Genomic DNA, 70,800 nt, shown 5'->3' on the forward strand with positions numbered 1-70,800 from the left:
CCACCACTGAGGAGCTTTTGAATTCAAACAACAAATCTCCTTATTGTTGGAGGGCAGGGTATTTTGTTACTTGTATCTGAAACCGTCCTGAGTGAAGACACTGGGAGAGTGTGGTACACAGAGAGACACCACTGGGCTGCAGGACCTGCCAAGAACAGGGCCCAGCTCATGCCTGCTGGGACAAGAGCCTTCTTAATTATAGACATCACTGAAGTTACAGGAGTGAACAAGGCTACTTGGGGGTTTTTGCAACTTCATAAGAAGAATCCGGAGCTCCTGCTGGCGGAGGGGAGAAACGGGGCAGTTGTGGAAGCAAGGACCAGTTGTGCTGCTAGGCCAGCAAGAGATACAAAGGTCAGCTGACAGAGGGGTCAGACTGGCACTGAGGGGTCACAGGAGTCAAATTTATTTATTTTTGTATCTAGTTATTTAATGTTATGTTTTTGAGACAGGGTCTCATTGTATTTCATGCTGGCCTTGAACTTTTTGTGTATCCAAAGATAACCTCGAGTGATGACCTTGAACTTCATCTCCTTGCTTGGATTACAGGTGCGCTCAAACCCAGTTTGTGCAGTGCCTGGGCTTTATTTACTCTTGCTCGGCAAGCACTCTACCCACTGAGCAAAGCCCCGAGTCTGGAGTTGCATGTGGATGGTAAGACCAACAAATCTGCCTGCACTGCCAGGCACAGGGGCCCAAACACCCAGAGTCTCACTGGATCCATGATTTCCCCCTTTGACAGGCAGTTGGGAATCCCTGGGAGTTCAGTCCCACAGATTTTGATGAAACTGGACTGGGGAGTTTTGGGGTTAGCTTTTGTTTTTTTTTTATATTGAAAAAATTCTTAATCCCAACTCAAATTCTTTCGACTTGATTGTAGGCCTTCCTACCAGTAAACTCTTTCCTCAGTTGAGTTTCTGTTTTGGGTGAGTAGATATACGTGCATTCGGTACAACAATATCCAAGTCAGGTGTGGTGGCACACTCTTGTAACCTCAGCACCCAGGGGATGCAGCCAGAGAGGACCCCACCACCACCACCACACACCACTTTCTAAGTAACCCTAGCCGTCCTATGTAGCTTCTCTTAGATTCATGGCCAGCCGGAGTGCTCAGACTGCAGGCATGCACCACTGTTTCCAGTTTACCAACAATGCCTGTCCATGCACATTGTTCCTGTCTTGCTTTCTGACTTAACTGAACGTCACAGATCATTCCATACAAATACTGAGAGAATACCTTGTACTTTTCATATGGTGACTAAGGAATTCCATTGGGTAAATGTATTCTCCCCAAGCGCTCGTCCCTGCTTTCCTTGGCAAACAGCTCTGCAGTGTAGACCCTCTCATAGCGCGCACGCTCCTGTGCGTAGGTGTGTGTGTGTGTGTGTGTGTGTGCGCGCGCGCGTGCGCACGCGTGCACGCGCCCCTGTATGAATAACAGGATCTCAGGGCCAGGGGGCAGGTGTGCCTCCATCACTGTCTCATGGGGGCTGTTGTCTTCCCTCAAAAATGCATCCTTGACAATACTGAGCAAAAAGACAGGAATGGACATGGTCTGAGGAGCTCAGAGACTAGAGCCGGAAGAGCGGCTTTATAGGGCTTTGAGTTTCATTTCTGCACTGAGAAGTCTGTTCAGTTTGAAGAGGGCCTCTCGCCTCATGGTAAAGTAGTTCTCTTAGTTGACATTTGGTCAGTGAGTGGAGGGACAAAGCCAGGGAACATAGCAATATAGTTTAATTTTCCTCCTCCCCTCCTCCCTCCCTCTCTCTCCTTCCCTCCCACCTTCCCTCCCTCCCTCCCTCCCTCCCTCCCTCCCTCCCTCCCTCCCTCCCTCCCTCCCTCCCTCCCTCCTTCTCTCCCTGCCCACCACAGATAGAGTGGGTCTTCCCACCACAACTGACCCAATCCAGAGAGTCTTGTACTAGTTTGCTTTCTCTTGTTGTGATAAACACCAAGACCAAAAAAGCAGCTGAAAGAGGAAGGGGTTTATTCTACTTACAGTTTATAGTCCACTATAAGGTGAAGTCAGGGCACGGACGCAGGGCAGGAGGAACCTGGAGGCAGGCACTGAAGCAGAGACCATGAAGGAATGCTGCTTACTGGCTTGCTCTCCGTGGCTTCCTCACTTTGCCTCTTTATACAACTCAGGACCATGTGACCAGGGTGGTACTGACCACAGTGATCTGGGTCAAGAAAGCGGCCCCATAAACTTGCTTACAGGCCAATCTGATAGAGGAATCTTTCTCAGTTGAGGTTCCCTCTTCCCAGATGAATCAAGCTTGTATCAAGTTGACAAAACCCTTACCAGTACACCCACTTAACAGACATGCCCGAAGGTTTGTCTCCTAGGTGATTCTGGGTCCTGCTGAGCTTCTGCATTCATCCCTGTGTCCCTTCTCCTCCGTTCAGCCAAGCCCTGTAACCTGCCTGTCTTTCTCTCTCTTTCTCTCTGGAATCATCCAGACCATCGCAATTCCATCAGTCTTTCCCACATTGCTGAGACTGTTGTCCTTGAGGTCTTATTGCGAGGAGGACTTGATCTTGTGAACGATGTGCTTGGCAGAGTTATGCTCAGCCTCTCTTGGGTACCAACCAGAGGCTCTGCACGTTACAGCTTAGGATCTCCACTTTGCAGAGGAGGAAGCTGGGGCCCAGAAAGACCCAGGACCATACCCTGTCCCATGCCAGCCTTCCCTGGCAAATTCTCTTCTTAGACCCTGTGCCCATTAGGATGAGAGGACAGTCAGACAGCCCTCAGACTCGCCCATTTCTCACATCTGCCATGACACCGTGTGTGTGTGTGTCGACACCTGTGTGGAAAGGTGCAGCTTAAAGTCACCTCATGTATAGTCAGGTTCCCTGATGACAAGTTGCCTGCTCACTATGGTCTCCCTAATTTAACTCTCATTGAGCACAGATGTCCTATTTGTCAGTTCCTTTGATGTATTTTGGATTTTAGAAAGCCAATTTGTCTAAGGGCATTTCAAACTCCAGAGTGTGGCATAGTCAGGGACTCAGGTGGGGTGGACGTTTGTCAGTTTGGGGACTTACAGCCTTTTGGATATCTGCCTTATGTTTTGGGGTATCTCTACATTGTGATTCCTGATTATCTGGCCTGCTTTTCCAGCTATCCACAGTTCCTTCTAGCTTGTGATCTTTGGAGAAAAACAAGAAAGGGAGGCTGTTTCAAAACTAGTGCTCATTCAGCAACCCAGACTGGCCTAGAATTCACTGTGTGCCCAGACTGGCCTTGAACTCACAGAAATCCTCCTGAATCAGCTTCCTTAGTGCTAGGATTAAAGCTTGTCTACTATGCCCAGCGATATCCTGTTGTCGTTAATATTAAGCCTTAATGATCTGGAAACTGTTATATTGCATAGTTTAATTATAATGTATGAATTTGAGGACCTGGAAAGATGCATCTGAAGTGGTTAAAATAGTGGATGTAGTGTTATATACACCTATATACAGCACTTGGAGAGGTGGAGACAGGGAACTGAGTTCAAAGTCATCCTCCGCTACTTACAGAGGATAAGGCCTGCCTGTGATGTGAGACAGAGAGAGAGAGAGAGAGAGAGAGAGAGAGAGAGAGAGAGAGAGAGAGAGAGAGAGGAGAGAGAAGCTGTGGTGGCCCACATCTTTAATCCCAGCAATTAGGGAGGTACAGGCAGATGGATCTCCGTGAGTTTATTTATTTATTTATTTGAGACAGGGTTTCTCTGTAGCTTTTGGAGCCTGTCCTGGAACTAGCCCTTGTGGACCAGACTGGCCTCAAACTCAGAGATCCATCTGCCTCTACCTTCTGAGTGCTGGGATTAAAGGTATGTGCCACCCCGGCCCGATTTAAATCTTAATTTTTACATAGGGACATTTTGCAGATTGAGGTCTTTTAGTGAAATAGAATTGTTCCCAGAGAGTTTTCTGAAGCCTATGTAGACTCAGGTCAATCCCATGCAGAGACAAGGCCAGATCCCAGACCTGAACCAACCAGGTATGAAATCAGAAAACTGGGATTCACACTCACTGGACTCACAGGCTCTACCACATCTAAAGACACAGACACATTTGACTTCTACGATCCATTTCCCTAATCTTTAATATTTGTTCCATGGGCTCATTTTATGTCTTTAACGAAACACTAATGCTTTAGGGGCAAGAACCACCTGTTTGCTTCAGTGTTTCTCTGCGAGCCTCCTGCAGGCTGGAAGGGCTTAGTCAACATGTGCCGCCTGATTTCTCTCTTGGAGTGTGGAGTGTAAACTGTATGGCTGTTCTACCAGTCTTCAGCATCTGTGCCCGTGTGTGCACAGGAAGAGGGAGAACGCTGAGGTCGGAACACAGCTGCAGCCCCTGATCTCGTGTGGGTGTCTGTCCTCTGATGTATCACATCCATGTGCGTTAGGGACTACCACGGCACTTATTCCAGCCAACCTCCCAGTTACTGGGAACTCTGCCAGAGAGCACATAAGCACCCTGTGACCATGACTTCGTCCTCACAGAAGAGAGGATGGAGAGAGCACTGAAGCATGTGTCTGTGTGAGCATGGGTGTGATGTACAAGTCAGTTGATGCAATCCTTGCCTAGCACACGTGAATCCTTGGGTGTGACTCTGATCTCCAGAGCTGAATAAGCTAGGTGTAGTGGTCAATGCCTGTAACCTCAGCACTGGGTGGTGGTGGTGGGGAGTGGAGGCAGGAATATGGGAAGTTCAAGATTCTCCTTGGCTGCAGATTTTGGGCTATATGAGTCTCTGTCTCTAAAACAAACAAACAAACAAACAAATAAATAAATAGAATTAGTCCATAAAGAGGGGATCATGGTTGACCTGACCCTACTAACTTTGATCTTAGTTTTTGGAGGAAAATGGATTTTACATACAGAGCTAACTATTGGTTTTTAAGTGTCTCTAGAAGTTTTATTACATTTATTGATTTTGTGCGTTTATGTGTGTTGGTGCATATATGCCATAGCATGTGTGTGAAGGTCAGAGGGCAATTTTCCGGAGTTCATTCTCTCCTTTTATTACATGGGTCCTAGGGATTAAACTCAGGTTGTCAAGGTTTGACAACAAACACATTTATCCATGGAGCCATCTTACCAGGGTCTGAGTGTTTCTAGGAAGCAGGTTTTTTCTTCTTTCTCTTTGCTGTCTATCTTTAACCTATGCCGTTAATTCTGCTTCAGACTTCTGAACACCTAAAGCCAGCTGTAATCAGACTCCCTGCCTCGCCCGCGTCTGGGCCCGACTTTTATCTTATCTGAGAGTTCCTGTCTCTTCTTGCTTCAGCCTCTCTCTGATTCCTTCCTCCCATTCATGCGGAAGGCAGCTATTGTCCTACAAAGACAAATCTGATGGACCACTGCTTCTGCTTTAAGTTTCTCTCTCTTGGGAATCCAAGTCCGTGTCAGACACCTCCAGTTTATCTGTGTCTGAAGAGGGAAGCTGGGTTATGAGGCCATTGCAGTTGGGTGAAAGATACTGATGAATTGTGATGGGTAGGTCAGTGGGAAGGATTGGAGAACTAAGTCCCTCTTTTGTGTCTTATAGTCATATATGACATAACAGCCATCACTATAAATCATCTGCTAATTTACACAACAAATACCCATGGCATACTTACCTTGTGTTAGAGCGCCTCCATTCTAGGCCCTGAAAATATAAGGGAACAATATAGACCTGGACTCTTGATGTTTGAACTAGGGAAGAGAGGATGGATATACACCTAGAGAATACGTTGGGTGTGGTGGCACATATCTGATAGCTCACTACTTGGGTGTGAGAGCTCAGATAGGAAAAACTGCATTTTGTTTGTTTGTTTTCAGACAGGATTTATCCTTGACTGTCCTGGAATTCAGCTCTCTTCTAGTAGTCATTAGGATTTTGAATTTTATTTGAAGACTGGAAACCAATGGTTTTAAGACAGAAAAAAAAGATCAACTGAAATATATATATATAATTATCTATCTATCTGTCCATCTGTCTGCCCGTCTGTCTGCCCAGGGTCTCAAGTACTCCAAGTTGGTCTTAAATTCCTGACTCTTCTGCCTCCCCCTCCCTCCTCCCTGGGGGCTGGGACTCCAGGTGTATGCCACCAAACCCAGCAATAGTTTGTATCTGAAACAAGCCTCTTTAGCTCTGGAGTGAAAAAGTGATCACAGTGGTCAAGCTAGAGGTAGTCAAACATGGAAGTTAAGCACTATAAAACAGGCCCTGGTGGAGCTTGGTAGCTTGTCCACGAGGGTCTGGCCTCTGCTACATTAGACCATTCGCTCACTGATGGTGTGGATATGTGAGAGAGAATAGCAGGAAAGAATCATGGATGGATGCCATTTTTGGAGACAAAGGGAAAAAAAATGGGAAGAAGAGTTAAGTGCAGCCTTGTACATGTTAAATGTGAGATACTAGTCACCAGGGCAGGGGTGACAAATGACAGTTGGCTAAGAGAGCCAGAAGCCCTGGGGAAAGTCCTTGCTTGTAGATTTAGGTTTGTGAATTACCTGTGTAACTGCTACTGGCAGTGCTGGGACCAAACATTCATAGAGGAAATAAATGAACCACATCAGAGGTTGTGGAGGACGGCAGCTCAGCAGAGAAAAACGGGCTGGGGTGTACCTCAGTCGGCAGAGTGCTCTTCTAGCATGCACAAAGTCTTAGGTTTAGCACAAGCCACTGGAGGTGGAGAGAGAGCTTGGGAAGTGAGGCTAGCTGGAACTCGCGTTTCCCATCCCTCCATGCGCTCTATAAACTCCAGACTTGCCATTCTCCATCAGCACCAGCCTCAGGTCACCTGAGGTGCTATTTCAATATTGCTGGCTTCTACTCACTTACTTGGAGTCTGGGTTTAGGCATGAGCTGAGGCGGAGGCTTGGGTTCTTCTTGGCGTTTATAAAACATTCCACACTACCGGAGTCTAGGATCAAGCAGCTACATATTCACCATCTACTCACTTTCCCCTCCCACTTATCTGTCCCAGCTACTGACAAGGTTTCTCCCCAGCTGTTTGCTTTCCTGGTTTCCAGAAAGGCTGGACAATACAATGGGGTAGAGAATTCCGTTTCAGAGTGATACGGGTTCCTGCCTTCATCTACCACTTGTTAGCGATGTGACCTTGGGCAAATCTCATTAACAGCACAGCGCCCGGTTCCCTAATCTGTAAAACGGGGTTAGTAAAACCCTTACGCTATTGGTATGACGGTTAAGAGGGGCTGACTTTTGTAAGGACTGGCTTACTTCGCTTCAGGCATGCAGGGATCCGCTGAGTGAGCCAAAATCAAGATGAAAATTAAGATGCTTCATACTTGTGACAGAGCAGTGGCAGCCCCTCACATGATCCGCAGATACCAGACTGTGTCCCTGTCCGCCCAGGGCGTGTGTTGGTGTTAATCACTTGTCTTTCCAGTCGCCCAACATCTCTTGGGTCCGCGATCACGCGCCCCCCACCCGAAGCCATGCCTGACGCGGCGGTGGCTCATGCGCCCTGGAGTCCCAGGCCCTTGCCACGGAACACACGTCCCATCCCCGGCGCAGGGCTCCGCCCCTAGCCTCCGGCGCGCCTCTCTGGACGCCTGCTCCGGTGTCTGAGCGGCCGCACCCGCGGGCTCTGGGCACTGATTGGTTATGAATCGCGGGCGGGCAGCCGAAGAGCTCACACACCCTCTTCCCACAGCCAATGAACGCGTGCACGTCACTGTAGGGACGGCCCAAAGAGCCGGCAGCCCCTCAATAAGCCACATTGTTGCAGCAAACTCCAGTGCTCGAGTCCCAGGACACCACAGGCTACTCCGCGTTACTCAGCTAAGGGGATCCAAGGGCGGGAGCATCACGCCAGTGACCCTGAGAAGCTCGATCGTCGGAGTGGAGCAGCACTGTCATTCCTCCCAAGTTAAGCCTTAGTGACCCTGTGACTGAAGTTAGTGACTGGACTCTGGGCAGCAATTCCTTCTCCAAGAGCGAGACTTTAGGCACTTTCCGTAGTTGTGACTAAACGAGAAAAAGAAACTTGTTTCTGGAGACTCGAGGCTCCCAGCTGGTGAGCCACCGTGGTGAACCTTCTTTGTGTGACTCCTGGAGTCCTCAATCCCAACCGAACACCAGTGCCTGCGTACAAAGCGTTGCGCTCCCCCGCTAGCCCTCGAGTCTCGGTTTCTCTACTCGGGCCCCGTCTGGTCTCAGCAAGATGATCGCCTCGCATATGATAGCCTGCTTATTCACCGAGCTCAATCAAAACCAAGTGCAGAAGGTAAGTCACCACGAGCGGGGGAGGCTGGCTCGCTTTGGACCAAGTTGCGTGCTCTCCGGGAATCTGGAGCGCGTAGGGGATCTGCTTCCTCCTCCTTCGGGGCTGGGGACGTGGAACCAGTCTGGGTAGCTGGGAAAGTCCTAGGCACGAGAAACTACGTCTGCTAGGCACCATCTGGGCCAGGGCGCGCACCACCGAGATGCCCACCTCCCCGCGACCCGCGCGCGCTCTCCCCACACTTAGATCCCTGGTTTCTTGAGGGGCGGGTCGCCCTGCACGTAGTCAGAGTCTGCTGCGCCCACGTGGGAGGAGCCCCCTTCTGCAGCCCGAGTTCCGGCAAGAGCACGTGGGGAAGAATCCAATGTAGGGGAGGAGGCGCGGTGGCAGTGTGTAGCAGCCGGGGCCCGGCTCTCTAGCTCTTAAGGACGCGTTGGAGAGGCTATCGGTTCCTCGTGGCGCCCCTTGGAGGTGGATTGGAAAAAAAAAAATAAAAGAAGCCACCCAGGAAGGAGCGGGAAAGGGCGCAGAAAGAGTGGCCCGCCGCGCCCCCTCCCCGGAACTGAACTGCCCGGAACTGAAGCTCGAAAGGGGCGCCCCCTCACAGCAGATCTTCCTGGGGACCGCCCCGCCTTTAGTCCCCGCGTCCGGCCTCTGAGTTGGCGGATTTTGGATAGTACTTTCTGGTTTGCTACTAAAAGTTACACGAAGTGGACTCACCTTCCCACCCCAGGATTTCCTGGGTTCTTTTGTAATTTTTGGCCTCTGAAAGCGAACCTTTCAGCGCTCAGACCCTCCTGTGCCCACTTCACTCTCCGCAGCCCAGGCGAATCCGAGCTCTCGGTAGTGCCGCGGGTCATTTACATAAGAAAGAGCCTCTGGCCCTGCCTGGAGCCTCACTCTCTGCCTCGGGGTAGGGAGGTGGGGGTGGACTAGAGCCAAGCTCGGAGTGCTCTAACTCCCGGGAGAATTGAGTTTCTAAAATGCCCAGGATTACGGGGATTGGTTCCTGTCCTCCTGTCCTGGGCCCTAGTCCAAGATTTGAGGCAGGGAATGGTCTAGTTTGGGGGGGGGGGGTGCTGTCCAGTGGGTTGTGTTAAAGCTGTGAGCCGTTGCTCAGTTACACACTTGAAATTTCAGTGTCTCGTGGGAACAGATTTTAGGGAAGTGCCTTCAGCACGTCCTAGGACGCACCCCCGCCCCCCGCCCGTGGTCCTGAGTGCGTTGGACGGGATGATAGATTGCTCTTGATGTGTCCAGGGCCCTGGCAGATGAACCTCACACCTGATTTAGTTGAGATTTTTCTCTGTTGGTTCGATCTCTCTAATCTCTTGGGATGAGTGGGGTCTTTGAATCTGCTGATTCCTCTGATCTTTTTTGTTCAAGATACGACAATCTCTTGGCAGTTCCTAAAACATAAAGTGGAGGGAGGCCCCTTAATCGTAGGGAGAGTGAATTTCCCTCCTGGATACCTGAATTCTTTTTCTGAACTTTCTCTCGGGTTGTGGGACTGTGAACGTATAACAGACACCCTAAGAGGCGTGCCACGGAGTCATCTGTTCCCAGGAGTGGAAAGAGGATTGACTCAGGTGTCTGGAGGTGTGGTTTATTCACAACAGGACCCTGAGCCCCTTGGGAGGCTTATTGCTTCCTACCAGCTGCAGGTGACTCTGCCCGGCTGGCTTTATGATGACTTGCCTGGGCCCTGGCTTTTTATGTTCCTAACCCCAGGACACTTGGATGTATTTCCTCTAAGTTACCAATAGGGGCAGAATCAAAACAGGCCTGTAACTTAAACCAGGTGTGCCATGGGATTTAGCCTCCCAGTTTAGACTCTGATCTGGCTTAGGTGTGCAAAGCTGTTCAATCCCCTGCAGTGTGAGAAAAGGCGCAGACTATCTTGAGTGTCTCTGCGCTGAGGAGGAATTAGGAAAGATGAAACTCCGGTTTAATTTTGGAGTCTTTGAGAAGTGCTTGATTTAGATTTTTAGTTTTTTTGGGGTGGGGGGAGGGGAGGGTGGCACAGGATCTCTCTACAGAGTCCTGGCTGTCCAGTGTAGACCAGACTGGCTTTGAACATACAGAGATCTGCCTGCCTCTGCCTTCCAAAAGCTGCGATTAAAGGCTTGCACCTCCACTCCGGACCTTGACCTTCCTTCCTTTTTTATTTTTATTTTTTTGAGACAGGTTTTTACTATCCCTGGAGGCCTGGCACTTACCTGTAGACCAGGCTAGCATCTTACAGAGATTGCCTACCTCTGCCTCTGGATTAAGGGCCTTGGCCACCATGCCTGGCTTTTGATTTGCACTTCTCTGGGACCCCTCAGAGATGATCTCATTCTAGTCTCAGGGTCTGAGAGAGGTGACTCACTGGCTACAGCCCCTCTCATGTCCTAGTGAACGAGTGCAGAGTCTCTGCTCACCGTTGCTAACTGAAAGTGGAATTCCACACGGAACATCTGCTGGGAACAGAGCTGTTCTAGGCTTCTGACACCGGCTGTTAGCTCACGGAGAGTCAAATAACTTTTGGAGATAAGCGTGATTAGTTTGAGTGTTTCTTATTTTATTGGCGAGGAGCTGAGGTCAAGATAAAGTTGTTCAAGATCACTTTAGAACACCAGGGTGGTTTCTGCTCTTTTTGGTAGGAACATCTTGTTCTTGACCACACACTTGCCTGCTATGGGGAACAGTAGACTGGAGCGTTCACTTGTGCTGAGAACACTTTGAACCAGCGGGGTGGGGTGGGGGCACTGGTATAGCCAACTCCTGGGTTGGTTGAGCAACGACATTGGTGCCTACTGGGTCTTCCTAGGCTCTGGATTCCTTTTTACCTTCCGACAGCTACAACCCTGTCAGTTGGTCTGTGGGTTTCTTCCAGACACCGTTAAGTTTTCCAGATTCTAGTCTTGGAGCTAGACTGGCATATTTCAGGAGGAGCCTTCTCCAGCCCTACCGACCACCCCTCATCCCAGTTTCACTTCCCAAAGTTGTAAGCCACCCGCTCTCACTAGGTCTTTCTGCCCTTGCGCTTTCGGGGCCCTGATCACGAATGAAGTCCGGCTTTTCTCTCTGTACCTCTCCTGTCTGCATGCATGCCTCCTCTTTCCTGCTGTCTGTCTTCCACACGCTCCGTGCCTACATCACTGTACTTGGTGGCGTTGGTTTAGCTACACCCTCCAGTAAGGTTGATGGGTTTCGGTTGGAATCCTTCCTCAGGCAGGGAGAATCCCGGCTGCTCCAGTTGATCATCACGGTTTCTGATCTTGGATGGAGTGCTTAGAGTTAGTGTGGGAATGGGGGAGGGGCACCGGGGTGTGTGAACCTTTGAGGAAGGGCGGCTCTCAGCTATTCCTTCACCTGAGGCTGCTGGGTGGGAGCGGAGAAAGGGAGTGATTGTTTCCTGTGTCCAAGGCCTTGTGTCCTGTCTATGGAGAAACAGAAGGTTAGTTTCTTAGGGGGTGAGAAGCAGAGTTAATTTAGCCATGGTCAAACTGTCTCACTACCTAGAACGGTGACATTTAACTCCACTCCTATAATAAATAGGCTCATACACCTTCCTTGTCTGAGGAAGGGTGGACCTCAGCTCTAGACAGGAGACAGTAGGAAGATTACCTCCATCCCCCATGGAAGCAAGGGTCTTATGTAGCCCAGGCTAGCCCGGTAAGGGAGGATTGCCTCAGACTCCTGGGCTTCCTGTTCCTACCTCCCAAGGGCAGGAATGAACAGATAACATGATTTTCAGAACTGAGCTTTTCTTTTTGAGGAGTCGACAACTCATTCAGCTGTTTTCTGGGGAAAAACAGAACAACACAGACCAGAGTTTTAAAAAGTCATAGCTAGAGTAAGCTCTGCTACCCGAAACAAGACACCAAAGCCAAGACCCTACCCCCACCCCAGGGCTTCTGAAGACCTGCTCTTGATAAGAGGGTCCATCCCTTTATCCTGGAGTTCTAAAGTCAGCCAGTTTGGTTTGGTTTTGGACACCGTGTAGTCAGGCACTGCCATTTCAAAGCATTGGGAATGGGACAATGACAAATCACCCCATATTTTATTGGCTGTGCCGGTCCCAGCAGGGCTTGCTTGGGTTGGCAGTGGTATTGTCTTAGCAGCTTTCCAGCTGGGGTCCTCAGACATTTGGAGGTAGAAAATTTTCTGTATGAGGGGCTATCCCCTTCTATCATTGAATTTTATTTCCTTTTTGCTTTTTGAGACAAATTCGCTCAGGCTGACTTCCAACTCTCTAGGCCGTAGAGGATGACCTTGAAATTTGATTCTGCTGCTACACTCCTACAGCTATCTTTGTTTTATGTGTGTTAGAATCAACCTCAGGGCTTCATGCAGGATAAGAAAGCGCTCTACAAATGGAATTACATGCTCAACTCCTCTCTCTCTCTCTCTCTCTCTCTCTCTCTCTCTCTCTCTCTCTCTCTCCTCTCTCTCTGACAGGGTCTCACTGTATGTATTCCTGGCTTGCCTAAAACTGCTATGTAGGCCAGGCTGGTCAGGAACTCACAAGAAGATCCAGTTCTCTCTGCCTCCTGGGTGCTAGGGTTAAAGGTGTACACCCCCAGACCCAGCTTCCTTCCTTGACAGTCTCACTGCAACCTGAGCTGATCTAGATCTTAGTGATGTTCCTATCTTGACTTCTCAAATGCTGGGATTGCTGGTATTGAGCCTTCGTGCCCTGCTAGCCCCCACCTTCAATAGTGTGTCACGTGGGAATCTGAGGAAGTTGTGAGACCACCGCCTTAAACAAGCCCCCACCCATCACTGAAGGGCAGGCACACAGGGCTGGGCCAACCAGAAAGTTGTGGGCTGTGCCCTGGTTCCAGGAAGCCCCCAGGGAAGAATCACGGTCTCCTCCTCCGGGAGAATCTTTTTCTGGCCCTGTGGGAGTTTCTTGTTAGCTTTCCACACGTCTGAGCTGGGGCGAAAGGCTGGTGACTCCCGAAAGCAGCAGGTTCTTGGTTACAGGATGGAGTCGGCTTGTGGGATTGAGTCCCGGTTATCCACCCAATAAGCATCGGTAGTTTGGGCCAGTTAGGAAACTTTCTAAGTTGCATTCTTTCTGGTTCCCTGGGGGAAGTGGCATCTCTACTCAGACTTTAGGTGTCTGTTGGTGCACCCCACGTTGAAGCATGTGCTCTTTGGGGAACCCTTCATCCACCCACCTTCCAGTAACTCTTTTTCAGGAGCGAAAGGGCAGAGGGTGCCCAGGGCGATTAGTAAGCCTGCACCTCTGGGGACTGGCACAGACTTCCTGTCATCTGCTCCAGATGCTGGCTCCCCTGGGGAAAGTCGAGGAGCTGACCTGTGCTGAAGTCATAGCACCCGACCAGAGGAGGTGTGGCTGCCTTGGGTTTGTGGAGCTTCTTCCCCTAGGGCCTGAAGGTGACAGTTATACCCTCATTCTTTTGGTACATTAGATGAGACTCATTTCATGGTGGTTGTGAGTGCTTAGTGCTTCTGTCTGTAGATGTTGAGATTCCTTCTCTAGGGCTGCTTCGTGACGCCTTATCTCAGAGCCTGTCCCAGAAGTCCTCGAAGTAAGGGGACCAGTCCATCCAGCAACCTTCTCTCATCGTCCCTGCCTGGGTGCTTGTGTCCCTGTCCCTGGAGGTGTGGGTGCACTCCACATTGTGAAAAGCCATTGCACCCGACTTTCCCTTTGACCTCTTTAATGCCTGATAAAGGAAGGTATGAGGACAGATCCAACATCTGGGGTTCAGCAAGGGCATTTGCCCCTAATTTCCTTTCCCAGTTGAGGGGCTCTTTGTTCCTACTTACTATGTTTTTCCTGTTAGTGCTTTTCATGAAGACTTCTAGACTCATCTGTTCCTCTGAGCTGTAAAGGTCTTTATTGGAGAGAGGGTTGAGACAGGGTCTCACACCATAGTCTGACTGGCCCGGAACTCAGTGTGTTATTCAGGCTCCATTAAACTTGCAGCACCCTCCTGCCCCAGCCTCCCTCCGGATACCTGGGCTAATGTTTGTGTCAGCCACCTGTGCTGGATCTCCTATAAAGATCTAAAAGATAAACATTCCTTGTGCTTAGGAGCTGGTATCTCAGACCACCCTCTGCTGTATTGCAGAGAAGGCTCTGTTATGCCTTTCAGATAAGGACACCAGGTCAGCCTTTTGCCCAAGGGTGAGACAGAATTCAAACCCGGGCAGGCAGCCTCACTCTGGAGCCTGTGCACTTCACCACCCCCAACACAAAGCAGCCTGGGACAACTGGAGAAGGTTGGCTGTTTTATTGGGTTATGAGTCAGGTGTCAGTTGGAAAGGGACCTTAGGGATGATGTCATCCAAGCCCTTTTACGGTAAAGAAACCAGCTGCGGTGTACAAGGGGACTGGTCCAATATCTCCCATAAGTCCCAAATCTGGAACTAAGTTTCCGGCTCACTGTCCTGGTCCTGTTTCCTCCAGTGTCATTTTTGGGCGTGGGTTCCTCTAGAGCAAAGTCTGATTGACTTTGTGGGCTGTCTGTCACTGTGGGACTGTATAACACACTGCCCAACTGGGCCACCTTACTGTGGATAGCCTTGCCCTTTCCACAGGTGGCAGCCAAGGTGGCCCTGGCCTGTGAGCATATAGGTGTGGTCTTGGATTGGGGGAGGAGTTTTGGGCTGTACACGGAGCAGAGAGACAGACCCTGAGAGATCTGATTCAGCAGGTAGACAGTGGCTATAGAAAGAATGAGAGAAGATGCCTCTGTGGGTCGGGAAGCTGCAAGGCAGGTTGTGTGGTCCCTGGCCTGGGGCTGTCTAGAGAAGGCGAAGGGCCCTAGGGAGCCAAGCATAGCAGGCAGGACAGGCAGATGACCATGGAGGAAATGGTGTCAGCATCCCACAGTGAGAGTAGTGGCCTGAAGAGCAGGGTCAGGCATGAGCACCTGTCAGTCTGGAGTAACTAGCTCTTCGTATTTCTGTTGTTGTCATAGCCCCATGTTGGTAACCGTAACCCAGTACTAACTCAACTTGAATACTGAGAATTGCTGGCATCACAAATATGCCAAAGACTTGGTTGGTGCTTGTGTTCTGGGAGCAGTGAGAATGGGAGGACATGTCTAGTCAGCCTGGAACCAAGATGTCTGTCTGCACATCCATGGTTATTGCAGTAGCCACTCATGATAGTCGATTTATTGACTATCAATAGATGTCCATCAATAGATGGATTGGCTAAAGAAAATGTGGTGTATACACATGAAATCTTATTCTGCAATGAAGACTAGTGAAATTATGTTCATGCAGGGAAATGGATGGAGCTGGAGATCATTTGATTGGAATATACCAGACTCAGGAAGATAAATTTCATATTCTCTCATATGCAGAATCTCGATGAAAAGAAAAATGAAACTGGACTGTCGTGGTGCACACCTTTAATTTCAGTACTCGGGAGGTAGAAGCAGTTGGATCTCTGAGTTCGAGGCCAGCCTGGTCTACAGAGAGTTACAGGACAGCCAGGGCTACACAGAGAAACCCTATCTTGAAAAACAAAACCAAAATAAAGCAAAGTATAAGAAAGTATGAGGGGAACTATTTAGAAACACAAAGGGGACCAGCAGAAGTGGGGTGGGCAGGAGATGGGCGGGGGTTAAATATGAACGAAGAACATGGTGTTTCTGTATGGAGATTATAATCGTACGTCATTTCCTCCTTCGATTTTTCTCCCTCCAACCCCTTTTGTATCTCCCCTAGCTCTCTCTCTCTCTCTCTCTTTTTTTTTTTTTTTTGATTTTCTAGACAGGGTTTCTCTGTAGCTTTTTCTGGTTCCTGTCCTGGAACTAGCTCTTTTTTTTCTATTTATTTATTTATTAAAGATTTCTGTCTCTTCCCCGCCACCGCCTCCCATTTCCCTCCCCCTCCCCTGATCAAGTCCCCCTCCCTCGTCAGCCCAAAGAGCAATCGGGGTTCCCTGCCCTGTGGGAAGTCCAAGGAACTACCTCTTGTAGACCAGGCTGGCCTTGAACTCACAGAGATCTGCCTGCCTCTGCCTCCCGAGTGCTGGGATTAAAGGTGTACGCCACCACTGCCTGGCTTCCCCTAGCTTTTTTTCAAATTCATGACTTTTTCCTTGTTGTATATACTTGTATATGTGCATGTGAATATATTGTGTGTAGGAATGTGGATGTGTGTATATAAACATGTACACATGTGTATGTTTTCGAGGCTGACCTCTTGGCACTGGATAACCATTCAGGGTGCTCTTCTCCAGGGAAGATGGTTTCTCCCACTTGAAGCATTCCTTAATTTCTGTAGTTCTTCTAGGGTTGAGGCATCTTGAGATTTCTCCCTAACCCATCATTTTAAAAAATGTTTGACTATAGACTGATTAAAAAAATTTATTTTTGAGACACGGTTTCTCTGTGTAATAATCCTGACTATCCTGGAACTCATTTTGTAGATCAGTCTGCCTCCTCCCGAGTGCCAGGATTAAAAGTTGTTCGCCACCACCCCACCACCGCCTAGCAAAAGAAAAAAAAAAAAAGAAGAAAGAAAGAAAATTTTTTTTCAAAAAGAGAAGCGCTAAGTAAGTGTGGCGCCATCCGCCTTGAATTCCAGCGCCTGGGATTGCCTGGGCTAAATTCTCAAAAACACAAGCAAAGCGAAAACAGAAAGTGGTTCTCAGCCTGTGTTTTGTAATAGCAATCCTACACTTGTCTCTCCTCACCTTTGCTTTGTAAGTATTTCCTGGCATCTTTGCCTCTTGCTGGCAGAGTCTGTTGTCTCCTTTACCCTGGTGTCTTTGGTGCCCAGCCCTGGCACACTCGATCGGTTCATGGGTAAATGGATCAAGCCAGGGTCCCACACACCTGGGACCTGTTGTTTGCTGCACCACTGCCTCCCTCTAGGATACAATAACTGAACTGGGAACTGGAGGGCCCAGGCTGGGTATCCCCACTGCCCACCTCTTGGCCGCTGGCATGTGCTGCCCCTTGGTCTGTCTCATTCCATGTGGCTGAGAGTGAGAACTGGCCGAACAGGAAGGCCTGTGATTCACCACGGTGCAGAAGGATCTTGGGGGAGTGGCCTGCATGCTTCCTCCTCTTCCACATCACCACACTGCCTCAGGCTCGTGAACACGCTGTGCGTCAGAGCTGGAGGCTCCCCAAGATGGCAGGGCCGCCCCAGGAAAGAGCCTCCTCTCCCATTTGAAGAAAGCATTCGGTGGATCTGTTATTTTCCATCAGTTGGGGTCAGATAGCACGAGTTGTAGCTCATCCTTGTGTCTTCTTCCTTGAGTCGCCCCTTCCTCCTTTAGGAGTTCCCCGGGCTTCCCTTGACAACTTCAGAGCATAAAATTTGCTGTCCTCCGCTCAGCCTTGCCGGGAGGAGTCCGAGAGCATTATAATTAACAAGGACACGGAGAGCATCTGCTAGCTTTCCCAGGATGGACACACCTGTGCCCCAGGTAGGGGTGCCCAGTGAACTGACCACCTGACGTCGTGGGCCCTTGCCAGGGATTAGGCTTGTGGTCTGGGAAAGCTTCTCCAAGCCTTGGTTTCCTTGTCAAAGGCTAGTGGTAAAACATTGGCAAAGGAATAATGCAAAAAAAAAATATATACATATATGAAATTCTTTTGAAATTGTGCTGCAAGCCTGTGTCAGCACACGGTCCGTGGAAGGCAGCGTGTGGCCAGGTTTAAAGCAGAGTGTCCTCTCTCACCTGCCCTCTTGCTCTCTCTGATCTGGGTGCTTTGACTGCACACACATAGTATGTAGGCTAGGGACAAGTTCTCAATAGCTGCCTCTTGTTGCTCCTACTTTCTATGTAGCCCAGGCTGGCCCAGTGCGTGAACTCTCCCTGTCTTAAGCCCCCCAAGTGCTGGGATTACAGATGTGAGCCATATAAAGGAGTATCAGTGGTGTATACAGCTAGTGTATATATCAGGTACATCTTTTACATTTCAGTTATGTTTGTCTCTTGTGTGTATGTATGCATTTGTGTGCGTACTTGCACACACATTTGTGGAAGTCAGAGGACAACTTCACCTGATGGGTTCCTACCCTGGTCATTGGGCTTGGCAGCTCCTTTACCCGCTAAGCCATCTCACCAGCCTGGTGTACCCCCTTTACCCGCTAAGCCATCTCACCAGCCTGGTGTACCCCCTTTACCCACTAAGCCATATCACCAGCCTGGTGTACCCCCTTTACCCACTAAGCCATCTCACCAGCCTGGTGTACCCCCTTTACCCGCTAAGCCATCTCACCAGCCTGGTGTACCCCCTTTACCCACTAAGCCATCTCACCAGCCTGGTGTACCCCCTTTACCCGCTAAGCCATATCACCAGCCTGGTGTACCCCTTTTACTCACTAAGCCATCTCACTAGCCTGGTGTACCCCCTTTACCCACTAAGCCATCTCACCAGCCTGGTGTACCCCCTTTACCCGCTAAGCCATCTCACCAGCCTGGTGTATTTTAAATTATTTTTGTACTACTGGGGGTCAAACCCAGGACCTCGTGAATTACTGCGATTACAGGCCTGTGCCATCAGGTCCAGGCTTCCTAGCTTTCTGAATTGAAGTGTGATACACATAAGAGACTAAATAAGTGTGGGCTAACAGCGCCACCCATCCTGTATCACCAGTCACCCCCACTTTCTGGCGCCAGTTCTCCATCTCTTCCCCCGAAGGGCTTCTCACTGTATCCCAGGCTCGCCTAAGCCAAGGATGGCTTTGAACTCTTCGGATCCTCCTGCCTTCACCTCTTAGTTCAGGGATTGCAGGCATACATCCCTGAACCTGGAACCCTCACGACTTGGATTCCTGTGAATGGACTCCCTGGGTGGGTTGTTCCTACTGTGCCTGCTTCTCTCACTGGTCGTCTGGAGAGGCACATTTGTGTCTTCGTGGATGGTGGCAGGGGCATGTCCTCACGCTGTGTGATAGTTGCCCCGCATTCCTAACTGTCCTGTGGGAGGGCAGGCTGAGCCGAAGCCTGAGACAAGAACCAAGTGTTGAGAAAGCCGAAGCCCAGCCGTTGGTTTTGGAACAGGCTTTTGCTGCGTTGCCCAGACTGACCCTGAACTCACTTTCTTGTCAATCAGGCAGGCCTTGGACTCGAACCCAATAGTAAGATTGGCTAATGTTCCTCCAGGACCACTGGAGAAAACCTGACTATTAATAAGGATACCCAAAGACTGGAGACAGGGGATCAGCTGTGTGTCCTGCTCCCTTCACGGCTTTGCTCTGCTGTGGTGAAGGCGGTGCGGTCACTTTTTTGCCCTGTTTCTGCCAGGAGGGTGTGTCTTACAGAAATGACTGATCATTTGGTCGTTCATGTATTATTTATGCTCCATCTGCTTCCTGAAACAACTTGGTGATTTAGGTCAGCTTCGGTCACAGGATTTCTTGACCAAGGCATTAATAGGAGCTGAACTCAGATCTTTGTTCTTCCTCACAGTCAAGGTGAAAGGACAAGGCTCTTCTGGAATCAGGATTTTCATCTCATTGGCCGATAGCAGGAATTATGGTGACTCTGGCACCCAAATGTCCTGCCATAAAATCCTGCAGGGCATTGACTGGCCAAGGGAGAACCAGCCAACAACGTGGCTACTTTAAAATGCTCAAGTGATCTTTGTTTCTTCTCGAGATTTCTGTTTTGTTTTGACGAGACAAGGTCTTGCTATGTAGCCAAGGCTGACCTCAAATTTGTGATTTTCCTGGCTTAGCTTCCTTAGTGCTGGGATTATAGATTTGAGCCACCGTGCCTGCTATGTGCTTCCTCCCTCGCTGGGCAGGGCTGGAGGGATGAGGAGGTTTTGAAGGACTGGATGATACCGGCTTCCCTTCTGGATAGGGTTTGCTTTTCTTTCTATCTTTCTTTCTTTTTCTTTTATTTGAGGCAGCTCTGGTCTGGAACTTGCTCTGTAGATCAGGCTGGTCTCGAACTAGAGACTCGCCTACCTTTGATAATCCATTGCTGGGATTAAAGGCATGGACTACCACCGCCTGGCTGTGTTTGCTTTTCTTTAGAGCTTGTCCTCTCTCCACCTCCAACTCTGGAGGAAGAGTCACCCTCAGACTGGTGCTGTGGGAGAAATGAAACTGACCCCAATTGCCCAATGAGGAAGTTCTAATCTCTTCAGCATCTCCGGGCTATCAGCTACCAGAGCTCTCTAACGCGCCCTTGCCTTGGGTAGCCTGGCAGCCTTCTCTTCTCTGACCCCAGTTAGCTTTCTGCTCAGGTCTGCCTATGACTCCCCAGTCTGTTTTCCGCTTCTCATTCAGATAGAGACCTACAGGGAAGGCCTTCCCCTTTTTAAAATATGAGTTCTTGGGGTGGAATTCAGGTCCTTATGTTTTTAAGGCAGCTTTGCTAGCTGAGCTTTCCCTAGCCCCATCACCTGCTCTTTTTTTTTTTTTTAAAGCAAATTCTCACTCTATAGCCCAGGCTGGCCTAGAACTTACTCTGTAGCTGGGGCTAGCTTTCAGTTTGCTGCAATCTTCCTGTTTAAGTACTAGGCTCACGGGCTTGCTTCACTTGCCTGAAAGAATTGGCAGAGTAGAAGAAAATGACTGACTTAAGGCAACAAGACTCCAGGAACCTGGCCAGGTCTGATCACATTGTTAATGCCGTGGAACCCTGTTCCAGAGAGGGGTGAGGCACAGACTCCTCAACCCCAGCGTTGCCCATTTGGCCATCCTCAAATGTTCAGTGTAGCCAAGGGTGACCTTGAACTCTTGTTTGTCCTCCCTACACCTCCCAAGATCAGGGGTCACAGGCCTGACCACCTGCACTTAGGGCTTAGTATAATTTTCTATTAATTTTTTCATATCAATCAAAATACCATTGATGTTTATTCATTTTGATTATGTCTTTTCCCATTCCTCAGATCCTCCCAGATCCTCTCCAACTCCCTACCTACCCAGCTTGTTCTCTCTCTACCCTTCCCCAGAAAATCAAAATCAAAACAAACACAAAATCAATAAGAAAAAATAAACAGGGCTGGAGAGATGGCTCAGAGGTTAGGAGCACTGACTGCTCTTCCGGAGGTCCTGAGTTCAATTCTCAGCAACCACATGGTGGCTCACAACCATCTGTAATGAGATCTGGTGCCTTCTTCTGGCTTGCAGGCATGGAGGCTGTACACTGTGTACATAATAAATAAATAAATCTTAAAAAAAAGAAAGAAAAAATAAACACACAACTGAAATACAACTCCCTCAACACAGAAGAGGCTCTGCAAGTGCCTCCTGTGATGCCCGATTGCAGCCCAGACTGGAAACCCTTATCCCGAGAGGCCATTTGGAGACCCTGCAGGAGTTAGCCGAGACCCATTTAGCTGTGACTAAAGACTAGGGTGAAGGGGCTCTAACCTCTGGGAAAGCGTTCAGCCTGAAGTTGGGCAAATGCAGTGATCAAACACACACATTCACTCCACTTTTATGTTAGCTGCCCTAGAGCTCCCTTTCCTAAGCGTACTTGTGTTTTGGTTGGTGTCCCTGTACTGTGTGAAAGCAAAAACTTGTCCTGCCCCCCAAAGAGATCTTCCCTGACTACAGGCTTGTGTCCTCCTGGGGACAAATGAAAGGGTTCTGGAAACTGCTTTCACTTCTGGAGGTGGCCCTTGGCTGCCGTTCATCCAGTACAGTGTAACCACGGAGGGAGGAATGGGCACCCGTGGCATATTTAGGAAGCTATGGTGCTAGGTCTGGAGAAGTTCTTTCAAAGACAACAGTGATCAGGTCAGGAGGGGCCTTAGGTTAGTAGGCAGCCTGGAAATGTTTACCCTCTGCTAGTGGGTAAACATTTTTGTCTGCTACTGGAAGGTGATAAGATCTCCTGAGCAAAGGGTAAGAGGCCTCTAAGAAAGGGCAGCCTTTTAACTCATTCTTGGAGTTAAGAATGAGAACAATTAGCAATTAAAGCCCCGAAGGTGGGGCTGGGACTGGCTCAGTTGGTAAAGTACATAGCTTAGGAGCAGGAGGACCTGAGCTCTGTCCCCAAATTGCATGGTGTCCTTCTCTCTCTCTCTCTCTCTCTCTCTCTCTCTCTCTCTCTCTCTCTCTCTCTCTCTCTCTCTGTCTCTCTCTGTCTGTCTCTGTCTCTGTCTCTCTCTCTCACACACACACACACACATATGCACACACACACACACACACACACACACACACACACACACACTAAAATAAAAACTCAGGAAGTTTGAAGATAAGCCAAGAGAGATTGCTGCGGATTTGCTCTTTTGTAGACACAACTTCACACTTCGGAAGCGACCGAGAGGTCCATCACAAGGACTCAGATCTGCCATGTGGGATTTCGTCTACCTCCCTGGCAAACGGTGGAGAGGGGGTGTTCTCTCCTCTCTTGGAAACAGTAAAGTAGGGGCCTCTAATTCTGCCATGTTTCACATTTGAGGCGGTGCCTTCTGGAGAAGGATGCACCGCCCTGTGTCAGGATTCTTGGGTTATCTATTCCTTGGAAGTTAGCCCCTAGGCTGCCCCCATCACAAGAGTAAATCACTAGTGCCCTTCAGCATGGTGCCTTCTAGCTACGGTGTTCAGGAAGATAGGGTGAAATGCCTGTTGGGTGGGTTAATCAGGGTGTAACTGAATCGGAAGACCAGGAGCATTATTTCCAAAGTATGGGTTAGGTGTGGGGCAAGAAAAAGCTCAAGTCCTTGGAATAGCTGGGAGGCCTGAGTGTTGCCTTCTGGAGGGCCAGTGCAGGCTCTGGAGGAGAGGGGTCAGGGCTGGCGGAGAGGATGGGATACGCATGTAGTTTCAGGATCCTCAATGCAGCGGAGGACAGCTTGGATTTACGGCACAGATGGAATGTGGACGAAGAGCAGAGACACGCCCTATGACGGGGAAGTGGACAGAGGCTAGCTTCTGTGGGGCTTAGGATGTTTGATGGCTTTATTAGTCGTCGTTCTATTGTTCAGAAGAGACACCGTGACCAAGGAAATTCTTACGAAAGGAAGCCTTTAGCTAGGGGCTTGCTTACAGTTTCAGAGGTTTAGTCCATTATTGTCGTGGTCAAATCAGACAGGCGTCGCTGGAGCAATCACTGAGAGCTCCACCCTGATAAGACAAGTAGGGGGAAGAGGGCGAGCCTTCGAGAGGAGAGACACTGGTCCTGATATGGACTTTTGAAACCTCAGCTCACCCACCCCCAGTGACAGACTTCCTCCAATAAGACCTCACCTACTCCAACAAGGCTACACTTCATAATCCTTCTGATCTTTTGAAGCAGCTCCACTCCCTGTGACTAAACATTCCAGTATTTGACCCTATGGGGGCCATTCTTATCTAAACCACCACAGTGGGAAACCCCTAGCAGAAACTAAACACAGGAACAGAAGCGTCTACGTGGGGGCTGGAAAACTGATGGAAAGGTTAAAAATAGAACTGGGGATTGTGTAAAAACCAGGGAGGAGGTGATGGCTGCTAACCCTGGGGTGAGGGGTGATTGGATTGGCAGGACTGGTCATGTGAGGTGAGGCCAGTTTGGGCAGCAAGAGAAGAGGGAGGCCACAAGTCTCTGCCATAGGATGTTGTTGTTTTAATTTGATTTGTTTGAAAATGACTTCTCTTTCCCAACTGTCTCCCCCTAGTTCTCTATTCTCTAGAAATTAAGTTGTTTTTCTTGGTTTTTGGCTTTTGGGTTTTTTTTTTTGTTGTTGTTGTTCATTTTGATGAGTCATGTGTAGCCTCTAGGTGGCCTTGTGTGTCACAGGATGGCTTTGAACTGATCCTACTACCTCTGCCTCCAAAGTGTTAGAATTTGGAGACCCACCAGGCCTGATAGGTTTTGTTGCGTTGCCTTGTTTCTTGCAGTGTTGGTATTCAGCTGGCGTTTTATATATGCCAGGAAGTGCTTCATCACATGTTTTTAGTTGGAGTTCAACCGCCAGCTCCAGAGAACACGCACGCGCGCGCGCGCGCGCACACACACACACACACACACACACACACACACACGGCTTTAGTGTGTTGTTCAGGCTACCTTGGAACTGCAATTCTCCTTCCTCCGCCTCAGCTCCTGAATGCTTGAGTTACAAGCCTAAGTTTGTTTGTTTTTGAAAGGCTGAGTGATAGATATCTCATGACATGCAATACTATACTATTTATGACTATACTATAGTTCATTTAACCCATTGGTATCTATTGTCCCCGCTCCAGGTTGACCAATATCTGTACCACATGCGTCTCTCAGATGAGACCCTTCTGGAGATTTCTAGGCGGTTCCGGAAGGAGATGGAGAAAGGACTAGGAGCCACCACGCACCCTACTGCAGCTGTGAAAATGCTGCCCACCTTTGTGAGGTCAACTCCGGATGGGACAGGTACTGTGTGTGTGGGGGTGTGTGTGTGTGTGTGGGGGGGGTGATCACTCCAAGAATGCCTGAACTGGGAGTCCACTTGGTTGGCTTTGTTCAGGGACACAGAAAACTAGTCTCAGTCAAGAGCTTGGTTTCACCCTTAGAAGTCAATGCAGGCCGACGCAAACACCAGGGTCTGAGTGGAAGGCCGCTTGTGGGAATGAGATGGCCATCCAACAGCTTGGACAGCTGGGGTCAGAACTCTACTTTGTCAGCCTGCGGACAGCCATTGTTTTTCTTCTGCACATGTGTTGAGCAAGTTTTCTTGGCTCAGTTTGGGTTTCCCAGTTCCACATAGATAGCGCACCGTGCTGGTGGTTAGCCGTGACAACCATGGGGTGATGGGCACAGCTGTAGGCTATGGAAGCCACTCTCTGTCCAGCCTGTACCTAGTTCCATTCACAGTGTTTAGATTGTTTTATGAGCTCTATGAGAAAGTGCTATAAGTTCAAGCAAACTGGAAAAACATGTGAAGAGCCATCGTATATATACCAGTTTTGTGTGTGTGTGTGTGTGTGTATGTGTGTATGTGTGTATGTGTGTGTGTGTGTGTGTGTGTGTGTGTGTGTGTGGTTTTTCTGTGAAACAGTTCTGGCTATCCTGAATTCACTCTGTAGACCAGTCTGCCCTCAAATTCACAGAGATCCACCTACCTCTACCTCCCAAGTGCTGGGATTAAAGGTGTGTACCACCTTCACTCTGCCCAGTATTCTTAAAAATATTTGCTATATTTTTATGTGTATGAGTGTTAGGCCAGAAGAGGGCGTCAGATCCCCTGGAACTGGATTTACAGATGGTTGGGAGCTGCCATGTGGTGCTGGGAATCGAATCCAGGTCCAGACTAGCGGCCAGTGCTCTGAACTGCTGAGGCATCTGTCTCTCTAGCCCCGAAGGCGGCAATAAGAAGCTGTTGTTTGATCCTCTGTATGGATAATCTCTTTTATGATGCCATTAAGCGAGAGGGTTTTTTTTTTTTTTTTTTTTTTTGGTTTTTCAAGACAGGGTTTCTCTGTAGCTTTGGTGCCCGTCCCGGAACTAGCTCTTGTAGACCAGGCTGGCCTCGAACTCCCAGAGATCCACCTGCCTCTGCCTTCCGAGTGCTGGGATTACAGGCGTACGCCACTACCGCCCTGCTAGAGAAGTTTTTATTACACTGATGGAGATTGATATTGGAAAGATAGTGTTATTTGACTTTCTGGGGAGAAGTAGACAAACATCCATCTACTTAGGCCCCAACACAGACCAAAGAAACCACCTCACTGAAGTCCGGCCTGGTGAGCAAATGGGTTTATTGGGGTCACTTCCAGGAGCATGGGTGACTCAAAGACAGCTTCATGCCAGCAAAGCCCATCCCAGCATAGGTGATCACTTAGAAAAGCTGCAATCCTACAGCTCCCTGCCCAACTTGCCAGCTCCTATAGCCTTAGGGGAGGGGCCTTTTGCATTTGTGGCTTCCTGGTCTTCCTAAGTTTAGGTAACTTCCTGAACCCTTTGTATCCACCTGCTTCCTGAGTCTTACCAAGCTCCATTTAGGAAGGAACCTTCCAATGACAGGAAATAGTCTCATGACAGTTGAGTGAGGCTAGATCCCAGAGGGCCTTGCATGTGGGCCTCTGAAATGTAGTTTCCTTCTGTTGCTATGGTGGAGGTGATGGAAGTTTTGGAGGGGTGGGGTGTGCACAGAATCTTCAGGCCCATGTTAGTTCATCAGCACAGGTTGGGGTGTCTGGGAGACATAGTCAATGGCCTCGGGGGTCGGCATGATGGTCAGGGAAGAGAAGATTCAAAGCCAGTGGGTTGAACCTGCACCTTGGTTTTGGTGGCAGCGTCCCTGGAGGTAGAGTTGGGATTGAGCATTGGCAGAGAGACCTTGCTTATTTGTCCCCGGAATCATCTATGTTCTAGACCAGCACTTCTGAGGTTCACAAAAGGTGGGGTGCTAGTGTGAGTCTTTATCTGGGAGTGCGGGGAGAGCGCCCAAGCCATCGGAAGAATCACGAAGTGGACTCAGAACCTGAGGGAGGAGACAACTCTTAAGAAGTGAGCTGTGGCCAGTCCACTTGCAGTTCCCCAGGCTATGCAGGGTCTGTGGCCAGTCCACTTGCAGTTCCCCAGGCTATGCAGGGTCCGGTCAGTGAAGGCTGCTCTGTGTTTGTACCTGATCTTGTTGTGCCCTTGAGGAAAACCTTTTGAGAATCTCTGAGATCTGGTTTAACAAGATTTTTGTACAATTCCTAAAATAAGTATATTTGCTGAAGCCTTTTGACCCAGCCTGACCCCAGCAGTGAGCATGAGTTCAGGGTCATTGTCTGAATGAATGTGGGTCTTTCCCAGGCCTGCAAGGAGCCCCTTGAAGTGTTGGGGAGGAGGGGGCTGGGAGTTCTGCTGTGCTGTGCCCTCTAGATTGGTATGTTTACCAGTCCTCATTCTGATGGGAAACTGGGCCCCTATCTATGGTTCAGTGTGACCTTCTGATGAATGGATTGACTTCTGAAGGACAGAAGTATTTTGCTAAGAAACTGACGTACATTTTATGAGCTAGGGACTAATCCTGAGTGTCTACATGTGTTAAGATTTATTTATTTTTTAGCTGGACGATATTGGTGCATGCCTTTAATCCCAGCACTTGGGAGGCAGAGGCAGGTGGATCTCTGAGTTCGAGGCCAGCCTGATCTACAAGAGCAAGTTCCAGGACAGGCTCCAAAGCTACAGAGAAACCCTGTCTCAAAAAATGAAAAGAAAAAAGTCTTTACTTTTGTGTGTATGAATGTTGTGTTTGCATACCTGTCTGCCATGTGCTCTGTCGGGAGGTCAGAAGAGGGCACTGGGTCCACAGGAACTGGGATTACAGACTGCGCCATCGAGTGGGCACTGAACACTGATCCTCTAGAAGAGCACCAAGTGCTCAGCATGCTGAGCCACCTCTAACTCCAATTTGTTTACTTAAACAAAAATTCTATAAGGTATGTTTTTATTTATTTATTTATTTATTTATTTATTTTCATGTATGTTTATTTAGTGTTTGGGAGCACTTGAGTGAGTATCGAGGACAACTTGCTGAAGTAGGTTTTCTCCTACCATATGGATCCTGGGGATGGAACTTGGGTTGTCACGCTTGGCAACAAGTAAAGTACCTTTACCGTCAGAGCCATCTCACCAGCCCCTAAAAGAGATTTTTATCCTCGTTTGTAGAATATGAGGTTTTGATGGTCAAACACTTTGCCCAATTTCACACCACTAACGACAGGCTGAGGCAGGAACCAAACACGAATAGGCCAGAGTTACCAGGTGTGTGTGTGTGTGTGTGTGTGTGTGTGTGTGTGTGTGTAGCAAGTGCTCAACTCAAGCTTTTGAAATAAGATTGTGCTGGTGGTTTAGGTGACATGACAGACAGGTGACAAGTGGTGTATCTGACGACTTAACTCTGTTCCTTGAGTAAGCTCCGGTGTTCCTAGCCATGTTGTTTATAATGCCACCATATTGAAAACGTATCTTTGCCTGAAGGAACAGCGCATAACATTTACTTTATGCAAACGAGCCTGCCTACTACAGAGCTCACAACATAATGAGTTGCCGGAAGACACATTACCCCCTAGTCATTGGATACAAATAAAACTCAAATGCTTCAAAGCAAACTTGCACGAGGTACGGTCACATCTATCCTGAAGTCACTGAGACAGAAACTGTACTGTGTGTACCGGATAACAGATAGTCCCGTGATAAGGCTCTCTCAGCCTCAGTGATAGGTACTCCAGAAAAGGAAAGTTGATTTGCAGAGCAAGCAGGTGGTAGGCCAGCTCAGCACCAATGCCCAGCCCTGAAGGACACCCCCATCAGCCGGATCCACAAAGTCCTCTCCATGGTCCCCTCATCTGTGAGGCCGTGGTGTGCCACGCTCCCGTGTCCTGCCTTTGAAGAGTGAAAATTGTCCTCAGGGAGATAAAGCTTACGCAGATGAGACAATTAGAGAGTGATACCGGGCCATATAGTACAAGCACAGGCTGCGATAAGGGGAGACCAGCTTGGCTATAGGCTGGGTAGAAGCTGCCGCAGCCCCTTATCTTGGTTGCTGTGTATCATACATATATCCATGCCGCGGAGGCCTGAGTCAACAGCAGGCACACAAGCCAGTTAATAAGTGGGTTTCTGTGGTGCCACCAATCCGAGCAAAGATTGTGCTGATAGCCTCTATAGTGGGTGGTATTTACATATGTTGGGTACTGGGTCAAACACCTGGTCATTTGTTGTATATTGATTTTTTGTTGTTGTTGTCATTGTCGTTTTTTTTAGATAGGGCCATATATAGCCCGTGTACAGCAGTCCGCAGCGGCCGCTGGTGTTGGGTACTGTAGGACAGGCTGGGGCAGGTCCCTTTCTGGGAGTGTAGAATTTGTTATAAGGCCGGCTCAGAAACTGAATGCAGACGTCTACTTGGGGACCGAGTGAGGAACCTTGGAAGTTCATGGCTAGATGAACTGGTGGCCGGGAATGGTCCTGCGTTTCGTGAAGCCGATGCAATCCAGTTGTCTAGGTTTCCCAGCTTCACCACTTAATCCCATTACCTGTCTTCCTGTCCAGTGCCGCAGGCTGACCCCCTAGAATGCCGCCCCCGCTGCTGCTTGGCTGGGCTGCCATGCATTCTCTGTACGCCCATCCTCTGCAGTGCTTCTCACACTCCATCCTTGCAACAGCACGATTGACCTGTTTGGGAACAAGAGTCTTTGACAATGACATTTGCGAGATCCTGGCAGCCCAGGATGAGCTCTGCTGTAACTGCTTTCGCCATGACATATTTTGGCGTTATATAGTTATTATATAGTTATACCAGACCCGTGTCCTGCCATGCTGACACCTAGCCATGCCATGAACTTCACGTGTGCTCACCCATTTTCTCCATCTGGCAGCTTCATACTAAGTCTTGTTGCCTGTGCCTGAACGGTGTCCTTGTATGGGCAGAATTGATCATCTCTATACCACTTTGTATGGGCAGAATTGATCATCTCTGTACCATGACCCTTTCTCCTGGTTGGGCTGCAGTCAGAGGCTGGGTTCCAATCAGAACAACTGTGGAGCTCTGAGGAGCTGTCTTCAATGCCCACTGTTGATGTCAGGGAAATGTTTGATCCACAGACTCATGATGGAGTCAGGGTTTTTTTTTCTCCACCGTGTGACCCACTTCAGTACAAGCAGCCTATAGGCACAGGGGCGGGGCAATGGTTAGAAGGCACAGTTTGCTCTAACATGAGACACACGTTCTCACTCTCTCTTTTTTGAAGTTTCATTTTGTGTTTATTTTTAAGACCAAACAGCCCTGGCCGGCCTGGAATATGCTATGTAGACCAGGCTGGTCTTGAACTCACGGAGATCTGCCTCTGCCTCTTGAGTACTGGGATTAAAGGCATGCGCCACGACTTCTGTCCCTTCTATTTTAAATTATATATATATCTTTAGAGTGTGATGTGATTCAGTGCCCCGAGAGGCTACAAGAGGATGTCCAATTGCCCAGAGCTGAAGTTAAAGTAATTGTGTGTGGGTGCTGGGAACCAAACTCAAGCCCTTTGGAAGAACAGCACATGCCCTTAACCTCTGAGTCATCTCTCTAACCCCCAGGTTTTTGTTTTTTAACTTACAAAATAAGTTTTAATCATACGCTCTATATACAAGTTACTGGCCAGCCATTTTAATAAAGTGAAAAGTCGAAAACACAAAGTTGATGCCTTTTAATGATTGTCCATTGCCCCACATCTGTGACAAAGAGAAGGGGGGGGTCTAGAAACAGATTATTGAAGAGGGGCGGGGTCCAGTGTGAAGCTGGGGCCTGAGTGATCACCCACCACCACTAAAGTAGTGACTTTCAGCTGGGTACCATGGCTCATCCCTGTACTTACAGCACTCTGGGGTCTGGGGGAGGAGCCAAAGCAGGAGGATTGTGTGATTTTGAGGCCAGCCTAAGCTACAGAGTGAGGCCTCCTATAATCAAACTTAAAACAAAGGCCGGCGAGATGGCTCTGTGGGTAAAGGTAACTCAGCAACCTGAGTTTGGTTCCAGGGCCCAGCACGGTGAAGGAGCTGTCCTCTAAAGGCTACATCCACATACATAAGTACATGTAAATCAAAACCAAAGCAAATACTTCATTAATTGACCCCACCTCTATTTGGAGAATGTATCGCAGTTCTAAATTTAATTGAATGAAATCTTATGGTGCATAAACCCACAGAAGAAACAGAACCAGTGAGAAGAAATAAAACTGGAGATGGGGTCGAGTGAGCTACTATTTGGTCTCTCCCTCACCCTTGCTACAGGCAGACCTTGCCACTTTGAAGCATGCCTAGAACCATGGGAACTGAGTGGGATACCCCTTGTTTAGAAGGGGCTCCCAGAACCCACCATTTCTAAGTAGCCCGTTTAATCACCTGCTGTTGGGGCTTAGGAGCCACGCGCCAGCCCCACCCCTGACCAAGGACACTGCGGCTCCGAAACATGAGGCCAATCGCCTTTTTATTGCAAGGCACTCTTACAGAGCTCTGACTGGGCCTTCTGTGGCGTGTGCCCGACGGGAGAAGCAGGTGGCGATCTATTTTAATTAGTGGCAAGTACCTAATGGTTGAAAATAGACCCTGCTGGGACATTCAACTGGCCCCTGTCCCTCAACCTTAAAAACAAAATAAAACAAAGCAAGAACCCAGACGTCAGTGGGTACCAGGTTACCTGGGAGAAGTTTTTAAACAACCCTGGAGTGATGAATGGCCCAAAACAATTACGGATGTCATGGTACCTAAGATGACATTGTTTCACCTGTTTCAGATGGCTAGCCAACTGCCATTTCAGTGCCTGGCCTTCCCAGTGACAGGTGAGTTCCCAGGAGAAGCTGGAACCCTTTATCTCACTGACCTTATGGATCTGATAAGAGTCAAACAGAAAGTGGGCTGCTGGTTGTGTGGGCTGGGAAGTGAGTCAGCCAACAAGAGGCTGGACGGAGCAGCTTCGCCCTTCTCCCACCGGGCAGTTGGATGGAGGGGGCACCACCCTTCCCCTCTGTCGCCAGTACCTGTGCTGTGGGTGGAACTATTTTCTGGTTTATATTTTATGTATTATGTGTGTGGGTGTTTTTAAATGAAGAGCATTGGGCTGGAGAGATGGCTCAGAGGTTCAGTGCACTGGATGTTCTTCCAGAGGTCCTGCGTTCAATTCCCAGCATCCACATGTTGGCTCACAACCATCTGTAATGAGATCTGATGCCCTCTTCTGGCCTGCAGGCAAACATGCAAGCAGAGCACTGTATACATAATTTAAAAACAAAACAAAAAACCAAACAGCATCTTCCTCAGAGAGGCCTAGAGTGTCCTGTGAGGTGGGTACAGAGTGTGTTGGTATGGTACAAGAGAGTACTGGTTTACTTTGTGCATAGACAGGTAACCCCACATCAGCCAGCTTCCGCAGGTCCTGCTGTAGGGAAGGGCCTACCGCGCTTCTCCGTCTCACTTGCCTTCATCCCTCCACTCAGTATGGAAGATCTAGCCTCCAGCGGATCGGCTGGGCTCCTGGTAGAGATGGCGGAATCCTTGTTTCTCCTTCTTGCTACTCTATGGCTTCCAGGATTGAGAGTCACGAAAGAGGAGGGTGTGGGCCTGAAGAACAGGCACAGGTTTTAGAGTTGGCAGCCTTGGCATCAAATCCTACTTCTCTTTCACCCTTTTGTGACCTTAACCAAATGACTCAATTTTAGAGGCATCACTTCCTGACACACAGCCCAACTCGGGGGTGCTGTTGCCTCCAGGTTTTATACTCTTGGCATTGTAAGTGAAGAATTCCCTATTTGAGGGTTTATAGCTTTCCAGTAAGCAGCCTTGTTACTCATCGTCGAAAAATCCTTTGGCTAGGCAGCTCTGGACCTGAATATTGGCTGTGATCAAAGGCATCCGCCACTAACTTCTCCCAGCATATTCAATGTTTTATTACACTTGTTTGGTGTGTGTGTGCACCTGTGTGTTCTGGAATGCACGTGCGTGTGCAAGTGCCACAGAGTGAATATGGAGGTCAGAGGAGAGCTTGCAAGAATGCGTTCTCTCTTTTCCATCATGAGGGTTCCAGGAATCACACTCGGGCTGTCTGGCTTGGTGGCAGTCACCTTCACCCAGTAAGCCAACTCATCAGCTCTCATATTTTATTTTTTAAAAAGTGAAAGTTAAGATCCAGTGATAACAGCTTGCTTAACAGTATGAGAAGTCACCGGACCAGATCTCATAAAACCCTTGTAGTTGCCAGTCAAACGTCTTTCTAAAGAAGTGTGAGCCATTAGTGAATGAATTCAATGTGAGGTAGTGTTGTGCGCACTAAGTCACCTCAGAAACCAGCTGCAGTTACTTGGTATTCTCTGGAGAGCCTATTGGGTGTTTTTGCTAGTAGTTTTTTAAAGGTGTATTTTATTAGGCATTATTTTAAATTTTATTTTATTTTGAGATAGAGTCTTTGTAATCCTGTCCCAGAGTGCACTGTTTAAACCAGGGAGTCCTCAAACTCACAAGAGATCTGCCTGCCTCTGCCTCCAGATTAAAGTTCTGCATCATTATGCCTGTCTTAAAATTTATTTTTATTCGTATGTATGTATGTATGTGTGTGTGTATGTATGTATGTGTGTGTGTATGTATGCATGTGTGTGTGTATGTGTGTGTGTATGTATGTATGTGTGTGTGTGTATGTATGTATGTATGTATGCCTGCTTGTATGCCTGCGCACCATGTAAGTGTAGTGCCTGTGGATACTAGAGGAGGGTGTCTGGTCCTTTAGAACAGGAGTTTTAGATGGTGGGGAGCAACCCAATGTGGGTGCTGGAAGCCAGCCTCAAGTTTTCTGGGAGATCAGTGCTCTGTCATAACCCACAAGCCATCTCTTCAACCCTGGTTATGATTTCTTAAGGAATCTCTTCCCCCATTGCACTGAAACTCAGTTTGTACCTGTAGTGGCATTTCAAATGTATTTTAATAAATAAAGACCGCCTGAAGATCTGAGAGTAAAACAGCCCCACTGGTCAGCCTTACAGACCAGATTCTATCTCATTCTGAGATTCCTGGAGGCAGGATCGCTATTTCGGACTGAGGTCGAGGTAAGAGCCAGTACCTGGCTGCTTTGCTTTTCAGATCTTCATGTTGAACCCAAGTTTCTGACCCTGAGTTTTATTAATTATGTTTCATGGAGCTGAGACTAACTCTGTTTCCCACCTCTTAAGTATTGGGTTTACAGGAGTATATCACCATGCTGGGCTAGGAAACCCGCTCTTGGTGTGTTCCTTGCATCAGAACCTTTCTCCTTCCCTGCCATAGCCCCACTGATGTGTTTGCCCTTCACACTCACAGCCCGTCACATGCTCCCACGAACGCTATTCTGGGATGCTGGAATGTCTTGGAAGGATCCCAGTGGAGGTAGGGCTTGAGCTATAACTAGTAGTATTCAGAGTGACCAAGAAGAGTTAGGAGAAAAACTTTCAGACCAAGGAACGATAATGAAGGATAACAAGGACCCTGACACTTTCCCGATGGCTATCTGTGTCCATACATTCATATATAACCTAGTCCGTATTTCATCAAAACCTCATGAGCGCTGTGGGAAGTCAGCACTATAGCTGTGAGGAACATACCCAGAGGGCCCCATGCAGTGCCCAGGCCACTGCTGAGCCAGAATTCATAAATCCTGGTCACCATGTATAAAGTTTGTCACTTAGTCTCTGCCCTGTGGGGAATGGTCATGAGCCATACAGAGATTGGGTCCCTCTGTTGCCCTTTGGGGTCATCATGTGGTTTCTGGAGTCACTGCTTCATGCTCTGAACTGAGAGAGGATCCAGTCCTTGGTCACGAGTGTGTGAGGAGCATGTGCTGAAGAGAGGAGAGGAGAGGGGAGGGGAGGGGAGGGGAGGGGAGGGGAGGGGAGGGGAGGGGAGGGGAGGGGAGGGGAGGGGTGTGTTCTGAAAGAATGGTGAGTGTCCCTCTTTAGTCTGTCAGAAAATACAGCTGAATCACATTCCTGATGGAGCCATGCCGGGCTGAATCCAGCTGGGCCGGTCTTCATAACCAACCGTCCCCCACGGTCACTGATTCAGCGGATCGTGTGTATCCCAGACCTCAAAGTGCTGATGAGGCAGCTCACCCTTCATTTTCTCTTTCATTCCCCTGACAACCACCACATAGTGTTTCCTAGAGTCTGGCTGAGGCCCCATGGCCGGTGGTGGTTCAGTACTTGAGTGTCTAGAAAAGTCATCTGAGGCCACGAGGAGGGGGTGGACAGAACGCCCCCCCCCAACCAAACAAGGCTGGCATTGCTTTAGTACGCCAAAGGAATTGGCACCTAGTGCGAGCAGTGTGGCGATGCCCTCTGAAGCCCAGTAGTGAATGGAAAATTGGTACCTGTAGGAAGAATGCCGAAATCTGCAGCATTGACTCCAGTGGCTTTCCCCTAAAAGGTGTCTGTCATCTCTCACCATATGGGGTCTGGGAGACTTGTCCCAGTAGGTGTGAGACCAACTTTGCCAAGAGCCTGGTGCTTACTGTGTCTTTTAAGATCTTGCTGTAGTTCTGGATGATTCAAGAACATTACCTAATTGTCTCAAAATAATCGTGGGAGGTGTGATGCTCGTATTTTACAGAACAGAGGCCAAGGAACCAAATTCTGTGTGCCTGGAGTAAAAGAGGTTTTAGGCTAAAAAGTAGCCAGGCATGGCTTCTCACATGTGATGTGAGTTTCACTAGCTCTGCACCAGACAGACTGTGTGTGTGTGTGTGTGTGTGTGTGTGTGTGTGTGTGTGTGTGAGAGAGAGAGAGAGAGAGAGAGAGAGAGAGAGAGAGAGAGAGAGAGAGTCCTGAGGAGTCTCAGGTGGCTGACACTTACCCCAAGCTACTACTTTCGGCTTTGCATTTTAGGGACATTAGACATTGTATTCAGGGAGCTGCTAAGATGTGGCTATTCTGGGGGGAAGGGGGTAGCCATTTGCGGGAGGGAGGCAAGGTGCTTAGGGAGCCCAGGGAACCTGGGCACAGACGAAATTCTTTAGTTTATTTAGTCAGAACATGTCTTTGACTCTCCCAGCCAGACAAGATCAGTGTTGACCAGCACATTAAGTGAGTCTCCCCTCCCCCACCGAGAACAAACCCTATCCCTGCAGAGGAGGTGAGGCTGGGAGCCAGAAGGTGAGGCAGGTGGCCGGGAGAGGCTACAGTGGAGTGAGCGCTCTCTCATCTGTCTCTCCTGTGGCCTCCAGACTTCTTCCGCATTTTCATGCTGTGCCCACTGCCCTGTGCCTCCCAGCAGCTGCCTGTGTCATTGACCCTCTCTGGGGTGCTTCCTCTCCCTATTGCTAGTGCCTGGTGGGATAAAGCCTACAGGCCAAGCTGTTTTCTCAATGGACGTTCTTCTTCCCAAACAACTCCAGTTCTAAGTCACTGGCAAGCCAACCAGGCAAGCAGGAATATGAAATTGTTTCATTGTTCGTGTGAATTGCAAAGTAATAAAAAGATATCTTATCATTAAGAAAACCAAACATAATTGGGCGGTGGTGGTGCACACCTTTAATCCCAGCACTCAGGAGGCAGAGGCATGCAGATGTCTGTGAGTTCGAGGCCAGCCTGGTCTACAGAGCGAGTTCCAGGACAGGCTCCAAAGCTACACAGAAAAACCCTGTCTTGGAAAAGGAAGGAAGGAAAGAAGGAAGGAAGGAAGGAAGGAAGGAAGGAAGGAAGGCAAGCATGAAACTGGGTATGACAGGGCATGCCCATAATCTTAGGGCTCTGGAGGCAAGCCTGGAATACTCTATGAGACTGTCTCAAAGAAAGAAAGAGACCGATGTGTCTGGAAAAAGTGAACCAATTGACCGCCCTCACCCATGGGTGACTGATGCTCATGGACGACTCGAGGGTTGAAGTCTTGACTGGTCTCCCGGAGGCCGTTTGCTCTTGTCTTTCTCCATATTAACAGTGGCCCCTCTTTTGTCTACAGAACATGGAGAGTTCCTGGCTCTGGACCTTGGAGGAACCAACTTCCGTGTGCTTCGAGTAAGGGTGACAGACAATGGCCTCCAGAGGGTGGAGATGGAGAACCAGATCTATGCCATCCCTGAGGACATCATGAGGGGCAGTGGAACCCAGGTACAGTCTTCTTATTGGGACAGCAGCTGAGCTACCAATACCCGTGGGACACCCTGCACCTTCTCCCACCACAAGACAGTCCCTAGGACATCCTGGATACTGTCCCAGCTGTAAGGTTTTCCAGGGGGAGAGCCCTGACTATCTCTGCCATGTTCTGTGTCCAGAGGGCACTTGGCTGGGAGAGGTGGGACCCTCAGTTGGTTATGGGCTTCTTCCCCCCAGCAGACCACTCCTGGGGAAAGCATGCTCATGGTGAGCTGAGGAAGCGAGGAGATATTTTCAGACCCTTGGTCTCTGGGCGTGGCTCTGAGGCTATCCTGCATCCTTTGGCAGCTGGATACTTGGGGTTGTGGGCATTTTGGTTCTGCTGAGGGGGTCTCATGGCTGTTGTGTGGTGTCAGGAAGAACACTGTCTGCACAGTGGCAGGGTGTTTGCTTAAAAGATTAGGTCCTGTATTGGGACAGCCTTGCTGTGTGATTCTGAGCAAATGATGACACCTCATGGTGCCCCAGTCTGTAGAGAGGAATGGTGGGGTAATAGTTAGGTCCTGCGGCTGCTCAGAGGGCAGGGGTGTGGCTAGTGCCACAAGTGGCAAGCACACTAGTGTTTGCTGTTTCTCTGTGGGAGTTTTCCTCTTTTTCACATTCCTTCCTGGCCTCAGTCTCTGGCCAGCAATGGCGTTGTTCCCCTTCATGAAGAATGTGATCACCTTTTCTTTAGGTTGCTTGTCTCTCATTCTGGGCCCTGCTCCCAGATGATAAATATTTGAGAACCAAATAAGACAAAGTCAAAAACTGTAGCAGAAGTTTGGCTGTGGTTGTGAGAAAGACTTTCAGTGTCCTAACAATGAGCTGGACGATTCTCCCATCTCCATAGATGGCTACTTACTCTTTAACCACACAAGGTGCCCAGGTACGCCATGGTCTTGGCAGCTTCCCCCCAGGAGTCTGGCTAGGGCTTGGGACGCGAAGTGACAGTTGCACTGTGTCTGTCAACCTAGAAAGAATCTGTTTCAGGATCCAAGAAGTTAAAATTGACTTTGAAATCGCTCAGACTGGCAGAGCCAGATACTCAGCTGTAATCCTAGCTTCAAGAAACTGAGCCTAGAGGATTGAGAATTCAAAGCCAGTCTAGGCTATATATAGTGTGACATTGTTTCCAAATGAAAATAATTAAAATATGATATCTAATAAAAAAAACTCAAACTACTGAGTTAGAAGGCATGAAGAAAATCATTTCTATTCTTTTTTTCTTTTTAGCTGTATTTATTTATTGTGTGTGTCATGTAAAGATCACAGGGCAATTTGTGGGACTCAAATAACTGAATCTACCTGTCCAGGGTGTCACCTGTCTTCTGGTCACTGACTTCCTGTTCAGAGCAATCTTGATAACCCCTTCCTCATCAGCCTTCTGCCACACCCGCTGGGGTTTATGAGGTGTAGCTCTTGGGAAGAGGAGTGAGCTGGTCCTCTGTCAATAAGAAGCAGGAAAAGCTTGGAGCACAGGCTGGCAGGCTTGTGCCCTTTGAGCCTTTTTTATGGCAGCAAAGTGTTGACTTTCCCAGCATCCTATCCTGATCCTCAGACAGCAGGAAGAGTTAGTCTTCCAGTTCAAGGGAGCAATCGTCTCCTTTTCCTTCTAGAAAGCCTATAGGTGTTTGATCTTGACACCAACTCAGAACCCTTTGCAACACATTTGTCTGCCCTATTGCAAAGCCATGAGTCACCTGAAGCATGGCAAACTTATGTGACTGACAAGCCGGATTCAGTTTAACCTAATGACAGGCTCTGGAGAGGGAGCCCGGGCTGGCCCCAAAATTCCCCATTCTCCTGTCTCAGCCCCCTGAGTGCAGGGCCTTTTTTCTTGCTTTTTGTAAGAAAGGCAGAACAGTGTTCAGGGCTGGGAACTGGGCAGACATCTTGCTCCCCATCCTAGATAAAGGCTCCTTCAATCCCCATGATTGCTTGATTTTTCTATGACTTCTCTTTGGATAAAGATTCTCACCCTGAAGGCTGGGGCTGGGGCTGTGGCAGAGCACACACACAACATGCACGAGGTCTTAGTTCTGTCTTCAGCACTGGGGAAAGTGTACAAACGAGCATCGGAATAGGGTTCTATGAATGTGTTTAATATGCCCCATATTTGTTTCAGCATGGGCAGAGCTTGCTGCTCTCTCTCTTGCTCTCTCTCTCTGCCCTATCTGTATATTAAACTTTCAGCTAGCTCAAGGGAAGATGGCCTGTCTTTGCCAATGATCCTCTTGATGATAGCTTTGTCTGTGCGCTTGCCTTGGATTGGAGGTTCAAAGTTCAGCATCAGCTGTGGTTACCCTTGCGCAGAATGAGACAGATGGACAGGATCCACGTGGGAGTTCAGTGCGGGCTGGCTCCTCCTAGATTAGGCTGGCTTCCTTCCTGACTCCACACCTGCCCATCACCCCAGACATCAGGGAGCCAGTGGCCTTTTAACCCCCATCCCTTACGGTGGAAATGTGGAAATCTGCTTCAGGATTCCACAGTGAACTTGCGGCTTGGTCTCCCAGAGGGGTGTGTGAAGGCTGGAGGATATCACAGAGTAGTCCTGCTTTCTCTCCATCATGTGGGTCCCAGGGATTGAACTCAGGCCACATGTTGGGTGCCAAGTGCCTTAACTCTCTGAGCCATCTCACCAGCCCCTTTGCTTCCTTCTAGGAAGGAACATGCGTGTCCTCATTCTCCCTACTTTGCTTCCTTTGCTTTTAGATTTTTGCCACCTGGCCTCTTGTCCCTTGGAGTCTGTTCAGCCTCTTTGGCTTCTGCTTCCTTTTTAGACCACATGGCCCCTGGCCTCGGTCTCTCAACATCTGGAGAGTTACCAGCTTCTCTTTGAGTGGGTGAGGAGGGGCCTGCGTGGTGGTGAGCTCTAGCCTGCTGGAGGCCTGACTTGTCAGGAGCGCAGCTCTGCGAGGCTCAGTGATGTGTGGGCCCCGCTCAGTGCTCTCACTTCCCTGGCTTTCATTCTGAAACCAGAAAACAGACATAGGGGCTCTGGGAAATGACTTAGTGGTTAAGAGCCATTGCTGCTTTATCAGGGGACAAGAGTGTGGACCCCAGAATCTACAGAGGGCCCCCGACAACCCCTGTAACTCTAGTTCTAAGGGATCACTCTCTTCTGACCGCCCGGGCAGACAAACACACATCTATACACAGAAAAGAACTTAGAATAAGATAAGCAACGGAACCAAAAATAACTTCTCTGAATGCCCCTCCCCCCAGGAATTAGTTTTCTCTCACAGAGGAAAAATATGAAGGTTGCTTATTTTTGTTGAGTTGGTTCATCAAGAGCCAACAGAAAGTATTCTGTCCCTCCTCCATCAAGAGTCAGGGGTGCCAAAGCACTTCTTGGCAGTGAGGTTGGCATTCTATTCTGGGAAGATAAGTCGCACTTCCATGATGGCCAGCGGGGGATGCTCTGTCCTCGGGGAATATGTGGACTTTCTGATTGCTACTTCCCCTGACTTATGGGCTCTTCTGACTGAGAGTCACATAAAGGCCTTCAGTGGAAGACTCCATCTGACGAACACTAATTAGCGTTATACCTTTGTGCACACGGAGACTGAGTGCAGATGTCATAATCCTTTTAACAGGAGAGCAGATGATGGCTTAAGTTCTAGTAGTTTGTTTTTTAATAAGTTACGCGTTACTGTAACAAGTTACATTAGAAAGTCAGGGTTTGTTTTGCCTCGGGGTTAGAGGATACAGTCTGTCTTGGTCAGGAAGATGGAGGCAGGAGCCTGGTCACATTGTGTCCACAGTCAGGAGCAGAGAGATGGGTAAAGGTGCTGCTCACTCTTTTAATCCAGGACCCAGCCTGTTGCAAGGGTGCCACCATGTGTGGGGTAGATCTTCGCACCTGAACGAGCCTAATTCAGAAACACCCTCACAGGCACGCTTAGAGGTTTGTCTTCTAGGTCACGCCAGATTCCGTCAAGCTGGCAATCCGTGTAAAACCGCCACACCAAGTCTCTTTCCCTCTGCGTTATCCTGCTTCCCGGCTCACTTCCTGTTTGTGTCCTCAGCTGTTTGACCACATTGCCGAGTGCCTGGCCAACTTCATGGACAAGCTACAAATCAAAGCGAAGAAGCTTCCCCTGGGTTTTACCTTCTCGTTCCCCTGCCACCAGACGAAACTAGATGAGGTACAGCAGGCTGAGATGCTTGTGGTGGCATCGGGCTTGGGCTTGTGAGGGCAGGGGAGGACTCCTGAGCCCTCCGCAGCTGTGGTGGCAGTGGCGCTGAGGTGTTTTGCATGTGAGCTCTCAGTATTGAGACTTTGGTCCTTCTGGGAACCTGTGAGTAATTTGCATCATGTGTCGGCGCAGAGGACGGTGATGCCATACGAAAGACGGGGTGTTCTGTTACCCTCCTCTACACCCCAGGACATGCTTTGTGGTATCCGTATCCTGTCCAGGTTAGCAGTAATGAGAATTTAAGATCTCTTTGGATCTAAAGGGCCATAAGAAAGACCTGTGGATGAAACAAAGACACCTGGGAGGCTGGGGATGCACTCACGTGGTAGGATCCTTGCTTCACACACACAGTGCCTTGGGTGCCATCTCCAGAACAGCGTAAACTGGCCACAGCAGCGCATGCCATAATCCCAGCCCTCAGCAGGGTCAGAAATGTGAGGGCTGTGTGTCCTGTTTGACCCCTCCTTCCGCTGCTCAGAGACAGGAATCACGACAAACTCGTGTATGCACGCTCCTCTCCTGGTGTTTTCTGGGAGCCGAGCCTCCTTCCTGGACTGGTCAGGAGACAGTGTACAGATTTAGCCATGGCTTTAGCCCTGAGGTGCAGAGGGCTCCGCTGAGCGCTGTTGTCACTGTTTCAGCTGTGGGAACTCATTCTTTGGTCTTCTTCTAGAGTTTCCTGGTCTCGTGGACCAAGGGGTTCAAGTCGAGCGGCGTGGAAGGCAGGGATGTGGTGAATCTGATCCGGCAGGCTATCCGGCGCAGAGGGGTGAGTAGCCGGTGCGAGCTCTCGGGCTGCCGGCTCTGTCAGCTCCACTCTGAATCTTTCCATCTGCCCTTGGACTCAGCACGAGATGGTTTTGTAGGACTCAAGGATAAGTGTTGAGCATTCCTGCCCTGCTTCCCAGGGACTTTTGTATGTGATCAGATGCCTTTGGGGTTTTGAGATTTGCTTGATGAACAGTAACTCTGGCCTTGGTGCAAGAAACACCCTTCAATCCTTAGCCTGAAGGAGAAATGTTGGCATGATTGACAAGAGGGAGGAATGGAGCTGAGAGGTGACAGGCTAGGTCTATTGGTTGTGTAGGAGGGAGAAGACAAGATGGCCCCAATCCTTGCTGCTGTCTGGAAAGCTGCCCTTACTGAAGACAGATGGGGAGATCTCTACCTCTAACCATCTTTGGCTACGGTTTGAGTTGGTAACACACCTGCACAGAGCATCTTGCTTTCTCCGTTTTCCTGCCTGTCTCTCCCTCGTGATGATGAAGTTCCTTTGATCCTCTGCAGGACTTTGACATTGACATTGTGGCCGTAGTGAATGACACAGTTGGGACCATGATGACCTGTGGCTATGATGATCACAACTGTGAGATTGGTCTCATTGTGGGTGAGTGAGCCCCTGGGGTGAAGGTGGTGCCAATCAGCGGGTGGCGATGGGCACCGAGAGTGAGGAAGAAATTCTTAGCCCTGGCGTTTTCTCCTACTTTGTAAAGATAATGGTGCAGCTACTTTGGGCCAAGCCAGGACCTGTGCAGTTAAGCAGTGTAGTATACTAGCTGCCTGGCCTGTTCCAGGAGGCTGCAGTGAGGAATCTCAGCCCCTAGGCAGACAAACAGCGGTGAAGAGGGAGGTGGGTGGGAGCTGAGAGTGCGTGTAGGCAGTGGACGAACAGTTCCTTCCCTTGACCAGGTACTGGCAGTAATGCCTGCTACATGGAGGAGATGCGTCACATTGACATGGTAGAGGGTGACGAGGGACGGATGTGCATCAACATGGAGTGGGGGGCCTTCGGGGACGATGGTACGCTCAATGACATCCGCACCGAGTTTGACCGAGAGATCGACATGGGCTCACTGAACCCTGGGAAGCAGCTGTAAGTGGGGCCTTCCTGTGGGTGGATATGGGTAGGGTGTGGGGCTGAGGTGGGGACCGCCACAGGGAAGGGTTGTTGTTTCCATGCTTTTGCGTTGTCCCCAAAGGGTTGTGGTGGCACACACCAGTTATGGGGATGCTCAAGATCATAAGTCACGAAATAAAAACACACTGCTGCCCTTCAGGATGGTCACTTTTTTGTCTTGGGTTCTTTCGGAGACCGAATCTTGATGAGCAAGAGTCCTACCTGAGCCCCCACTGTGCTGGGATCAGAGGTGTGCTGAGCAGAAAGGTCATTTTGGAAGGTCACATTCCAAGTACTTGCTTTTGCCCATAAACGGTGAGCCCTTAGAAAAGGCACAGTGACTATGACAGGAAGTCCTTTAAAGGCACCGTCTGTGGCCTTCGGCCCCTCACTGCTGGGGAACAAGACTGCAGTACCTGCTTTATTTGATGAGGAGAACTGAACCCAGGCAAATACTCCCAACCGAGCTACATCCCTGACTTCGATTTGGTTTTGTTTGAGACGTGATCTCTTACTGTTTTAGTCCTTGGCTGTCTATGTGGACTCAAACTGGCTACAAATTCACAAACCCACCTACTTGCCTCTGCTTCTTAAGGGATTAAGGGTGTGTGCTGCCTGGTGTTGGTTCTTCTTCTTCATTTATTTATTTTTATTTTTTATTGTTGCTTGCTCAGAGTGCCAGGTCTTTCGGCCTTCATTTGCACTAGGCCTCTGGTTCAGCTGTGTCCTGGGGAAATCGGAGGCTCAGCATTTAGATCCGGAGTCATTTATGCTCCAGTTTGAGCTTTGTTACTTTTGACTTTTTTTTTTTAAAGTCTGTATAAGATATGTTAATTTTGTTTTATATGTGAGTGTTTTGCCTGCGTGTGTGTATTGTACCACATTCATACTTGGTGATTGGAGGAGATCAGAAGAGGGCATTGGATCCCCTGGAACTGGAGTTACCACCATGTGGGTGCTGGGAATCGAATCTGGGTCCTCTGCAGAGCAAGCAGCCAGTGTTCTTAACTGCTGAGCCATTTCTTCAGGCCTGCTTTTGACTCTTACACAACCTTATTTTGCTGTTGAATTTGCTAAACTTCTGTTGAAGATCTTGAAACAGGGTTGGCTGTGGCAAGGGCTAAAAGGCGGTTGCAAAACCGTTTTGAGCAATGTACCATCTCTGTGGTCTTCTTGATGCTGTGTTTTAGAAAAACTGTTAGTTCTGACCTCTATCTGGAAAGGAAGCCCAGAAAGCCCAGCTCTATGAACTGGAGCAGAGGTGGCTAGCCTTTAAGTCACACACAGGCTTCTCTTCATGATGAAATGGCAGTCTGTGCACTTAGACTCTTAGGAATTTCTGGATGTGTCTGTTGTGGGTGCTGAGAGGTTTATTCGCTGAAAAGCCACTAACTCGGTGCCTGATTACATTCTTGGGGCACACCCTCGTCACTGTGAGGAGCTGTGTCTTCAGAAGTGCCCACAGATAAAGTGACTGTCAGCTGGGGTGGCCCTAAGCCATGCTGGACAATGTCATGTTGTGAAGAGCGTTGATGGAGGGGTGGTACCCTATCGGTTGACAGTGTGATGTAGACATTTGAACTTTATAGTGTTGAATTGAGGCCAGGCTGCTACTCAGGCTGGGGCCCATGTTGGAGCTTTGGGTTTTTCATTTTTGAGACAGTCTCATGCAGCCCAAGCTGGCTTTGAACTCACTATCTGGAATGGTTTTTTTTTTCTTTTTAAGATTGATTTTTATTTCATGTGCAGGAGTGATTTTTTTTTTTGCATTTATTAACCGCACTGTGTGCCTGCCCACGTGCCTATTGCTGAGGAAGCCAGAAGAGAGAGTGCTGGAGCCTCTGAAACTAGAATTACATGCAGTTATGGGTGCTGGGAATCTAGCTTAGATTTTCACCAATAGAATTGTTTCTCTATCCCTAATTTTTTCCTTTTTGAGACAGGGTGTCACTGTGTAGCCTAGGCTAGCCTGAAACTTCAATGCTTTTGCCTCAGTCTCCCAAATGCTTCGTTGTTTGGTGTCTGAAGCCAAGCTGCCAGCTCTCCTTTTGCTTTATCCTGCTTTAGCAAGTCACATCTTGCTGCTTGAGAACCTGGCTTTCAACTTCTGCTAACTATCACTCTGGGTCACGCCCCTGCTGGGGTATGGCCCCTCCTAGTTAGTACACATTCTGCTTCCTTTCTGAGACGTCAATGGGCTTTCTTTACCAAAAAGATAATCCTCAAGGCTTGGTTTCTTCTGTCACGTGATCCTAGGATCCTAGGCTAAAAACAATCACTAAAGAAAACAGTGACACCTAGTGGTAGGAAGTTAAATTACTGGACTCGATTCTGGAGCTGATTTCTCCTGTTGTCACGCCTTCCTTTGTCTCTTGTACCCCAAAAGCTCTCAGAGTTCACACCCAGATTCTTGAGCTCTCTATTTGCCCTGGAGCTTTGCCCCAGCCTCTGCCCTGGCTATTATCACCCATTTTCTTGAGAGTCCACAAACTTTGGAAGGCAGTGTCTGTAGATGAACGGGAAGATCTGTACCTAGATCTAATTAGAGCTACTTCAGTTTTCTGTTGGGGCTCTATATAAGGCTAGTTTTAAAAAAAATATTGTTACTATTTTTTTTTTCTTGAGACAGCATCTCACCAGGCTGGGTTGAAACTTGGTGCGTACCCTACAGTGACCTCAAACCATAGCAGTCCCGTCTCAGCCCCTCGGTGTGAACAGTGAGAGTTACCATGACTGGCTTTAAGGTTTTGTTTTAAAAGGAGCATTTTCCTGCTTGGTGTAGTGCAGTGCACCTGTAATCTTAGTACTATGGACGTTGCCTGGGTTCGAGGCCAGCCTGGAGACCCTGTCTCAGAAAGGCAAAACAGTAGCAGCAGAAACTGTACCACCAGCAAAAGCATTTTTTGTTGTTGTTTGTTTTGTTGTGGGGTAGAGTAATAGTAATACTTTTGTTGTTGCTCTGTTTTGGATTTTTGAGATGGGGTCTCCTGTAGCCTAGAGTGGCCTTGAACTTCTGACCCTCCTATCTCCATCTCCCAAGGGCTGCCATTACTGGTATGACCACCATGCCTAGCTCTGAGTTGGACTTTAAATAATCACTCTCTGGGAAACTTAAGTTACCCCAGATTCTGTTCCAGAATATTCCATAATCCCTATGTTTCTTTGGGATGCTTAATGAACCCACTCACTTTTATGGATGATTGGCTGGTCCTGTGTCTTATGTCTCCTTACAGAACCGCTGTGTTCTGTAAGTCTAAATGAATCCTCAATCGCCGACATCTAAAGCACGCTGAAGTCTCATGTCTGCCGGCCTCGGGAGGAGGCATGGCGTCCGTCTGTTACTGGAATGTCACTGGTCTGTCTCTAGAGGAGGCATGGCGTCCGTCTGTTACTGGACCGTCACTGGTCTGTCTCTGGAGGAGGCATGGCGTCCGTCCGTTAATGGACCATCACTGGTCTGTCTCTGGAGGAGGCATGGCGCCCGTCCGTTAATGGACCATCACTGGTCTGTCTCGCAGGTTTGAGAAGATGATCAGCGGGATGTACATGGGGGAACTGGTCAGACTCATCCTGGTCAAGATGGCTAAGGAAGAGCTGTTGTTCCAGGGGAAGCTCAGCCCGGAACTCCTTACCACTGGCTCCTTCGAGACCAAAGATGTATCAGATATTGAGGAGTAAGCTGCTGGGCCCTCTGCCTCTCTGCTCACCCAGTCTCTATGATTTGGGTGGGAACTGGGGTGGAGGGGAAGTGGAGGGGGTTGGCTTTGAGCTCTGTGTGTGTCTGTCTGTGTGTAAATGTGTGTGCCATAGGTCAGACTTTGTATGTTCTACAGGCTGCCTATCTTTAAGAGAGATTTTTCTCACTGGCCTAGATTTACCAAGTAGACTAGGCTGATTGGCCAGGGAGCCCCCAAGGTCTGCCCCATCTCCCCCTCCTCGGTGCTGCGATCAGACACACATCATATCATCTGACTTTTACATGAGTTGTGGGGATTCAACTCGGGTCCTCATATTTACAAACAAGCATTTTACCCTCTGAGTGTCCCCCCAGGCAGGCCTTTAAGGTCTGAAGTAGGATCACAGGGGGTCCATACAGTTGTCTTTGGGTGGCCCTACAACTTCGGTCTCTGCTCCTGCTAATTTGAGAATGACACTACCAGGGTGACTCAGGATGCTAGGAACAGTTGGTCTCCAAGAGTCTGGCCTTGGGATGCTGCTCTGGGCGTGATGTTGGAGGAAAGATTCTGTGCTGACCCCAGTTTTACAACAGGAAAAAAAGTGGTCTTTGGATGCTACTCTGTTTTCGTTTCTGCTGCGATGACACATTCTGACCAAAGAGCACTTGGAGAGGAAAGGGTTGGTTTGGCTTATACTTCCAGGTCACAGTCAGCACCGAGGGAAGTCAGTTGGAACTTCAAATAGAAACACTGCTGGCTCAACTGGCTTCCTTTTTCAGTCCAGCACCATCTGCCTAAGAACGGACCACCCACAGTGGACTGAGAGGGCTCAGCAATTAACAATCAAGACAGTCCCCTACAGACATGTCCACAGGCCAACTGATCCAGGCAGTTCCTCCATTGAGGCTTGTCCTCAGATGACTGTTTCAAGCTGACCATTGAGGCTAACCAGGGCAGATTCCCATAGATACACGTACCCACTCATAGCTTGGCAGAGATGGGAGTAAGGACATCCTGGTTTTTCTTTATCATTTATAACAATACCACAAGATTTAACTTTACTCTTCTATGCTTGAGATTTCGATGTGACTGAAGGGACATGATGGAGAGAGAAAGTTTTTGTGCCAAAGCAGGGCAGCGAAATAGTTCAATGGACTTTGCTAATAAGGATCCTTGGAGTAATTCTGCCCACTCTTTGTAAGCCCAAAGCAGGACAAAGACCTGTGTTATAGAGGCACGCGCCCACTCGAGTCTCCTTGACCCTAGCTGCAGGTACAGTCTGACTAGTGCTGTTTAGAGAACAACAGATGGGACACAGACTGAACTCCTGCACTCAGAGGTGCCTGGCAGCTGGCCCGCCATTCATCTGCTTCGAGGGGCGTAGAGCAGGAACCCGCACTCGCTCACGTAGTGTGTGCAGCAGCCCAAACAGGGTCTTGTCTTTATAAGGCACATGTAGAGGAGCTACTAGTTTTTTCCTGTGTGTATGTAGGGGGAGCGGGGCTCTGGGAGAGGAGCCTCGGAATTGCTGTGTTGGGCTCTACTCCCTACTGCTGAAGGAGTCTACCCTCCCTTGAAGGGGGAGTTTGCTGGAGCTGGGGGCTCCCCAGCCAGCCCACAGCCCCTCCCACTGGTCACAGCGAGTCAGACACCCTATCTCACACCCTATTATCTGTTTCCTAGTGATAAGGATGGACTACGGAAGGCCTACCAGATCCTGGTGCGTCTGGGTCTGACTCCGTTGCAGGAGGACTGCGTGGCCACACAACGAATCTGCCAGATTGTGTCCACGCGCTCGGCCAGCCTGTGCGCAGCCACCCTGGCTGCGGTACTGTGGCGCATCAAAGAGAACAAGGGCGAGGAGCGACTTCGCTCCACCATCGGTGTCGATGGCTCCGTCTACAAGAAACACCCCCAGTGAGTGAGCAGTCTGGGCGTGGGAGCAATGGAGCCCGCTGGAGACTCCAGGAGTCAGTGCTTTGTTCCCCAGTGGACACTGTCGGTCTGGGTGGGGTTGACTTCTGAAGGCAGCTGGTGATTTGCCCTCTGTCCAGAGCTCCTGGCTGCTGAGTCCTTGTCTTGTCTTGTCTCCTCCACTCTCTGGTTTTTGCTGTTTTGAGATAGGCTGTCGTGTAGCTTTAGACTGGCCTCAATATGTGGCCATGGACGAGCTTAAATTTCTGATCCTCTTTTCTCCACCTCCCGAGTTCTCAGATTACAGGCTTGTGCCACCTTTATGTAGTGTCGGGTTGAGTGCTCCATGCATCGTAGGGAAGCACGTTGCCAGCTAGACATCATCTCCAGCTGCCTCCACCTTTTGGTTTTGTTTTTTCAAGACAAGGTTTCTGTGTAGCTTTGGAGCCTGTCCTGGAACTCGCTCCATCTATAGACCAGGCTGGCCTTGACCTCACTGAGATCCTCCTGAATCCAACTGTTCCTGTAGGGTATTCCCTGGGCATTGGATAAAATGAGATGAACCAGGAGCAGGCAGCAACAGAAACACTTGACTCTAGTAGATTGCCCTAGCAGAGGAGCTGTGACGTGTTCCATGGGAAAGATCATGTCTCCTGTGACTGCTTTAGAAGAACCAGCTAGGGCAGTCACGATTGCATCCCAGCTCTTATACAGTAAGATGGAAGAATGGAGAGAGGAGACATGGACACTGGGCCACTGGCTCGGGGCAGAGGCGGAAGCTACTCTGCAACCGTTTGTACCCCTGTAACCATGGACACCTGTCTCTTACTCTGTGTGCCACTGCAGTTTTGCCAAGCGTCTTCACAAGGCAGTGAGGAGGCTGGTGCCCGACTGTGATGTTCGCTTCCTCCGGTCTGAGGATGGCAGCGGCAAAGGGGCGGCTATGGTGACAGCGGTGGCCTACCGGCTGGCTGACCAACACCGTGCCCGCCAGAAGACCCTGGAGGCTCTGAAGCTGAGCCGCGAGCAGCTGCTGGAGATCAAAAGGAGGATGAAGGTGGAAATGGAGCAAGGTCTGAGCAAGGACACACATGCGGTAGCCCCTGTGAAGATGCTGCCTACTTACGTGTGCGCCACCCCGGATGGTACAGGTACACAGCACGGGTGCCCTCAGCTCGCCTGGTGGGGTTTGTTCTGCTGCCCACATTCGTCGTGGACCCTTTAAAAAAGATTTATGTCAAGTTTCGTGCCTGTCAGTACGCATAAGCTGGTTGAATCCACGAGAGGGTGTCCAGTCCTGGAGGTGGGGTTGCAGGCAGCTGTGATGTGGGTGCTAGGGAATGAACTCGTGACCTGCAAGAAAAGTATCTGCTGAAATTATCTCTCGGGCCCCATTTGTTTTGCTTTTTGGCGTGGGTCTCATGTAGCTTGATGTGACCTGAATACTTGTTCTAGGATTATTGGTGTAGCCAACACTTGGACCAATTTTGTTAAAAATCTGCTGTTTGGCAGAGAACTGAAGCCGAGAGAAGTTAAGAACCTTGCTCAGGGTCATACAATCAGACAGCGTCAGCAACATTCAGACCTAGGGATCTGGGGTCAAGAGTCAGCTCTCAAACACTGTGTTAGTTGGGGTCTATTTGTATTTCCTACCTGGCCTTCACAAAAACTTTCTGATCCATGGTGGTGTTTCATAGTTGGCATAGGCTCCAGGGGAAGAAACTAAGGTTTGGTCGCTGGTCACCTCCTAGTGATGTGGCCTTGTCCCATTCAGTCATATCTCCAAGACCATCTATATGGGTTGGGTTGCCTCGGGGTCGTATGGCCCAAGATTGACTTTAAACTCACAGTGTAGCTGAGGCTGGCCTTGAATGCCTGATCCTCCTGCCTCCATGTCCCCAGTGCTGGGATTGCAGGCTTGCCACACTGCCTGACCTCAGTTTCCTTTGAAAGAGTCCCTCGGCTGTTCCTTCTCTCTTCCAGAATCGTACCCTCTGTAGCATTTGTCTTGGCTCAGATGTTACATCTGACAATTTTAAGCATCCTGTATTGGCATACCTGATGTTCTAAAGAGCTGACTTCTGGGGTCAGGTAGGACCATTCAGATCTGGTCCTGAGGCTCTTCCTTCCTTAACTGCTAGGTGGCGCTCATGCTCCGTCTTTCCTAACAAAGGGCAGGTGTGTAAACTCTGACTGTCAACCACAACTCATGACCACCCTGGGTTGATTTTCCAGAGAAAGGAGACTTTCTGGCCTTGGATCTTGGAGGAACAAATTTCCGGGTCCTGCTGGTGCGCGTGCGGAACGGGAAGCGGAAGGGCGTGGAGATGCATAACAAGATCTACTCCATCCCTCAAGATGTCATGCATGGCACTGGGGAAGAGGTGAGGCTTGGGATGGGAGAGAAAAGGAGGTGACATGCCAGGGAGGAGGGGAGGTTATGAGCTTCTGGGAGGATCCAGTGGCCTTCCCAACTTCAAAGACACCCCCCCCCACCCTGTGCCTTTCCCCCCCCTGGCTTGGGGAGGGCTCAAGGGTTCAGGGTCCTGGCAGAGTGGCTCCTCAGGTGATGCCTGAGCTTGCAATTCTCCTGGGTCGAATGTTTGGGGGCATCCCCCTCTGGCCCCGGTCCTTCCCTCAATGCCTGTTCTTCCTGCAGCTCTTTGACCACATCGTCCAGTGCATCGCGGACTTCCTTGAGTACATGGGCATGAAAGGCGTGTCTCTGCCTCTGGGCTTCACCTTCTCCTTCCCGTGCCAACAGAACAGCCTGGACCAGGTAGCGCTGCCTTCCGGAGGGCTGTCATGTGGGCTTTAATTTCCAGCAGGGAGAGTTGCTCTTTGAAGAGGGAAAGAGGGTATGAGTGACCTTGGTTGGGGACCTTAGTGGGAACTCGTATTTTAAAATTTAATTTATTTGTGTGTGTGTTGGGGTGCCACCTTTATGTTCAGGCAGGGGTACCTTGTTTTTGAGACAAGGTCTCTCTAATGAGAGTAATGAGAGCCTGGAGCTTACTAATTTTGCAAGGCTGTCTAGACACCAAGCCCTAGAGATTCTGCAGTGTCCACCTTCCCAGGTTTTTACGTGAGTACTGGATATCAAACTCAGGTCCTCGTGCACCCAGGTAGACACTACCTTTTCATGCCAACGCATGTGCAATCTTTGTGCATTTATCGGGGAACCTGACACTGTTGACTGTTCCTGTCAGGACTGTAACATCTTAGATACTTGCTGAATTTTCCTGTCTGTTTCTGTGAGGCCTGTGTATTAAGTCTAGAACTAAATAAAGAGTACACAAAGCAAGAGCCAGCTGTGGCCATTGGCTCTGATGACATCACCTTTTGGATGAGGCTTCAGTAGACATTAAAGAGACACGGAGACCCAGAGGTCTCTGGCCACATGTATTCACCACTGACTTTGGGCAAGTCTCCCTGGCTGTTGAAGCCCAGTGTTGTCTTATTGTAATGATCATGTGAAATGAGGTTATAAACACTTTTGCCAGAGGCACAAAACTCACCGGTAGATGAGAGATGGGTAGAGGAGACAAATACGCCTTTGTCTGTGTGGGGGTGAAGCCAGGCCTTCACGGGGCTGTTTGGTTCTGAATCTCTTGGGATCTGATCACAGGATGACACATCCAGGTTTATTAAGAATACGCAAGTGATGGGCGCGTCCATGAGCGAGGCTTGGAGACACCATGCGTGTGGGTGGCCGTGGTTCCAGCCTTTCGGGAAAGGGATTTGAGGGTGCTGGTTTATGCTGGCGGCTACAGTATCAAGAGCAATAGGGAACAAACCTTTCTCCCACGTGCAAAGTCAATGGGTATCTGTTCAGATGGCCCACACTCAATGAAGGGCACATTAAAGGGGCTCTAAGGGGCTGGGAGATGGCTCAGATGGTACAGTACTTGCCTCGTAAGAAAGAGGATCTGAGTTTGTATCTCCAGCACCCGTATAAAAGCTGGGTACAATAATGTGCCTGTCACCCCAGCCGTGGGGAAGCAGAGCCAGGCAGATCCGGGCACTCCTTGACCAGCCAATCTAACTGAATTAGTGAGTTCTAGGTTTAATGACAAGTCCCTGAAAACAATAAAGTGGACAGCAAAGGGGGAAGATATCAGGTATCGGCCCCCGGCCTCCACACGCCTGCCACCTGCACAGCTTTGTACACACAGGCATGAACAGAAGCACTCATCCTCCCTGCCCGACCACGTTCTTTCTCTGAGTCTGTACAGACTCTGGGGAGCCTGGCGGCTTCTCTCCCTATGCTGTTCCCCAGCTCACTGTTCACTAAGTCTGGAAACTAAAACATACGCACAAGCGGTGATGAGAATTAAATGATACAACCAAGTCAGTACCTTAGATACAAGCCCAAGATCATTTGTGGGTAATCTGGTTGCAAAGTGGGGCTCCAGAAATGACCAGTATCCCCTTTCTGATGTCCCCCTTTGTGTGCCTGTGAGTTATTTATTTGTTTGTTTGTTTTCTTCCAGAGCATCCTCCTCAAGTGGACAAAAGGCTTCAAGGCATCTGGCTGTGAGGGCGAGGATGTGGTCACTCTGCTGAAGGAAGCAATTCACCGGCGAGAGGTGGGAGCCATAGTACAAGTCCCGATGCATTGGTACCCCCGTAGGAGACATAGTGCAGATCCTGATGTGTTGGTCCCCCAGTACCCAAGGTGGTTGCTGTATACAGAGTCAGGGCAATATCACATGCTATTACTTTGTTGGAGGGAAATTAGCTTCATTACTCGGCAGTGGTTGATTAACTACTGGGCGTGGGGACTCAGGGCTGACCACAACAGTCTACTCTATAAACAGAAGCCCGTGATCCAGTGGCAGGTGCTGCTGGACGGCTTTGAGGAAAAGTGAGGTTGAATGGGGAGAGCAGAGAGGAGTGAGCAGATAAGTGGCTGTGTGTGCGTGCGTGTGTCTGTCTGTCTGTCTTAAAGTGCCTAAGCAGAGGATATTGGAATTTGTGGGCTAGACAGACATCTGCTTCTGCCATCAGGAGTTTGACCTGGATGTAGTTGCTGTCGTGAATGACACAGTTGGGACCATGATGACCTGTGGCTATGAAGACCCTCACTGTGAAGTTGGCCTTATCGTTGGTAAGGACACCAACTCTGCTTCCCGAATGGGGATGCATGGCCTCGGGTGGATGGGAGACTGGTGCTGAGGGAGGACCGGTGCCCTCTGATTGACAGGCACTGGAAGCAATGCCTGCTACATGGAAGAGATGCGCAATGTGGAGCTGGTGGACGGAGAGGAGGGACGGATGTGCGTCAACATGGAGTGGGGGGCCTTTGGGGACAACGGCTGCCTGGATGACTTCCGCACAGAGTTTGATGTTGCTGTGGATGAGCTCTCTCTCAACCCTGGCAAGCAGAGGTAAGCACTCACCTGTGTTGGAGGGCGTACATCCTGAATGAGACCTCAGCTGGCTGGGCTCTCTCCACCACGGCATTTCCCCACCAGACACTTATTCTCTTGAGGACCTTAGTAGGTTTCTCCTTCAAAGAGCTTCTTCAACAAACCAATAAGGTCAGGAGTGCACTGGAGGCTAGGTCTGAGACTGAGGAAAGCCTGTGGGAACTGGCAGCTCATGGCTCCCAGGGTGAAGAAGTGGTGTTGGTGTGGCTTTGACAGGAAGGAAGCCTTTCTCTGGCTACTCAGCATCTAGTGCCTCTATTGTCAGAATGGAGGAGCATCCCCAGTGTTGCAGAGCCTCATGCAGTGTGGAGGTTTAGAGCTTGAGCTGAGGCCTGATGTCTGCCACCCTTCCTACTAGGAAGATGCCATCTACAGGGTCACCACACTGAATTAGTCAAAGATCTTGGCCCTTTAGACAACACTTTGCAAATGATTAGTCTAAATTAGAGGGCCCAGACTAAAACACCTCTGCAAGCCAGGCAAGCACCATTCATGAAGGGAGCAGGCTACACAATGAGGTAGGGCAGCAATAGTATCTTCACTGGCCTTTGGGCTTTAGCTTTTTAAAAAGGCATTGTGCTTAGTCATAGTCATGGCTGGCTCCAAAAGTGTGTGTTGACACCAGTTATTTGAGGTCCAAGGGAAAGCAAGTAAGTTGTCCAATGGAATTAGGGATGAAGACTCAGCCATCTTCCCCCGATCCTGAAAGTGGTGTTGGGTTTGTGAATGTGTCTCTTCCTAAGGAGCTGTCAACAGTCAGGTGGTGAGTTTTGGTGAATGTTTGAAAAGATTCCTGGATGTTGCTCACACGACGCAGGAGCTGTTCTTTTCCCACAAGAGGAATGTGCCAGCTCCCTTCTTTCTTTTTTGCCTGGACACATTTGCCCCCTTCTGACTTCTGTGGACACTGTCACACTGCAGATTCGAGAAGATGATCAGCGGCATGTACTTGGGCGAGATCGTGCGCAACATCCTCATCGATTTCACTAAGAGAGGGTTGCTCTTCCGCGGCCGCATCTCAGAGCGCCTCAAGACGAGGGGAATCTTTGAGACCAAGTTCCTGTCTCAGATCGAGAGGTAAGGATGGGGACTTGGGAAGAAGGTAGGGCCATGTGCTCATTTTTCCCCTCATGAATGGACAGGCTCACAGGTTTCCCCAGCTCTTGTGAGGTCAGGATGTGGCTCACATTGGTCTGCTTACAGTGAGTGACCCCTTCTTGACTGACACTTCCCCAAAGAACCATGCTGGACATGGAAAAAGGCCGTGGAAAGTGGTATTGCTGAGTTTAAACTGAATATCAGGGCTAGTCTGCTTGGAGGATGTGAGTTTCCTTTGTCTTTAGTGTAGTTTGGTTTTGGTCTTCTTGAGGTAGATCTTACTATGTAACCACGGTTGCCATTGCACTTGGTGGCAATCCTCCTGCTTCAGTCTCCTGAAAGCTGGGATTGCAGGCCAGCACGCCTGTGAGCATCAGTTTTGTGGTAGCCATGTTCTGCCTTGGGTGTCAGATAGAACGAGGGCCGTTTGTTCATAGCTCTGTCACCTGTGGGAAGAACGAGCGGATGAGCACTGCTCAAGAGCCAGATAACGCCGCCCCCACCCCACCTCACTCCCCAGAACCTGCCTGGGCACACCTGACCATCCATTGTCTCCCTCGCACGCAGTGACTGCCTGGCCCTGCTGCAGGTCCGCGCCATCCTGCGCCACCTAGGGCTGGAGAGCACCTGCGATGACAGCATCATCGTGAAGGAGGTGTGCACCGTGGTCGCCCGGCGCGCGGCTCAGCTTTGCGGCGCAGGCATGGCTGCTGTGGTGGACAAGATAAGAGAAAACCGAGGGCTGGACAGCCTCAAAGTGACAGTGGGTGTAGACGGGACTCTCTACAAGCTCCATCCTCAGTGAGTGCCTGCCCCTGGAGGCCTTCCCTGTCCTCCCTTCCTGGTGCACTTCTGTCCTTGACTTCTCTCAGCCACTCCAAAGAGCGTTTAGTGCTTAGTTTGGAGATCAATGGTCATGGCCCCTTTGCTGGCTTGGGAGTCTGTTGCAAGGAGGCTGCTTGTTCATCCCGGCCACCCAGCTAGCTTAGCCCCAAAATAACCACACAAAAACTGTATTAATTAAAACACTGCTTGGTCCATTAGCTCTAGCCTCTTATTGGCTAACTCCTACATCTTTATTTAACCCATTTCTATTAATCTGTGTATCTCCATGTGGCAGCGGTTTAATGGCAAAGTTTCAGCAGCATGTCTTACTCTGGTGGTCGATCCACGGCATCTCTCTGACTCTGCTTTCTTCCTTCTAGAATTTAGTTCTGTCTTCTCCACCTACCTAAATTCTGCCCTATCAGGCTAATGAAGTTTTTTTATTCATTAACCAATATAAGCATCACACAGAAGGGACTCCCATATCAAAAGTCTTTGTGCGCTTGTGGTTTGATTTTCAAGGCTGGACAGCAGCTTTTTGGTTTTTTGAGGCAGAGACTTGTGTAAGCCGCATTGGCCTTGACCAGATTATGCAGCTGAGGCTGGCCTTGAATTCCTAACCCTCTGACTTCCACCTCACAAGGTGGGATGGCAGGTGTGCATCAGCACACCTGCCTGCGGCGGGGGGGGGGGGGGGGGGGGAGGGGGGCGGGGGCGGGGGGGGTCATGTTTTCCAGTGTTCACATCGCTGCTGTTCTCTGTTGTTTAATTGTTCTGACATTTTAGCTGTTGTGAACAGTGCTGCTGGGAAAACCCTGGTTGCCTCACTCTACAATAACAGCAAGGTTTTCCCTGTGATCCAGGGATTATCACACAGTACCACTCGGGGCTTGTGTTACTAAAGGTTTTGGAGGCGCATAGCCATGCCCGTGTCTGTGTGCTGACAGTGGCTTTATTCATGCTCAGATGACACATAACCCACAACACTGAGGCATGTATGTGCATGTGTCTATGTAGGGGTACATACACAGGGTTAGGTGCCGGAGACGGATTGATTCCCTGGAACTGGAGCTACAGGCATTGGTGAGCAGCCTGACATGCTTCCAATTACATTTGTCTCTTGAAAGAACAGTAGATGAATAGATGCTCTAACCACAGAGCCACCTCTAACCCATAATTGACCCTGTAATTATTTGTATATGGGTAAAGGTGGGGAGTGTGGGGAAATTGTGTACTTGGGTACCGTGCCTACAGAGGCCAGAAGATGGCATTGGAGCTGGTGTCACGTGGGTGCTGGGAATTGAATCTTGGTCCTGCAAGAGTTGTGTGCGCTGCTCGTGCCGAGCCAGCCGTTCCAGCTGTTTTAAAAGCTGGTCTCTTGTATTCCAGACCCGCCTCTAACTTTCTATGGAACCAAGGGTAACCTTGAGCTTTTGACTCTCTTGCCTCTGCTTCCTGTTTGCTGGGATTACAGACAAGTGCTACCACACTCAGTTGATGCTGGGGATAAAACCCAAGAGCCTCACTTGTATCGCTAGGCAAGCATCATCAACTGAGCTCCATTCCAGGACCAGCTGATTTACTTTGAAAAAAAAGTTAACCAGCCTCTCAAGACATTTGTGCCAAACTTGAGCCTTCCACTCTCTTGACTGGCCACTCTGTTGTAAGACTAGGGCATGGCCCTCAAGACTGCGTTTTCTGGCACCCGGTACCCAATCAGCGTTTGTTGTCATGTGTCTCACCTTCATTCTGTTTCCAGCTTCCTTGGAGGACACCAACCAGTCACATCCCTTCTTTTTCTCTCTTTAGCTTTGCCAAAGTCATGCATGAGACCGTGAGAGATCTGGCTCCGAAATGTGAGGTGTCTTTCCTGGAGTCCGAGGATGGCAGTGGGAAGGGAGCGGCTCTTATCACTGCGGTGGCCTGCCGCATCCGGGAAGCCGGACAGAGGTAGAGTCAGAGCCCAGACGGGACTTCTCTGCTGCGCGGCCGCTTCCTGCTTTAAGTTAGGAGGATGGATGGACCCCTCGTCATTTCATGCCCAGAGAGGACCCTGTGAGACTGAGACTTTGTCTGTGTATGTTCACTGTAGAGTTTGACACCCGATCCTTGGCCTTCCTGAGAATCAGAAGTATGGAATTGTTCACAGTTGCTCCTGTTACCTCCTGAGATCATTTCTCCCTGTTCTACTTCCGGTACAATCCTATGTGATGGAGATAGTCTTAAAGACATGGCTGCCTCATCTTGGATGTGAATGTGACATTTGTAGGTGGACAGCATCTCACCAAAAGGATGTTTGCTTCTTTTGTCAGAGGCAGACGTTGGGAGGGAGGCGAAGTAGAGGGACATCCCCCCATGATGGCCTTATGGCTGACCCTCTTCAACTCATCCATAAGCATTTCCCTGCTGGTTCTAACATTTGCTGTCCTGGAATAGAGAATCCAAACCAAAGCCAAGATTTGACACCTCCTCCAAGTGTTTGTGGCTTTACCTCACATGGCTGAATGCATCATCCGCGAAAAACAGACCTTGGTTGGGGGTGACTTTTGGTAGCTTTTTAAGTCCCCCCCCCCCCCCGCAGAAGTGGAAACACTGTTTTATTTTGTTTGTTTCTTAATTTATGTTTGAAATTTATTTAGTTTGTGAAACAGGTCCTCTCCTTCATTGTGTAATGGTTAATTGTAAGTAATGTATTTATACGTTCCTTTGTTCTGTACATAGCTGGCCAGGGTCTTGTGACTTGGCCTCATTAGTAAATCCGTGTAGTTCAGAATATGAGGTGGAGACACTGACTGGCTCCTAGAAACAACTCATTCACCCGCGGGCAGAGGAGAGATGTGGTGGGCAGACGGCAGAGTACCAGCCTTTTCCTGCAGTCTGGGGAGCGTGTTCAGGGCAGGGATGGAGACTGAGGCTGGCCCCCGGACAGAGAAAACCGCAGCAGCTGGCTGCTCTGTCTGCTCTCCTGAGTGATATCGCCTGGGATGTTAGCTAAAGGAAACCGAAGGACTTGTTCAAATACTCACTGCTTAGCAATCTCCATCTGTAGGTCAGTCAGTGTTTTAAAACGGTTTAGCAAGCTAAAGGAAGCCACCAAAAAGAAAAAAAAATGTCCTTAAAGTTCTATCTGATTGTCATAACAAACCAAATGAAGCAACGAAACAACCAAAAGCCTCAGGGATGCTGTGGGGTGTTTGAACCTTTGCCCTCTGCTGTCTGTCTGCCTCCCCAGACTGAGCTGCACTGAGGGGCTGACTCGCTTTTTTATACGTGCTATTTATTTCAGACTGTTGGAGGAGGAGGTCTCGAAAGCCCTGTCCTCTGCTCTGACTCCAAAAGTTCACTTCTGCTCTAAAGATACTAGATTGACCACCACCGTTAAACCCGGCTATGACCTACTAAAGAGAGGACAGCCTTGAGGACAGCCTTGTCGTGCTAATGAGCAGGGTGCAGGGGTCAAAACAGAGAGACCGAGAGAAACTCACCGCTGGTACACCCACGTTGTGAGCATTTCTCAGTCGTGCAGAGCAGAGCCTGGTCCTCCTGAGATTGTACCAGGCTGGCACTGCCAGTGGGGTGTGGCACCCTCGCTCCCCCGACCTCATCCAGACCATTGAAAGCCAAAGCCACCTATAGATGTGGGAACCACTAGAGGGTAGCCACGGAATGCAGACGGATCTTGATGACATTTTTGAATCTTAAATTTTACACTGTCAGATCAGGCCCCATCTCTGAGAGAGGACACTTTGTAGGTGGAGACGGGCATGTGGCTAGCTTTTGAGGAAGTGTTGGCTTTCACTCCAGAGCAGGAGGCAGTGTGCTGTGTTCTTGGCATTAGGCTGGCTGCTCCCAGCCCTGGGCTGACAGCCCTCCGCTAAAGCTGCTTTGTGTGATGTTCAGTAACTTTTGGCTCATCTCAAATCCCTGGGCACTCAGTCTAGTGAATGTGTTGTCACCATGTACAGTAGAGAACTAGTCGAATTAACCATGTGATGTTAACTATTATTAATAAATTTTAACTTTTTTTTTTCAAAATATTTAGTGTGTGATTGGATCTTAAAAATGAGCACTTTAGAGTGCCGTCGTCTTTGGGGCAAGTTAGCACTGCCCGTCACTGATGGGATCAGTAAATACATTTGGAGTACGATGTTATCGTATTCATGGAGATGGGTTCTAGAATACTAAAGCCTGTAGGAGGTCGGACACCGTGTTACCTTTCTATTGCTGTGATAAACACTACGAAAGAATGGGCAGCAGGAACCCGATGCTAAAAGCAGAAGCTGAAGCTCAAGTGGGAGGCAGAAAGGAAGGACTAGAAATGGTGTCAGTCCTTAACGTCTCAACCTGCCCTCAGTGACACTTCCTCCAACAAGGCCACAGCTCCTAAACCACTCCAAACAGCGCCACTAAATAGGGAACCAGTATTGAAATGCCTGGGATTATGGGGCACATCTCATCCAAAACATCACAAATCACTATATAAAACAAGTCATATTAGCCTGTAACTTAACATCCATCCTCCGGCTCCGGGTGCCTCACATTGCCGAGAGGTGCTGGGTCAGTGGTTCCTACACTGGGGTTCAGAGACTACACACAATAAAAGTCTATACATATTTGGGGCAAATTTAGTTTCAATTTCAAATATATACATAATTTTAAGTGCCCCCGCACTTGAACCCAGGGCCAACCAAGCAACCCTGTCACTAAGTTACATCTCGTGTTTTCCTCCCAACCCCTCTTTGAGGTAGGGTCTCCTGTAGCCCAGGCTGACCTTTAGCTTCCCAAGTGCTGGGAGGACAGACATGTGCCACCATACCTGGCCCCAGTCTTTATACTTGAGACTTGGTCCTCGCTAAGTTGTTCAGTGTAACCTTAACTCTCTCTAGCCCAAGCAGGCTTTGATCTTGCAGTCTCAGCCTCCTGAGTAGGAGCATTTATAGATTTCCTTTGTTTTTTGAGACGGTCTCACTGTGTACCCCAGGATGACCTGCACCTTGCTGTGTCTGGGTGGTAATGAACCTGTGACAATCCTGATTATTCATCCAGAACTGGGGACAGGTGTGAGCTGCTGTAAGCACCTTGACTAGAGAGAGGTGACAGCAGAGGAGCCGAGCAATGGGGAGAGGGGAGACTGGATCCAGGTGGCATGCGCGTGTAATCCCAGGGCTGGGGAAGCAGACACAGGTGGATCCCTGGAGTTCACTGCTCAGCAAGCCCAGCTTACTCAGCAAGCCCCAGACAGCTGAGGAAAGGCAGCTAAGATCCCCCCCCCCCCTCTCTCTCTCTCTCTCTCTCTCTCTCTCTCTCTCTCTCTCTCTCTCTCTCTCTCTCTCGTGTGTGTGTGGTTTTTCTAGCCTTTACATTTCTGAAAACACTGCCTTAAAAATGTAATATAGTTGACTATATATAATTCTAATTGATCTTAATAATAAAGACCCGGAGTCAGATATTAGGGGGTGAAAGCTGAAAGATCAGAATGACAAAGGAGCAAACCACAGTCACTTCTTACCCTGCCAACTCCTCAGCCTGAAAAGATTGAGCTCGTGTCTGCTCCCGCCTTAATCTTCTCTCCACCTAGCCATACCACTTCCTGTCTCCACTTCTCTAGTGCTGGGAGAGACCCCAAGTGCTGAGAACAAAGGTGTGGGCTCTGTTTCTCTTTAGAGTGGTTAAATCTCGAGTAGCACAGTGTGGCCTTGAACTCCTGATCTTCCTGCTTCCACCTCCCCAGTGTGTCCCTCCACTGCCTGGCCTCTGTGATCAAGTGGCGGCTAGCTCCGCCCACTGATCCTCAGGCAAGTTTTATTTGTTACAACACAAATAAAATACCACCACAGTTGACAAGATAGTTCAGTGGATGGGAGAGCTTGATATGGAGCTGGAGAGATGGCACAGTGGTCGAGGGCACCTGCTGCTCTTCCAGAGATCCTGAGTTCAAGTCCCAGCAATCACATGGCATCTAACAACCACTCAATGGGATCTGATGTCTCTGCTGGTGTGCAGACGTACATGCAGGCAGAGTACTCATTTATAAATAAATCTTTTTTGAAAAGAGAGCTTGATATGCAGGCCTGGAGCCCACCATAGAAGAGAACTGATTCTCACAAGGTGTCCTCTGATCTACACAGGCACACACACACACACACACACACACACACACACACACACACACACACAAATGCAGGAGGAGGGGACATTTGTATCCTACACAAAATCTGAGGTGAGATGATAGAGTTACGTTATACACACTTGGGTCCTGTTTTCCCTTCCAGCCTTGTTTGTTGAAGTGCATCCCCTGACTTAATAGTAGCTGGAAGCAAACTTTAGTTGAGGATGACCTTGAGCTGACCCCCTGCCTCCACTCCTCCAGTGTGGAGTTCTGCGCATGTGCCACCACTTCAGCCATGGGTCTATTTGGCTTTTCAGAGCAGATTCCCTCAGATTCCCCACTCTGGGCCTCTGTGTGTTGCAGCTGGCTTGGTCCTGTCTGCAATCTGCCTTACGGCCCAGCGTGGACACCTCTTCCCGGGTCATCTTGGCCTCTCTGGCAGTGTGAGGGAAAAGCTACATGTGTTAATTTGCATGGGGCTTGGGGGAGGCTCCAGAGTGAGCAGGCAGCTCCCCACAGACCCTGACAGACACTGGATGATCAGGGAGGGGTTTTAGTGTAATTTCGGGTAGATTTCCATGCTCGTTCTGTGTCTCAGATGGCACATGCTCACCCCTTCCTGCAGGCTCCTCCCTGCCTGGTCCCACGTCCTTCATCCCACCAAGGAAAAAACGACTTTCTTTCAAACAAGCAGGCTGGCTGCACTCAAGGGCCTCTTCCGGCCTCCACCAACTCCCATCCAGCCCCCTTCGTTCTCTTTGTTGTTTTGTTTCCTTTAGCTGAGCCCCAGGTGCAGAAGGCTGGCATACGGTCACTTCCCCTGCTCTGAGTGTCTTCTAGCCTTGCTTTTCTATTTTCTCACCCCCTTTAAGCCTCTCCTTTTCTCCTCTTCCCTCCCCTGCTTGTACGATCCTGGACGAAGCATCATTGCTTCCCGCAGCCGTTGGTTTTCTTTATTTCTCTTTCTAACGATAAAAATGAAAGGCAGGCAGGGTCCTGCAAATGCTAGGCCTGCCCTCCACCACTGAACTGTAGGTCCTCGGTTCCTCGAGCTTCTTTAGAAATGTACAAAACACAGTTAGCTAAAAACCTCTTTTTGTTTTCTGCTCCTCAAACATGATTCTTTTACATTTATTTATTAACTTGGTGTGTGTGTGTGTGCACGCGTGCGTGCGCACGTGGACAACTTAGAGTCATTTCCTCCTTCCATCATGTGGGCCCCACGATCGAACTCAAGTCATTAGATTCATAGGTGATGAGTCTCTATCCACTGAGCCATCCTGCCAGTCCAGCACACTCAAAGGCCCACAGACACGGTTGTGTTTATTTCACTGCTTCTAGTAGCTACAAAAGTCTCATTCTGTGTCCAGCCTCTCTCCCATCTGGTTCCTCATGGGTGGACAAGCACGCTGACTCAACTCTGGCTACACAAACACAGTGGCTTTGCCCCTTGGAATGGCTGATCTTGGGGGTTAACTCTGTGATATCCAAAAACAACTTGGCACTCTTGGGGGTTTCTTAGTCAGATTATTTGAAGCGGGAAGACCGTCTTCCGGTGCAGCCCACGTGAAAGGACTCCCCAGCAGGAGGCTCTCCTATTGGCCTGCTTTTGCCACTCTTGCTAACACGTTCATCAGGACTGTTGACACAGCCGGCATGAAATCAACTTCCTCAGGATTCCGATGCAGACTGCAGATCAGTAGCTTTCCAGGAATCCCCCAAGTCTCCAGGGTCAGATGGGGACTACTGAGAACACGTTCATCAGGACTGTTGACACAGCCGGAATGAAATCAACTTCCTCAGGATTCCGATGCAGACTGCAGATCAGTAGCTTTCCAGGAATCCCCCAAGTCTCCAGGGTCAGATGGGGACTACTGAGACAGTTAGTTCCGAGGTCAGAACAACTGCCAGAGAACAGGCCTGTCGGCTGTGGGACAGTCACTGTTGGGCCACCCAGACTGTAGTCTTTGGAAGTGTGATCTTTCAGCTTGTGCTTTGGCTGCCTGCTGCCGTACTGTCCCTGTCATGATGGACTCCAGTCCCTGGAACCATGATGAGGTCCTTGAGAAACCTTGACGACAAAAGACCTTCATTACAAAGAGGAAATTTTATTAGAAGAAAAGGTTCACCAGGAACATACATGCCTGCTAGCAAGATCCCATTTCTCCAGCACCACCCCGCCCCCATCTATTCTTTTTGTTTTTCTTTTTCAGGACAGGGTTGAGGGTTTGGGGGGCTCGGGTCTGAGGGGAGCGCGGGGGAGGAGGAGGGAGTGTTGCCAAGCTGGATGGGGAGGCAGGCTCACAGCCTGCTCCCCACAGGTGCAGTCTCCAGCGCCCTTCGCCATGCCTCGATGTTAATTTTGCAAGCATGCTTTGCACACATGCGTATTGCAAGAGATACTTTGCTCTGTTGGGTTTTATATGTAGGTGGTCTAGTACTATGGGTGGGGGGGTAACATTTTCACTTTTCCTTCCATTTAATCATCAAACCCACCCTTTCCCACTTAGCTTACCACACTCGCTGGGGGCTTTACTGCTAGGTCAGATGGAAGCAGCAGTAACACATTTTGTGTCATTCCTAATCTTTTTTTTTTTTTTTTAAAGATTTTGACTGTATTTATTTGTTCTTTTGTTTTGTTTTTTTGACATCAGAATTAGGTCTTTTTATTTTTTTTTGTTTTTTTTAAATTTATTTATTTATTAAGGATTTCTGCCTCCTCCCCGCAACCGCCTCCCATTTCCCTTCCCCTCCCCCATCAAGTCCCCCTCCCTCATCTGCTCGAAGAGCAATCAGGGTTCCCTGACCTGTGGGAAGCCCAAGGACCGTGAAGGGAATGAGCATCCCTTTCCTTTACGGGAGAACTAGCAGCTAAACCAGGAGCGGTGGCTCCGGTGTTAAAGTCCAGCATTCAGGAGGCTAAAACAAGAGAAGTATTGTGAGTTTGAAGGCAGCCTGGGCTGTTTTGACTCCATTCCAAAACACAATTGCTACAGGTTTTTGGTACCAATGTAAAGAATTTCTCTTTTATGACCTGTATTTTACTACTTTTGATTATATATATATATATATATATCTGTGTGGTTATTTTTAAATTTTATGTGTGTATATTTTTAATTTTATGAATGTGTGTGAGTACCCATAGAGGCCAGAAGAGGGCACTGAACTTCCCGGAGTTGGAGTTAGTCACCTTAGATCCTCTGCAAAAGCAGTATTCGCTCTTAACCACTGGGCCATCTCTTTAACTCAGACGCGTTCTTTTCTGTTCTTGTGTTTGAGGCCTTTCAGACTACACACAGGGGGCTTTATGTGGATACTCAGATTTCATTTCTTACCATCCTGGTGAGAAAACCCAGGTCTGCGTGCTGTTTGGATTGGTTCTGGTGCAGGCTCCCTCCCAGGTTTCCAGGCAGCATCTTCTCTGTCCTTATGTGGGGAAGGAACTCTGATCTTTCAGTCCCATGGAGGAGGCGTCCAGACCCTGAACTCCATCACACTGGGAGTTAGGGTTCAATGTCTGAATTTGGAGGGGGACTGTGATGGGGGGCACACATTCAGTCTACAGCATTGGGTGCTGCTGAATGTTTAATCAAAGACTCTCCAGAGTTGCAGGATTTTGCTAAATGGCTTATCTGCATTTACTGCAATAATTCAGGCCCTTCCTCTTTATTCTCTATGATTATGCAGAACCTTGCTTTGTCCTCTTGGGAACCCTCCTTGCCTTGGTGGGGAAACCATACCCGGTTTTACACACTGTCGGAGCAGCCCCTGTGTTTGCAGTCTGTCATGCTGTATGTAATCTCCTCTAGAGCACTGTCGTTCGCGGCCCAGAGCCCCACTGCTGTTTAAGCTTCCGCTCACTTCACAGTGTCCCCTTAAAAAAGCCTGTCAGACCGAGTCGGAGTCCAGCTCGGCTGATGTGCCCTCTCAGCTCTCATGACCTCTGGTCCCCTCCAGCTGTTTTCCACCTCTGAGGAAACTGGGTCATTTGCCTGGCGTTGCCCTGGGTGACATCTCTGGTGACATTTTCTGCTCTCCTGTCTTTCTACAAGTGGGCCATCAAGTCTGGGCTCCGGATCAGATTTTGTTCAAGTATCAACATCCCCGAAGATGTTTCGGTTACATCGTTCTTTCGCCTGTGTTGTGTCTGTTGTTGTTTCTCCCATTGTACATTCCATCTCGCCTAGATTTCTTTCTCCCCCGCCCCTTTTTGGGTCAGACCTGTCATAATATTATTTTATTAATCTTTTTGAAGAACTAATTTTTGATTGTCTTTTTAAAAAAATTTGTTTCCATTTTCTTTCTCATTATATTATTATTGTTGTTGTTTTGTTTTTGAGACAGGGTTCCTCTGTGTAGTCCAGGCTGGCCTGGAACTGAGTTCTGCCTGCCTCTCCCTCATGAGTGTTGGTATTAAGTGAGCACCACCACTGCCTAGCTTTGTTTATTATTATTTTTCCTTCTTGGTATTTTGCTTGTTTGCTCCCTTGCTCTTGTCTTACTTTCTCAAACTCACGCTGAGCGCGATCTCTGAAGTTCCAGACGTCCGGCTCCCTGTTGGTCTTTAAGTTCTAGTAATTCAGGGTCACACCTGTTTTGTGTAACGCAGCCATTTGGTGACTGCTCTAAACACATAGGGAGTTGCCACATATTGTCACCTCCTTCTTCGTCTTCTTTTCTGCTTTTCTTAAATGTGATTCTCTCCCATTTTGTTTCCAACAATATATTCTATTAACTAACTATATTCTATTAACTAACTATATTCTATTATTATATTCTATTATTAACTAACTATATTCTATTAACTAACTATATTCTATTAACTAACTATATTCTATTAACTAACTATCTGCTCTGCATTTCTCACTCTGCTATGCATTTGTTCCAAGGAAACAACCCACATTGATCTCTGGGAACTGGTCGGGTGCTCCTTTGTAGCTTGGTCCATGGCTTACAAAAGCAGCATTTGTGTGTGTGTGTGTGTGTGTGTGCTTGCACATGTGTGTGTCATGTCTGTGTGGATACCTGTAAAGTCCAAGAGAGACCATTTGGTCCTCTGGCTCTTTTGTCAGCAACTGTGAACTGCATGCGGTGGTGCTGGGAACCAGACCCAGGTGCTCTGAGAGCATCCAGGGCTCCTAAGTGCTGAGCTCGCTCCAGGCCCTGATCTGTGTGCCCTTTCTGTGTGCACTTGAAGACCATGTTAGGTACTGAGCTAGAAAAAGAGAGGAGGAAGAGACAAACCCTGAGGCAGAGTGACTGTGGCTATATTCTGGAATATTAACAAGTTATTTCTGAGTTTCTTAATGATGGAATTCCAGGTAATTTATTATATTTTTTCTTTTATTGAAGATAGATTCTTTTATCACATAATATATCCCGATTGCCATTTCCCCTCCTTCTTTCCTTCCTATCTGGATCTGCTCCCTTTCTGTTATTAGAAAAGAACAGACCTCTAGGAGATAGTAATAAAATACAACAAAATAAAATATATATATATATTTTTAATTTCTTTTTGTTTTTTTTTTTCGAGACAGGGTTTCTCTGTGGTTTTGGAGCCTGTCCTGGAACTAGCTCTTGTAGATCAGGCTGGCCTCGAACTCACAGAGATCCGCCTGCCTCTGCCTCCCGAGTACTGGGATTAAAGGCGTGCGCCACCACCGCCCGGCCAAAATAAAATATATTAAGATAAAACAAAACTTACTGTATTTTTGAAAGCAGTAGTGTTTTTGTTGTAATCTTTGTGTGTGGTGTGTATGTGTTCACATATGTGCGTACATGGTGTATACATGTGTTAGGGTGTTTATGCAGGCACTTGTGGAGGCCCTGGCTTGATGCTGGGTAACCTGAAGTTCACTGGTTCAGCTAAACTGGCTTACCAGCTCCAGGATCCTCCTGTCTCCACTCCCCAACACTGGGCTTATATACACTTGCTACAGTGCCTGACTTTTTTATGGGCTTGGGGATTTGAACTCAGGTCCTCATGTTTATATGACAAACACTTTACCCACTGAGCCATCTCCCCAGTCTTCATTTACCTATGTTTACAAACAGTCTTGAAAATTATCTCAGATTTTGAAAGAGGAATGATTTGGACTAGGGCTAACTCTCACCATGGCAAACCACTCTAGTGGCTGACTTAGTCCAGTTCTGGTGTTGTAGTGAAACACCGGAGTCTGGATACCTTATACAGAGAAAGGCTTATTCCATACACAGTTCTGGCGGCTAGATTGAGTGACCACACCTGCCAAGGGGCTCTGCTGGGTCACAGTGTGGCAATGACACCATAAGGAGCATGTACAAAGGATCAGGTGGGCAAAGCAGAAGTAAGGGGCAGGGAGGAGCTGAGCATGCTCTTTTCCGCCAGTCCTCCAGCCCAGGGGCGCCAATCTGTGCTGAAGGTGCTTCTCCAGCCGTCCAATCCACCTCACCCTTGAAATGCCCCCATTTTTCTGTGTCATTTCATCGGGGAGGGACCAAGCTTCTAACCTTTGACCATTTCCAAAGCGTGGCACTTGCCATCCTGACCTATAAAACTGACGGTGTTTGAGCCACCTAAGCTTGAATCTCTACCTCTCTTCTATCTCTTGTAAGCTTTATCTGCTGCTGGAGTATTCACCTGAAAATCGGGGAATTCTGGGACGTGGTCCAGCTACTGGGTGCCAACAGACAGAACCGCTCACAAAGGCGGCTTCAGGTGCGGCACGCGGGGCTGCCCAAGCCTGAGCAGGTGGGGAATGAGACTTTCCCTATTGTGTGCTCAGGAGCGGAAGAGGCCTCTGGCTGCCTTGGATGAGCAATAACCATGGCTCTCATTCCACGCGCGGTTTTCGGGGCTGTGGGACCATTTCCAGGGCAAGCAGGCAAGAAACACAATCAGAGTGTCAAAATAAATAGAAAATTTGATTCCCCTGCGGTTCCTGGACCTCGGGTCTTCTGAGGGACAAACATCTATTGTGTTTTATCTTAATAAGCGCTAGGAAATGCTAGAACTATTTGCAGCTTCCTGCTAACCCTGGGGACTGGGAAGGCAGGCACGCGGGACCACTGAATAGTTGTTTCCCCCTGCTCAGCGATGCTCGAAAAGGTTTTGCCCTGAGGCTGCAGAGTTGCCCGCGAGACCAGCTCTACCATCTACCATACAGGGCCAGGCTTCCAGCATGACCAGCCGATCCCTTCCTTGGAAATTGTCTATACATTTCTAAGCCCCAGTGTTGCGTGGGGGGCATTTGTCCATGGGCCATAGAATGAAAATATTGAAAAAGTGCCCTTTTTATTCAGTCCATATATATTGCACACGAGGTGAGTATGAGGTTGCTGCAGAAACAATTGGATGCAAAGAATGTGACCGTGAAGAGATCAGGTTAAATCTAATTTTGATCCTTCCTCACCAAGATAGACCATATGTCCAACACGTTACTCATGACAGAGTAGGAACCCCTGAGAAATTACATAGGCCAGAGGCGATTGAGAAAGGGGCTTCAGTCTAGAGTTTATTACAGCTCCACCGCTTTCCAAGTCCAGGTGCCGGAGAGCTCACCATGCCTGACAGCCTCCACGCCCCATCCTCTTGGACTTACCAGAAGTTGGTACCCACCCCATCTACAATGCTTGGCCCAGAGATGTGGAGAGATGGCGCCCCTGAAGGCGGCCCTCAACATTGCACAAAGCAAATGTTATCAGTGTCATCCTTGGGATACTCAGTAACTTTGTCTCAGGGGCTCCCTCCAGTGACCTCTAGTGGACACTGCATCATTGTCCCTGGTCCCTTACAACCTGGTCTGAGATTTTTTTTTTTTCATTTAGATTCCTAAAACAAATAGACTAGGTTAAAGTTATGTGTGTTTTCTAAGGTTAGACAATAGTTGAAGGGAAGAGGGATGAAAAAGAGAAAATGGAGGAAAGAAGAACTGAAAATAGGAAGGGAATGGGGGAGGAGGGCAAAGCAGAGGAGAGATACAGCTGTAGACGGCTGACTTATCCTTTCAGGGCAGCGGTTCTCGACTTCCTGGTGCTCCTGCCCTTTAATACAGTTCCTCATGCTGTGGTGACCCCAACCATAAAATGATTTTCCTTGCTACTTCATAACTGTAATTTTGTTACTGTTATGAATCGTAATGCAGCCGGGCGATGGTGGCGCACACCTTTAATCCCAGCACTCGGGAGGCAGAGGCAGGCGGATCTCTGTGAGTTCGAGACCAGCCTGGTCTACAGAGCTAGTTCCAGGACAGGCTCCAAAGCCACAGAGAAACCCTGTCTCGAAAAAAAAAAAAGATGAATCGTAATGCAAATATCTGTGTTTTTCTCATGGCCTTAGGTGACCCCTGTGAAAGGGTGGTTGAATGCCAAAGGGGTCTCGGCTCGGCCCATAGATCAAGAACCACTGTTTTAGAGGGAGGGACAAGAAGCAGGGTGTTGGTGGGTGTGTTCGGTCCACCCACTCCGGTTAAGCTCCTCTGTCATGGTGTGCTGGTGCCGTGTGCCAGCTGCTCAGGTGTCGGGCTTGTTCCCAAGGTTAAACAAAGAATTGGACTCCCAGTGACAACACCCCAAAGATTCAGAAAGGTTAAAGCAGGCATTTAACGGAGCAGGAAGGAAAGAGCAGAAACACCCTGTTGGGAAGGGCGAGGTCTCCAGAGTTTGTCTATGGACTCCAGGCTAGTCCTTCACAGGGTCCCTGGACTCTCCCCTCCTTTGTTCCCCCTTTTCTTTTTCTTTCTTTTTTCCTTTTTTTGGTTTTTCGAGACAGGGTTTCTCTGTAGCTTTGGAGCCTGTCCTAGAACTAGCTCTTGTAAACCAGGCTGGCCTCAAACTCACAGAGATCTGCCTGGCTCTGCCTCCCGAGTGCTGGGATTAAAGCAGGCACCACCTCTGCCCAGAAATCCTCTTTTTCTTTCTCAAGTCCCTCCTCCCTGCCC

At 49.0% G+C, this 70,800-nt stretch overlaps 1 protein-coding gene across 1 annotated transcript; it reads left to right on the forward strand.

Annotated features, from left to right (window-relative positions):
- Window positions 1-7,730: 7,730 nt before the first annotated feature.
- On the forward strand, window positions 7,731-59,810 carry Hk2 (hexokinase 2). The gene is made up of 18 exons (XM_075983783.1): window positions 7,731-8,240; window positions 24,369-24,531; window positions 36,553-36,701; window positions 40,760-40,879; window positions 41,604-41,699; window positions 42,218-42,317; window positions 42,620-42,803; window positions 46,346-46,501; window positions 48,188-48,421; window positions 49,265-49,569; window positions 50,654-50,802; window positions 51,078-51,197; window positions 52,912-53,007; window positions 53,429-53,528; window positions 53,625-53,808; window positions 54,772-54,927; window positions 55,516-55,749; window positions 57,583-59,810. The coding sequence occupies exons 1-18, from the start codon at window positions 8,178-8,180 to the stop codon at window positions 57,725-57,727; spliced, it is 2,754 nt and encodes a 917-aa protein (XP_075839898.1). The 5' UTR covers window positions 7,731-8,177; the 3' UTR covers window positions 57,728-59,810.
- Window positions 59,811-70,800: the final 10,990 nt, after the last annotated feature.

Source organism: Microtus pennsylvanicus, chromosome 8, assembly GCF_037038515.1.
Source record: "Microtus pennsylvanicus isolate mMicPen1 chromosome 8, mMicPen1.hap1, whole genome shotgun sequence".
In the NCBI taxonomy this organism is placed as follows: domain Eukaryota; kingdom Metazoa; phylum Chordata; class Mammalia; order Rodentia; family Cricetidae; genus Microtus; species Microtus pennsylvanicus.

Excerpts from the sequence above, each read along its gene's own strand:
- Hk2 (XM_075983783.1), top strand. The coding sequence starts at position 8,178 with ATGATCGCCTCGCATATGATAGCCTGCTTATTCACCGAGCTCAATCAA. Across the intron at positions 41,700-42,217 it reads AGGCTATCCGGCGCAGAGGG|GACTTTGACATTGACATTGT; the intron begins GTGAGTAGCCGG and ends GATCCTCTGCAG. Across the intron at positions 42,804-46,345 it reads CTGAACCCTGGGAAGCAGCT|GTTTGAGAAGATGATCAGCG; the intron begins GTAAGTGGGGCC and ends TCTGTCTCGCAG.